We start from the raw sequence: 70,808 nt of genomic DNA, 5'->3' as shown, positions 1-70,808 counted from the left end.
TCAGCTACCAATGGGATGAAGAGGTTGAAAAGGTGGGAAGGAGCCCAGAAAGGTTATGGAGGGGCAGTATATGAGGTAAGAATAAAGTTAAGAGCATGTGGGGTCCCTGGAGCCACAAGACAGCAAATTTCCCGAGGAAAGGAGTACTCAGCGGAGTCAGATGTTCCCGGCAGACCAGCTCTGGGACAGGTTCCTCACCCAGACTCCGCTCCTGCCCCTGCCCCTGATCAGACGGACCCTCAGTTCTTCCTTAGGAGGGTAATGAGGATGACTCGGAATGAATAAAATAAGACCTTATCTAAAATACCATTGGTAAAAAGACTTCATAAAATCATGTCACCACTTTTAATTAAGAAGATGCTCTCTCCAGTGAATGCTGTGCTCTTTGAGCCAAAATGAAACCACACTGGGATGACTGAAGTGATGCCGTCTGGCCGTTGGAGATCCCCCACTCTTACTGAGAACTTGTAGAGGTACTCCACGGGATCCTCCAGTCGGCCTCTAAGAAGCGTCACGAGGAGATGGTGACTCTTTCTTTCTTTCTTTTGCTTATCTTTTTCTGAAATCAACTTGGAAAACACATCAGCCTTTCGTTCTTGCAGGCAGGCACTAAAACCCATGGTTTTGTGGGTGAGGTCTCTGCTGGGTCCTATGCTTGCTGTCCCAGGTGTTCTGAAGAAGGTAGAAATGTACGCAGAGGTAGAGCCTCCTTTTCCATCAAAGGAGCAGGGAAACAAAGCCTTGGGATGCACACAGTGTCGGTGCCCTGCTGCGTCTCCCCACCATTGCTCTGAGTTCCTGTGCCGACCACCTCTGCCCTGACCTGCACTCCCAGTTGTGACTGTGGCCATGCTAGGAATTTTATTCATTTTCTCGATTCCATTTTGCCTACTTAATCAAACTGAGATTACTAGACTCTCGAGATAATAATCTGTGAATAGTGTTGGAGTTCACAATTTGAATTATATGTTTAGTTTAATGGTCAACTTGGGAGGCAGGAAGAGAGAATACAAACAGAGTGGGTTGAATCCTGGCCCTGTTTCTCACTTCCGAGTGACATTGGAGGTCTAAGTAATCCAGTGGGTTGGGAGTGGTTATTGAGAAACCTAACTTCTAAGATGGGCTGTGTTTCTAGGACCTGTCATAAGCCATGGAGGAGGAACAGGGCTTACCCTGATTGTGGGGAGGAAGACTGAGTCAGGAACCAAGGAGAGAATCATTTTGATGTGTTGTGCCCAAGGGAGCAGGGTGGAGAGGTGGAGATGGAGACAGAGAACAATAGTTGGCATTTGGGACCAACTAGAAAGAAATAACAGATCTGAAGGGGTGCACAGGAAGGGGATCCTGCTAAATCCTGAAGTGTTGATACACAGACACCCTGTCCCCCTTGAGAAGGAGAATGCTGCTGGATGAGTCAGGCAGTCCCAGGGATGTGGGGAACCTACTCAGGGTGCTGGGGCACTTGGACACAGGAAAGTTTCCTGACTTCTCTATACTGCAACTTCCTCATCCAAACACTTCCAGTAGTAGTGTCATCCTCATAGAATTGGTATAAGGTTTAAAGTGAGAAAATATATATATAAATATATATATACATATTTATTATATATATAACTTAAGCACTGGCTTGTAGAAAAGATTAAGAGACTTACTACTTAGCAACAACTGACTGAACATCTTCACCTGAAGCTCTGTCCATAACTTCAAACTCAGCACATTAAAAATCAATTTTGTGGTGTCTAGGACAAAGATAGTACTTTAAGCCCACTTATTAAACATGTATTCTTTCCCAACATCCCACAGAAATGATCCAACCACTACCAGATGACAAATTAGGTATCCTACTGGAGATTGGAATAAGATCTTACCCTTACTTGTGATAGGTCAACTTCTAAGATGCCCCCCCGCCCCCCAGGATCCCCATCTCTTGGTGTTCATGTTCTTGCATAATCCTTTCCCCTGGAGCGTGAGATGGACCCAGTAATGGGATGTCATTTCTGGGATTAGGTTGTCAAAGGTGGTGACGTCTGTTCCGTCAGCAGATGCTCTCTATTGGCTTGGTTGGCGCACTTCGATGAAGCCAGCTGTCATGTTGGAGAGACCCATGTGACAAAGGGCTGACAGTAGCCTCCAAATCCTCTGTCCAACAAGCCGTGAGGAGTTGAGTCCTGCCAAAACCATGTAGTCTTGGGAGCAGATCCTTCCCCTCGTTGAGCCTTCACACGAGAGCCGCGCACCCTTTGTTTATACCTGGATTGCAGTCTTGCAGATGCCTTGGAAGAGAGGACCCAGCAAAGCTATGCCCAGATTCCTTTCAGACAGAAACTGTGAGATAATCAAGAGGTGTTGTTTTAAGCTGCTAAGTTTTGGAGTAATTTTTTATATTGTAATAAATAACTAATACACCAACTTGTCATTTTATGAGGTTTTGGCGTGGAATGATGTAGGTTAGTAGACTAAGGGAAAGGCTGGGAGCTACCGCACCATGAGGGGAAGTTCACCTGGGGTCACTGAAGGCGTCTCCATGTCCCCCTCACCATTTTCCCCCCTCAGAGAGACCGAGACAGAGCAGGTTACAGGAAAAGGGGTGAGCAGAGACAAAGTTCAACTCTTTTTGAGTCTTCCACGTAAAGTGCCCAGAGCAGGTGCCAGGCACTGAGCAGAGTGGAGTCCAGGAACCTGGCTGATAGTCTGTGTCCTTGAGACTGCAGAGGCAGGGCTAGTGTCCTGGGCAGAAGTCTGTGAGGTTGGCAGTGGCTGAGCTGTCACCTAGAGAGAGGCTCTGTGTCGGCTGATATCCAAATTCCAAGACAGGAAAGAGACTTCGCTCTTGAGCTAAGGTGAAATTCCACCTAAGTAGTTCTCAGCACTGCTTAGAGCACCATCTCTGTCCTGAACAAACTTAGTCTCTAAACTGCTAAAGAGAAAGTATGTCTCTAATTTGGTCTTCTATTTTTGTTAAGGCTGGAAAGGAATCACATCGGTTTACATAGTCTCCTTTGGGACCCATCTCAGCTACCAGCCCTGAGTATCTTTCTGAACAATGGTCTATATGCATCACCAGAGCAAAAAATTAGCAGATACATAAAAATACTCAGCAGTTTAAAATGGAATATTCAGAGCAAATAACCCTGAGTGAAAAAGCACTTAAGGAAAGAGCCTCATCCTCCCTTGTTTCCTGTGTGTATACTTTTTATAATTCTTATTCTTAGATGGCACCCATGAAGTAAGAGTAGGCGGGGATGGAAAGGAAGCAATATTGAACAGTTCTTAGACATAAAAAATATAATTGCACAACTGAAAAAAATACTAGAACCCCAAGAGCAATGAGCACAGCTGGCTTCCGTCTTGCCTCCTGATGTGGTTCTTCAGTAAAAGGAACCAGTCCCCTCTGGAGAAATGGCCGCCTCTAGGCCTACGGCAGGAAATTGGCAAGATCAGCCTGGATCATCTTGTGTCAGAAAGTAATACAGTGCCCAAATGACAAAAATGAAAACAAAAAAGGCCACACTCATGGGGCCAAAAGGGACAGGGAGGCAACTGAAACGGGTCCCAAGTGGCCCAAGCTGGAATAATGTGAGCAACAAAATAAATAATGCAGTGATGGATTAAAATACTGCAAATTAAATATCCCTGAGTTCGTACTGATATAAATCACTAACAATATCCTTAAGTCTATACTGACGTAAATAAATAAATAAATGGGGAGACAAATCTCCCCTGCAGAATAATCCCAATTTATGTAGCTACTTAGCCCTCAAGGAAGTGGAACATAACTGCCTACTCCTCACGTAGGGGCTGTGTGAGGTGCCTTCCTTGCAAAGAGCACTGTACGGAAAGGTGGGAAAAGAGTAACCTACCGTGGAGAAACGGGATGAACACGACCTCAGTCAGATGATGATCAAGGTCAACACCAACAGGGTAAGTCATGTTGATGCATGTACCTTTAATGTGATGTGACAAAAATAACACTTTACTTCTGTTGTCTTCCTCCCCAAACATGTAACTTCAGCCTCAGCATGAGAAGAACTTGAAGCAAATTCCAATGAGGGAACATTCTACAAAATCTGGGACCAGTACTCCTCAAAATGATCAAGGTCTGTCAAAAACAAGGGAAGGCTAAAGAATTGTCACAGCCAAGAAGAGCCTGTGGAGACATAATAACTGAATGTAATATTGTGTCCTGAATGGTATCCTGGAACAAACAAGGACTGGAAGTAAAAATGAAGGCAATCTGAATAAGGTATGGACTTGAGTTAGTCATATTGCATCAGTATTGTTCATTAACATAAGAAATGTACCATGTACACTTGTAACAAATGTAAGATGTTGGTAATAGGGGAAACCAGGTGTGGGGTGTGTGAGAGTTTTCTGTGCTATATTCATGACTGTTTTATAAACCTTAAAATGTTCTAAAATAAAAACTTTATTAAAGATCAAAAAAGGTGGAAAGATGCTGAGTGAGGGAGGGGAGGCCCGAACCAAAAACCAGTTCCGGGGTCTTACGGAAGATGTCAGGTGTGGAAAGAGAAGTTGGATGACTGTATCCAGGGTAAAAGAACTTCAGTGGAAATGAAAGTTTTAGTGGAATTTTTAATAATTTCATTTTAGTGGAAAATTTAAAGGCCATCTTATGTGGCTTTATTATCTATGTATCCCCTTTCTTCCCCAATTTTTAGAAAAAGATATCAGGTGGGCTTCCTGAGCTTATTATATACTTTTTGGAATGCATATTGAAGTTTTAAAATATTAACATTAATTATTCATTGGTGGGAAAAATACCCTCCTCAGGGGTGGTTAAACAACAGATTAAATTCTGTAGAAAATTGAGTTGGGAATGAAAAGACCCAATCCAGATATTCCCCCAGAAATCAGAAGTAAAGACAATGATAAGAAATTTAAGGGAAAAACAGGTTTAGGAGAATTCAGTATATGAGCTATAGGAATTACAGATGGAGAAAGAAAAAAGATTGGCAATCAAAGAACTAACAGAAATAATTTTTACTGGAAAAACACTTAGATCAGGAATAAAAAGGAATGCTGCAAGCAGACAAATTCTCGTGAAATTTCTGAGTTTCAAGGATGAAGACCATGCAGATAAGAAGAAACAAAAATGTTGCCTACAGAGGAAGAAACAATGAACCTCATCAAAGAAGAAACTAGAACTGAAATTACAGACTATTAAGAAATTAATGAAAATGCACAAACCGCATGCCATAATCTATGCCCTGCTGCCCAGGCTGTGTTCAAAGGAGACGGCTCCTAATCTATAGCTGTGTGACCCTGGGCAGGTTACTTTTTAAAGCTTCAATTCTTCGTCTTTAAATGATACTATCAACTACTTCCAAAGTGCTAAGTATGTGCCTGACCCTGTTCTAGGGGCTTTGTGTGTACTAATTTATTTATCCCCCACAACAGCCCCATACTGTGGATTATATGATTAGCTCATTTTACAGAGGAGGAAACCAAAGCGCAGAGAAGTTACCTGCACAAGGTCACAGAATTGCAAGTGGCAGCGACTGTCTGGTTCGAGTCTGCACTCATCACCATATGGTACAAAGACTTCTTCTGAGGCCTTAGGCGGTGTTCTGAGGATTCCGTGGATAACGTAAATAAAATGCACACCACTGTGCCTGCCATATAGGGTACTGAACAATCGAAGCTACTATTTGTTTAAAAAATGAAGGAAACGTACAATGCAAGGAGCTAGAAGGGGAACGATAAAATAAATCTAAATGAAGAAGGAATTAATAAAGGAAAATGCATAAAATGCTGAATTAGAAAGATAAGAAAAATCATCTGCAGAATTGATAAATAAAAGCATAACTTGAATCTCTGAAAACAATCAAATACACAAATTCCTCTCAAGTTTTATCAAAGAGAAAATGTTGGCAAAATCCACAATCTCATTACTTTGTTAGCACAAATATGGGATTGTTTTTCTAGGAAAATGCACATAAAAAGTTATGAAATAGAAAAACCTAATACAGCACTAAAAAGAGAAAAGCAGAAAATATCAAAGAATTAACTTCCAAGTTATCAAATTCAGATTGAATGGAGAAGTTCTACCAAAATTTAATTCACTCAGCAGATTTTTTAAAAAGAAACTGTTTATTTTCCAACAACCTTATTTCTATTTCTGATTAATTAACCATGGGTGGAAAAACGTCTTAAGACCACTCAGTGGTCAGTCCTACCATTAGCTGCGGTGAGCGGAGAGCTCCAGTCTATAGCAGGGAACTGCCGAGTAGGAGCAGAGGGCATCCTGCAGCCGTCAGGCCAGTGTGCAACCTCAGGATGAGCAGCAGTAACTCGGGGAGCTAGAGCAGTCCTTTCGCCTGGAAATTCCTCCCGAGTCAGTGGCTCTTGCTTTTCTCTCTTCAGGATCTCCGTAGAGGTAGAGATCAGGGGTGACCACCCACTGGGTGCTCCTGGGAGATGGTACTGGGCCCGTGCAGAACTCCGGGGCCAGCACCCACGTCCGACCTGCAGAGGGAGCTGCCCTGCTGCTCGGTGGGTGGCGGTGCCCACCTAATGCCAAGCAGAGCCTGTGTTGCATGGTAGGCGGGTTAACGTAAGCTGCCTCTGCAAGGGGCTGGTGGCCGGCCTTGGGATGGGTAACCACGGAACTCATGGATCCTGGACAGTGATCAGACCTGCTTAGTGACGTTCCAGGAGTGAAGAAGCCAGCAATAGAGTGGCTTCAGTGACAGCAGCAGACTTCAGCCCAGCTTGCTGGCCAGTATTTCTGGAAGATACGATACTGATACCCAGTGAGTTTGCAATGGCAACAATGGCACAAGCCACAGGAAGAAGCTTCTCCCAGATGTGTTCAGATTCATGTTGTAGAAGCCATCACTTTTCCTTTTGTAAATGTACTCTTCCCTTTGGAAGTCAAGGTCGGTGCCACCTAGGTGGGTTCCTGCTGCAAACAGTTTGAGGACATTCTTTCCTTCATCGGCAGGACCTCAAGCATTCCGGACATTGTGAAAGCATCCCTTTAAATTACAATGGGAACCCAGAAAATGCTGCGTGGACCACTCTCTGGGTGGCGTGGGAAGGCCAGCAAATATTCTGATTGCTGTGTCTGGGCACCGTTTTGTCACTGTGTTTGTGGAAATGAACAAGAAAAATTCCTTGCTGTACATGGAAGAGTGAAGGAACATTGAACATTTTCATACTATTTAAAATCATCCACATTTTTTCCATAGCGAAAGATGGAAAGCTTTCTAATTCACACCCAGACCCAAACCTGAAAAAGCCCAAAAAAAGGGAAAATTAAGAATGAACTCACTTACTGATGCAGATGATGTAGGTAATGTGTTAACACAACCATTTCCCCTTCTCAGAAAATTTGGCCTTTCCATTCCTTTTTTTAAGCTCTGTTCTCCTGAAAACCAGACGAAGGTAAAATATCAAGTAGGCCTAACTGATAAGGCACATCTGGACTGGAGGAGGACTGTACATAAACTAGAAATACCTCATGTGGATGCCATAGCTTTGGGTTCTCCTGAGTGCAGGGGCCTTGGGAGCTACAGTCTGAACCTCTTCCGGGAGATCCTGGCAACTACGGGGCACAAGGCCTTGAAGCCAGGACCATGCCTGTCCCCTCCCAGTGGGAGTCTTGCTTCTTCGCCCCTGAGCCATTTCCTCTAGAGGGCTAAAGGAAGAGCTCCTAGCTGGCTGTGAGCACTGCTTCCACGGGGAGGAGCATCTGACGCCGTCCTCCTGGCAAGCGGGGCTCCATTCTCTACTCTTGGGAGGAGACAGCACTAAGTGTGACTTAAGATAGTCCTGTGAGTCTGAATGTTCAGCTGAGCCTATGTTTAGTTGAATGCCTGACTGAGCCTGAGAAGACTTCTTGGGGGAGCATTCAAGATGAAAAAACCCAAAACAAAGGAATAGTAAATTGAATACAGCAGTGTATTCAAATGGTGATACGGTATGGCCACAATAGAACTTACCTAATGAATGTAAGAATGGTTCAACATTTGGTAATCTGTTGAAATAATTCATCGCCTGAATTAGTGAAAAGATAAAATTCATGACCCTGATAGGGACTTAAAAGGCATTTGGTAAAAACCTCTATTCGAATCTGTCCTATAGTAATAGCTATATTAATAGGCTATTGGTGTTTAAAGATCTGAAGTGTGAGTAGAATGTATTCAGCTGTTAAAACATGTAGTTTAGATATTCAGAAGTGTGCATGTAGAATGTAAGAGTATGTGTGAAATTAGATATTAATTTTAATCTTTGGTTTGGAAAAGCATGTTATGATGTTTTCACTAAAAAAAATACATTTGATAAAATTCAGCTATCATTTCTCTAACTTAGAAATTCAAATCAATAGCAAACATGATATGTAAACATTAAAAGCATTCCCAGTAAACAGAAGAAAATGGCAATAATGCTTGCTATGACCATAACTACACTTCCTTATGCTAGCTACTAAATAACAACAACAAAAAAAGGAAACAAGACACAGTATTCTAAAGGAATCTATTAGAGCAGCAGGGGTCAGCAAATTTAGGCTGGTTGACAGTTTTTATTTACATAAAGTTTTATTGGGACAAAGCCACGCCCATTAATTTATGTGATGTCTATGGCTACTTTCCTGCGATTACAACAGAGTTGAATAGTTGTGATAGAACTGTAAGGCCTACAAAGTCTGAAATATTTACTGTCTGGACATTTAAGAAAACATTTGCTTATTCCTGGACTAAAAGATGAGTATTTTCAGATGAAAACATCTATTTAAGGAAAAATGTAAAAAAACAAGAAAAAAATCCTGAAAGTTATTAAAACTAATAAGAGTGTTCAGTAGTTGGGAACAAGATAAAGATATAAACATAAATATATTTCTATTGTGTTAGATTGCATCATTTGGTCCCCATTTCTCACTCCTCTCCATATCCGTGTTCTTTGCCATGCGTAGTGCCCTTTCATCACTAGGGACCTACTTTGCTTATTGATCAGCCATAAGAATTGCTTTGGCACTGGGATGTTGGCAGAAGGGAGGCAAGCAGGGGCTTGAGATGAAACCGAGTATTGGGCTTACTCTTAACAGTTCTTCCGTTACTATGAGAAGAATGTTTCTGGATTATCTTACTGGTCGTCGGTATGTGGGAGTTGAGATGCTCAACCAGGCCCAACCTAGATTAGCCAAGCTATTGCAAACCTACAGATGTATAGGTAACCTCAGCCAAGATCAGCAGAGCTGTCCAATTAAGCCCATCTGAAGTCCACAGACGCAGGTGAAATGAATGATTATTGTTGCATGCCAATAGTTATGGTTGGTTGTTACACAGCAAAGGCTGACTATCTTATCTATACATCAGCAATAACCAGGTAGAAAATAGGACCTTGTACACAATAGCTACTAAAACAGAAAACTCCTCACTTCTTTTCTTACTCTACACTCTTAAATCCAACTGTGTACTCCACATGTCTCCTGGATTCTTAATAGGAATCTCAAACCAAGCATGTCCAAACCCAGTTCACCCCATGATAACTCCTTAGCCCCAAAACATTTCCCTGCAGTCTTCCTTATCTCAGTTAATGACCACGCTATTTAGTTGTCTGGACCCAAAACCTTTGAATCCTCTTTGACTCTTCTCTTTTTCTCACAACATTTGGCCAATCCATCAGCATATTTACCCACTCTACCTAAAGGACGTATCTAGATTCTGATTACTTCTTATTACCACTATTGACACCACCTTGGTCCAAGCCACCATCAACTCTTACATAGACTATCTCAATAGCATCCTAATGGATCTCCTAACTGTAGAGGGGGATCAAATCTTCCATTCTTGTGCCCCAGCTATTCTCCATGCAGCAGCCAGAATACTCCTTCTGAAAATAAACAGAGGATCACGTTATTCCTCTGCTCAAAGGCTTCCAATGGCTCCTACCTTACCTAGAGTTCAATCCTAAGTCTTCCTTGCTGACTTATAAGGCTATGTATGGTTTGCCTTCTTGTGGTCCCTCTTACAAAGTAAACACACTCTAGCCTCAGGGCCTTTGCACTTTCAATTCTCTGTGCCTGAATGTTTTATCCAAGCTCTCTGCCTGGCTCACTCACTTTCTTAGGGCCTCTACTCAAATCAGCACACCTGAGAGGCCTTCACTGGCCACGTACGGCTTGAATAGAGCTCCCACACTCCACCACTCACTGTTTCTTCACCTGCTTTTGATGTTCATGGAACTTATGTCTACCTGACCTATCACCAATATACTTGTTTGTTTACTGTCATTCTCTGTCTACTAGTATGTAGGCTTCCCAAGGTCAGGGACTTCATTTTGTTCACTGCTTTACCCCAAAAGCCTAGAATAATATTCAGGATATAAGCTCTCAATATTGTTGAATAAATAGGTAAACCTAGGAATAAACCTCACAAAACTATGCAAAACCTTTATGAAAAAAACTATAAAATTGAATTGAGGGAAATAAAAAGAAAGGCTTGAATATAGAGACACATCATCCTGGATGGAGAGATTCAATATTTTCAAGATATCAGTTTTCCCAAATTCGCTTTACATTGAACACAATCCCAATTAAAATCCCAATAGGGTATTTTTGAGGGAACTTACTAAAAAGATTCTAAAGCCAGGCTAGAGCCACGTATGTTTGAAATCATCTTAAGACATTTTTAAAAATGACATGTAATAAGCAGGCAGACATTCCCAACCACATATTTGATATAAAAAAGAGCTACAGAAACTATAGATATGGTATGATAACACCCACATAAAAAGACAGCTCACTGGGAAAAATCAGAGAGTTCAGAGGCACACATAAGCAAGATGAGAAATTTATTACTCAGTAAAGGTGGTATTTCATATCAGTTTGGAAGAGATATTTTAGTCAATAATGGTATTGACCAAACTTTAGAAGAAAAATAAATTGGATTTCTTTTATACCATCATATAAACTCCAAAGATTAAATATTTAATCAAATGTTAAAAATAAAATCACTAACAGACTGGAAAAATAGAGATGAATATGTTATACATTTGACTTTATGAAAATGTCTGTCTACACAGTCCCAAAACACAAAGCAGAAAAACAGGTAGAGGAAGAGAAATGTAATATATCTGAAAAACAAAGATATACAAGGGACTCTTAGAAACCAGTAAGTAAAAGATCCATGCCAACAGGTACAGAAACGAAGAAATGTAAATGAGCAATAACTCACTAATTCAATTATATATTAACATCTATTATGTGTCAGGTTCACTAGCCAACATTAATAAAAAATCCAGTGTTGGCAGGGATGTCAGAAATGGGCATTCTTGAACCTGATTAATGAGCTTATTATAAATTATATCATTAGATGCTTGAACAATTTTCTAGAGGGCAATCTGGCAATATGTGTTGAAAACGAAAGCATTAAAAATGTTTGACCACCAATTCCAAATCTAAAATTTATGTCATCCTGTCTGGATGTGACACCTAGGCCTAATCTTGCAGCTACCGGGGGAGACAGCTTGTGGGCAAAGCCAACCCACAGAGAGACAGGTGTCTGAGGGCTGTCCCCATGCTGGGGCCCATCTATATGCAGATTCAGTATTTTGTGAGACAGTGAATTTCCTCAAGCCAGTATTAACTAGGGTTTCTGTGTTTTGTGGCCAAAGCACCCTTAATGAGACAGCGCTTTACCCTAACCTTCTAACCCCCAGCCTATTCTCTGCCCCTTCCCATCAGCCACCTCTGCAGTGGCCAAGCTGCTTCCAGCCCTGCCAACACCTTGATTTCAGATTTCTCGCCTCCAGAACTGTGAGAGAAGAAATCTCTGTTGCTTTAGGCCACCCGGTTTGTGGTAGTTCATTATGGCAGCCTTAGGACCTCAATGCAGCTCCTCCTCCAGCCCCAAAGCCATACTTTGATTTTCTGATTGCATTAAGTGGATTTGGAATATAGGCTATATAGAGTTGAATCAGCAGAAATGCAGATTTATATAATGGAACAGCAGACAAGAGCACAGCCTCTGGGGTCAGATAAATCCAGCCCAAGTTGCCAGCTGTGTGATTTGCGACTTGCTTCACCTCTCTGAGCTTCAATTGACATATCTGTAAAATGGGGCCAATAAAGATTGTTGAGAGAGCCGAGTGAGATAATACATATAAAGTGCTTAATATGTTACCTTGTAAAGCAAGGTTAAGTAAGTAAATATGTAAAATAAGGGTCCAACAAATTCCAGTGCCTTCCCCAGAGTGATCTGGTACAGGAGTTCTCATCCTTTCTTAATCAGATGGACACCAATAAACTTCCACAGCAAAGGGGGGTCCCATAGTCTCTGACAAATATAGGGACAGGTTTCAGATAATGATGGGCTGTGTCAATTGATATGAAAATTCCATTTACAGGGATAGCCTATAGCCTGGATCATTATTCACTGATGGTGGGAAATAGGAAGCATAGAGATTGTTGCCTGGGGGAGAGAAATGGAACCTGGGTCTCGGAGCTGTGGAAACTGCATGGAAGCCAAACTGGGAGCAACAGGCCCCATGTCCCTGGGACCCAGAATTTTCTTAGGAGTGGTGCACGGTGAGAGGTACAGAGCACGGAGCTAAAAATCACCCTCCTTGGAGGAGAAGCCTCTATAGCGATGACCTGCATCCAGAGAGGCCTGCCCCATCACAGTTGGGAAACACCTAGAAATAACTATTTGATTAAGAAACTCGTGCTTGAGGATTCTCATAACTAGTTATCTCTTGGCTATTTAGAGAAAAAGGCAGAATGGGTTTTACTTAGAAATTTCATGCCTTTTTGTGTGTGTGTCATTTTGTGCTGTGGCTTCCTAGAACAAATAACCCTATTGTTTTATTCCCAGAGAACTAATCCATGACACATGGGGTTTTATCACAAAATAAAAATGTCAAACTTTATCTTTGGAACAAAAGTAATGGCTGAGTGTTGTCTTTTGTCATTTATTGTAAAGCACGTTATCTATACTAAATCTCGGCAAGCATGCCCCGCTCTCGCAGCTTCTTGATATTTAAATTAGGTGAGTAATTAATTTCAGAGCTTGGTGTTTTTCTTCTGCAGAAGATCATTTGCATATTTACATTCTGATATGGAAATAAATCCTAGAAGCTTAACCTCTTAGGGTGCAGACCTTGCCTAGATAAACATCTGCTGTTTTCATGGTGGTTTGAACTGCAGAGCTACCATTTAATACTTCTTTTCTCTTTTATAACTGATAAAGATGTAGGGAGATGTGAAAGAATTGTAAGGAACAGTCACCTCACTGTCTCTCTGTTTCATCCTTTACAGAATTGGATGCCTTCCTCATACAATTACTATCCGACTTGAGGGGAAGAAGGATGAAAAAGTGCTTCTACATTCTCAAGGGGTTATTTTGTTCATTGCTTAATCATTCTCAAACGTTTTCCTTACTCAGGTTTTTAAAATGTTATATGTGCTCTTTGTTACTGATCCACTGGGACTTGGCCATTTCATCAATAACACGAATTAAGTATTTTTTACAAACTTAGACTTATTTGTCATTCATCCATTGGATCAGCAATTCATATCCTGGGAATATAATGATGAACAAGAGGCTGTCATCCTATCGGCTCTCATGGGACTTACATCCCTCCGGGAGGAACACACTAAGGCGGAATCATGCCCATTGCGTACTGTGGTTAAGGAGGGCCTCAGGGAGGAAGTGCCGTTTGAGCTGAGGCCTGAAGGATGAGTGGGCTGTACATGAAAGGGATGAAGAATATTCCAGGCAGAGCTTAGCAAGAACAAAGGCCTAGAGGATGGAAATAGAAAGAAATCAACATGACTATGGGGTAGTAGGGAAGGGGGAGAGCAGAACAGGAGTGGAGTCTGCACCAGACCAGACCAGACCACATTTCGAAATGCGAAGTGTGGTTCCTTCTTGAAGAAGCATCCCAAGTGGAAAACTCCTCTCCTTCCATGAGGTAGGGCTGGGTGACTACCCAGCTTCCTGGGGGTGAATGTTGATGGCACACCGATGCTTGGAAAGGCAGGTAGCCTTCCCTGGGAGTACCAGTACCCACTGATTACCTTTCCCTGCCCCAGCTGCTGGGGGTGGTTAGAAGGGTATGTGACCCAGGGTTTGGCCTAGGGAGAAAGGAATGATAGTCAGCCCACTTTTCTCCTGACTTCAGTGTGTGGGGCTCTTCCTGGTAAACCAGGGCCTACCTGAGATCCCCTTGATAGCGGGCACCTGGCTACACCGAACAGCTCCATACAGCTCACTCCGCAGACAGCTACAGGAAAAGACAGGAGTGTTACAGGGTACGTACTGTCTCTGTCACAGTTTTCTTTGTTAATTATTTTTTTAACAATTAATAACAATTTTTTAATAAAGGTTACAAATTATTTTTGGCTTTTAGGCCTTATGCTGAATCTGGCCAAGTAGGTTATAGTTTGTGGACATCTGCATTATAGACTACATTGTTCTGACACACTTTAAACTTAGGCACCGAGGAAACATTTAACCTTTACAAGAGTCTTCTGACGTAGGCTTTCTGGGACAATCCAGCTGCATCCCCATTTCCCAGATCCTCACCCTTGTTTCAGTCAGGACGTGGAAGCTTGGAGAAGTCAAGCAACCTGGCCAACGCCATGTGGCTAACAAGAGACAGAGCAAGATTTGCACCCAGGCAGTCCCGTCCAGGGTCAATGGTCTGAACCTCCAGGCTAGACTGTCTCCCACTAATAGCCAGAGATAAAGCTTTGGGAAAGCCCACTTTTCCTTCTGTGTATAGCCCCAACCTGTAGAGTAAGGGGTGGTGTGCCATTTTCCTCAGAGTGAGAGGGGTACCTGCTGGTATGTGAAATGACTCCCACAGTTCACACACACAGCATTACACAGTCCTTACGCACATAGTGTGGAGGCAATTGCTAGCATATCTTTGAACTTCCTCCAGCACATGTCAATTTCCATTTTTACTGAGCTTCAAGGTTCAGGCTCTTAGCAGGCAGTGATACCGAGCCAGAATGTAGTGCCACTACTGTGTTCTTCTTGTTCCCGCCTACTGATGCTTTCATAGTTTAATTTTGTTTTTTATGATTGCTTCTATTTGGGAAAAATGTCAGTATTGCTATTTCTTGTCCAATTCTTGTGTCCATTCCTTCATAGTTATAAGATTGCTGCTGAAGCTTCGCCATCACATCCATGCTCAAATTGAAATAAGGGGGTAAGGGCAGATGTCAGCTACTTGTGTCTCCTGTTGCCAGGAAAGCAAAAGAATTCCATCGATGTTGCATCGATCAGAACACGTCCACCTGTAGCAGCAAGAGGAGCTGAAAAAGTGGGCGTTTGGCTGGGTACGCTGCCACCCTGAATTAATCAGGGTTTTATCAGAAAAAAAAGCACATAGATACCAGGCTCTGTAATGCAAGTATTTGCAATAGGCTGGAAAGCCCTTGAATCTTCTTTGGGCCTGCAGAGGACAGACATGGAAATCAGAACAGAAGGAGGATTGGAGAAATTTAGAAAACAGTCAATTTCTTTTTCCCTTGTCTGCCACCAACACACCCCACTTCCCTATAGCGCAAATACCAGTGATCCGTGGTTATGCCGAAGCAACGACCTGCAATGAGGGAAACAATATAGTCGCAGGCTCTTAGAGTAATGGTGAGAAAACCTTAAGAGTTTGTCCCCACTGGCTACTCTGGTTCAAAGTGCTAAGTAAAAGCCCCAACCTCTTCAGTCGCTAGGGTATAGAGGATATATGTTCTTGGAGAGCAAACGTCTCCAAATACATCCCCTGGAAACCAGATTTGAAACCTTATAAAAATCTCAGCTTATGTGCCCCTTTCTCACTATTTGAAAAACCATTTTTCCCATTATGTTGTGATTCCACAAGCATTTACTGAAAGCCCACTGTTCCCAGGGGACCTTCCCAAGTGCTGAAGATAGAGGGTGAACTAGACCTGCAAGGAGTGCACATCCTGGTGGGAGAGGCAGGCAGGAAACACACAGGGGAGCAGGAGGATTAAGAGCTGAATCCAAGAGCCAGACTCCTGGGCTTGCCTGCAAGTTGTGCTGCTTTCTGGCTGTGTGGCTTTTGGGCAAATGACTTGCCTCTCTGTGCCTCGGTTTCCCCATCTAGAAAAGAATGGGAATATTCACAGTCCTTACCTTGTAGGGCTACAGAGTGTGCCTGGGCTCACAGTGTTAAGAACAGCTTCACTAAGGGGCCAGGAAGCTAAGATAAAGACTACTTTAGAAAGCAAAAAACAGGGATGACAAATTAGTAACTACCTTATTTGGTGGCTGTACATAGTACTACATGGTTTAATTCCCACAAAGTGCTTAGAATTGTGACTGGTGTTCAATTGTAAGTGCTTAATAAACATGAACACATCTAGCAATAAATGTTACCTATTGCAAGCACTGAATTCTTACTTGATATTACACCATGCTATTTAAGTTACCTAAAAACACTGAGGAACCCTCAAGGCCAGTTTTAATAGGTACTATTACCACATTTTTTGTGCTTAACAAAATGTTGAAGAGTTCCTCCTTCAGACACACTTGTTCAAAGGAATACTTGCACAAAGATGCATTTGTTTGAGGGAGATAATCTGGCCCCAGACCTGAAAGACAGTGCTAAGGTTTGGAAATAAGGTATTCTAAGAGTAAGGTTGCAATGACTACACTGAACTTGCAAAACCCCTGACAGAACAGCTGTCCTGCACTAATTCTCATCCTCCCCATCCCCCTCCTTCATTAGAACACCAGTGACGGGCTAGTATATCAGCATTTCCAATAAAGTAAAAAAGGGAAAATACACACTTGGGCCTTCATGGAAAGTCTTCTAACTCACAATCAGAATCTCTGCTTAAAAAAAAAAAAGTTATGGTTTGAAGATCTTTAACTTTTCCTACAGCATCTCAGGACCCAACTTTTTGAAAAAGCATCTTTTCTGAGGAATAATATTTCCCAGCACAATGTAACATAGTCTTTGTCAAGTGACTCAGTGTGATATACATATATCTTTTTTTCAATGTCAAGCAGCCCAAACTTACAGAGAAAAAGTGGGCACTGGTATCAGTTTGATGTCAGGGTTTTTCCATGTTTGTGAAGGACCTTTAAATAAGACTTGATTTGAAGGCATCTGCAAGCCAAGCTCCAGCCCCACTTCAAGATGCTCCTGGCTGCAGTCCTTGCCTCTGCCCTGCTTGTCCACTCCACGGCCAGCCAGGGCTGTATGACCTTGACAGGGATCAAGAATGTCAAGTTCCTCATCAACAAAGCGCAGGTGAACTGGGGCGGGGAGAGGACACAAGAAGGAAAGACAGCTGTTGAAAATCTAAGTGAAATATGGGTGGTGTGAAAAACACACCACCCATTATAGATTCTTGTCTCTCTACTTACTTTAGGAAGATGCACCTTCAAAATGCAGCTGCAGTGCCAATGTGAGTAAATGCTCTTTTAAGAACTTTCTGATTTTAATTCGCACATCTGGAATCTTCACTCTGAAATTGCTCTTTTGCAGGTGACTGATTGCTTGTGCCTCCCCATTCCTTCTGTAAGTATAGTAGAATATAATAATCTTGATTCTTTTTAAGTTCTTAAATAAAATTAAATTGCTCTGTTTGGTATTTTAAATAAGAAAGTGTTATTTAGTTGCCATTATTGCACATTAGTATTTCCTTTTAAAACCAGTTTCTTGAAATTCTATACTATGTAAACTTTGTATTTAGTCGGGTGTATGTCCCTTGAGAAGTTTATTCAATATTTTAAAAAAGAACCTTGAGTGTCTTTTTCCATAGTGGCCATGTGCACAATTACATCAAACGACATAGCCCATACCACGTTGCTTATTAACTCTTTTGCATTAACTCTAGGGTTGCAAAACACTGCAGATAAAATGCAACTCTCTTTCCTCTGACATGCACTGTGTGTGCTATGCCTTCTCCCTCCCTCCTTCCTTTCTATGTGCCTATCTGGCTGACTTAGAGTGACCATTGCATGTTTGTTTGCTGGGAGGACAGGGTGAATGAGGCTGTGGAGGGAGGGGAAGCGGCAAGGGCTTCCTGAGGGTCATTCCATACTGGCAGAGAGGAGGCAGGCAGGAACTTTCTGGTTAAGGGGAGGAGAAAACACCCAAGATGCTGTATTACACTGCTCTCTCTCACAAGCAAGGCCTGGGAGAGTCTGCACCTCTCACCCTGAGGTCAGACATTGCACCCCATCCACGCCCATCCATTAGATGAGGTTAGGATAGGGCGCCTGCTGAGGAGGAACCTCACCTTTATAGCCCAGCCCAGCCCCTCGGGTTATGGTGTACGATGTTAGTTACACTGAAAACCAGCTGTACTCGGTCAGCACATCCCATCAGGCTGGTGTGCAAAGGCTTTTCCTTTCTCTGTACTTTAGAGTTCACTATTACGAGACTTCGAACAGGGGAGCGTTTGTTGAAAAGGAGACTCAGGACTGTGTGTGTTCCAGGGCCCAGAGGCCTCAGGTTCCCTGGATGAAACATTCTGGAAATCTCCTTGGAGTGTGACTGTGGATAAATGGCCTCACCTCCAAATACTGAAGATCATTTTTTAGTTTGGCAAAGGAACTACCTAAAAGAATGCCAGTTTAGGTTAGATTGGTTCAGTTAAAATAGTCTCTAAAAGCATTCTCCTTGTGATTCTTTCTCGAAGCTGTTCTGAGAGTTCCTTTTCATAAATTCTTAACTACTTACCAGGACAACTGCACTGCACCCTGCTTCCAGGAGGGCCTGTGGCGGATGACCAACACCACTGTAGCAAGTCCCAGAATCCTGATCTTGAATCAGGTGAAGAAAACAGTGGAAGCCCTAAAGAACAACAAGTGTCAGGTAGTTTGTTTTTATCTGTGATGGGCTCTAGTTAGTTATTTTTATGTCATGTTGATGCCAACTCTATCTGAATGAGAACCTCTGAAATCGGCAGTTCAAGGTCAATAAGAGCCTTCTAAGAAACTTGATCATAATACTAAAATTAAAGTGAGACCTGCTCCACTGGCCCATGGTTCCCTTAGTTTTAAAAAGCACGCACACCTATTTGCCATTTACTTCTTTCCACCTCCTGAGTAATGAGGGCGTCCATCCTGATTGTCATTAGAGGGTAAAATCTGCAGAATCAGGGCCATAGCCCACAGAATATTAAATAATCCTAGTGATTCCATTTGCTAACGGAGAGGCTGTCGTGCCAGGTACGGTAAAGGTTTTTCTTGATTGGCTGAGAAGTTGTTTAAAGAAAAATGCTTCCAGATCCAGGTGGATACCTGCCATTTGCCCTAAATGACCTTTGGCACATTGTTTTAGCATAGAGCCTATCCCAGAGTGGGGGAAGGGGCCCTCTGGGCTTTGGCGTCTCCATGTGAGACCACAGAAGGTGAGACCCCTTCACTCAGCTACCCAACTCACATGTTTCTACCATCAACAGCATGTAGTTCTAAGTGCTTAATATTCACTGTTCCACTGAATACCTGCCTATCTGAGGGACGCTTGTTAGGATCTATCACCCTCACTTAATAGAGCAGGAAACTGAGGCTCAGTGAGGTTAACTGATCGGCCTAAGGCTACATATTTACTAAGTGGCCGAGCTGTGATTTGAATTCTGCTCTATGTGACCCCGAAGTTCCACTCTTGGCCATTGTGCTATAAAATGACCTTGGGAGTCATCCAGAAAGTATAATAACAAAATTTTAGGCCTCAAAGAAAACCAAGAAAGGTCTCCTCTAGTGAGATTTCGAACTGCTTGTTAGGTGTGCGTGTCTGTGTGTGGCAGGGGGAAGCCCTGAAATCCTATCACAAAGTCACCCACCGCCACTCCACCGACTGCTAGCCCTGGACCTCTCTGTCCCCTTGCTCAGGTCTCAAGCACGAGCTGCCTGCACACCTTCCCGCTGCACCACGCTGCCCTCCTCACCCCTGCAGCGAGGTCCTTGGGCTGCTCTTTCGGACTGTTCCCATCACTCTGTATTTGCTAACTTTTGTCCCCGCAGTATTTTTCCTGTGAAGAGCCATGCAGCCAAGCCACAGCAGGCAACACACTGACATTTCTGAAGAGTCTCCTGGAAAATCTCCAGAAAGAAAGGATGAGAGGCAGAGTATGAAGATGAAATCTTATTTATTCTATTTATTGAATTTTAAAAGCCTCTTCTCCAAGTTGTTGCAATTAGAAGTATCAAGTAAGCCCCACTACGTCAAAATCAGTTGTAATAATATTTTTAAATTTTTATCTTTATTTTGGAATAAATATATATGAAAACAAAGAACATAGTGTGGTATTCATTCCTTGCTGCTCCAAACAAATTAAGCTGCAAACTTTGTCAATGGGCTGAATGGCTGGAAGATGCCTGTAATCGTAGGACTCATCCTGAACACAGACCTGAAGCCCCATGAGCTGAGTCCGGGGCTCCAGGGGGCGCTATAGAGCGCACAGCAATGGAGGGGGCGTGAGGACCGTCTGAGGCTTCCAGCGGCAAGGCCAGGGGCTGTCTGAAGCCCCTGTCTGTGCATGCTGAGGAAGGAGGCTCAGGGCACCGCCCAAAAGTTTGGGGTCCTGAGAAGCCAACCAGGTACCTGTAATGGGAGAAGGCAGCAGTTTGTGAGTCCAGGAGGTGGGACACTACTGAAGAATGTCGGCATATTCACATGTAAGAGCAGAAAGTGCTTGAAGCTGAGCCAGGAGTTCACACAGTGGATCTTCTGGGTCAGAGCGCAAAACAGAGAACCCCTGAGATCAATACTGACCCCTATGCCCTCAAGAGACCTTCAGCTAGCACGCACCACAGGCCAGGCACAGGACCTCGCTGGGGTGCAGGGCCTAATGGGGGCAGCCCAAGGGATCTTGGACTAGCTTCTCTGGCTGGCACAGTGTGGCTGTACCTGTGATGGTTATTATGTGTCAACTTGACCAGGCCACAGGGCGCCCAGATATTTGACTGAACATTGTTTCTGGGCATGTCTGCGAAGATGTCTCTGGAAGAGATAAACATTTGAATCAATAGACCGATAAGGCAGGTGCTCTCCCCAGTGTGGGTGGGCATCGCCCAATCCACTGACAGCCTGAATAGACCAAGAGAGCAGAGGAAGAGAAACTGGCCCTGTCAGCTTAGGCTGGGACACCAGCCTGCTGTGCTGGGACGGGGTCTCAGGCCACAGGCTCCCTTCTTTTCAGTCCTTTGGACTCATGTGAGGACTATACCACCTGCTCTCCTGAGCCTCCAGCTTGCAGACGGCAGATCATGGGACTTCTCAGCTTCCGTAATCAAACGAGCCAATTCCTTGTTATAAATCCATCCATCAATCATCCATCACCTATCACCTTTCAGTTCTATTTCTCTGGAGAACCCTGACTGATAGACTAACCATTTTGCCTTAATACTCAGTCCGCTCTCCCTCCCCGTACTCCTGACCCTGGCTTCTGTTCCACAGTACTCACCACCTTCTAAGATGCCTCCCATTTATTAATTGATCATCTTTGTGGCCTACAGCCTGTATCTCCCTGCTCAAATGCCAGCTCCGTGGGCAAAGAACTTTGTTTTGCTCACTGTTGTATCCCAAATGCCTAATCTGAGCCTAAACTATTCCCATACCAGAGTAGATGCTCTGTAAATATTGACTGACTGGATGAAAGGCCTTTGAAATGCAAAAGCAAAGCCTGACCTGGTCTGTAGGTCAGGAATGTGCTCACCTGGAGAAGAGGTGGCTCCCAGAACATACTGCATGTGCTCAAAAAGGTGAGAGCCCTTTAATGCCCCAGGCAGGCCCCAAGCCTGGGGTTCTCATGACCTGGCCACTTGGGAGGGCACAGTCTGGCCTGACCTCCCTAGCTGTGTGTGATGAGTGGGGTGGGGGCATGGTTAAAGTGAGGGTCTTGGGATCGTGGTGGTCTGACAATCAGAATGGCCCTCTTTTCCGCTACATGAAGGGTTAGAGATTTGGGAAGAGCTGAGAGGAATCTACTGCGGGAAGTGTTTTTCTAGGTACTGTCAAAATCAGAACTGCTTCCCCTCCCTACTGGGCTAGACCATCCTTGGCACAGTGTGTTCACACACTGTGATCACAATGAAAGGCAAGTTCAGATCACCAAGAGACAGAGTTCCTCCACTGACTCTGCTTGGCTTTTATTTTTGACCAGTTACAACATTAAGCAAGAGTTCATGCGACCTGTACCTTACACAGCCCTTGGCCAAGTGTGAGTTTCTCTGATAATCTAAGCAGCTACACCCCTGGAGTTTTGCAGGTCCGTTAGCTCTGGAGTGGGGGTTTACAAGTTCTGCCCTGCACCTGCAGCCAAGCCCTTCCTGCATAGTGGAGGCAGAGAGGGAGTTTTAGCAAAGGGGACACTGGCCAGAAGACTGTTGTATTTATCTTCTTGGGTATAGAAATTGTGGCTTCCTGGGGACAGCCGAACACAATTTTTTTGGTCTTTGTTTAGACAGAAAGAAACAAGTTTCTCAGTGATTTATTTATGGTGATATGTGTATCAAAGGGCAACAGGTTTGATTTCTGAGTCTAGAGTCTTTCCAAAAAGGACCACTGGTTTAACCTTTGTCCTTGCTCAGCGCTGAAGGCCATCAAGTGTTATGTAGTGGACACAGACCTTAAGACAAATAGACAGTGGTCACAGCCTGTTGACCCATCTGCTTCTCAGAAGTGAATACCTCACGTGACAGCTGTGGGTGGGCAGGAGTGGGGTGTAGGTTTTGTCAAGGAGGTTTACTGAGGATCTCCCAGAACAGTGGGTATGAGAATTCATGTTCCAATGATTCTTATTTTTATTAGTATGTATAGCATCTCCTGTATGATTTCTCTCTGAGACTGGAAGTTCTGACACTAAGTGTTTTCAGCACCCCTGCTTCATGCACAGCGCTCCCAGCACTGGAGTCCTGCCCCATGCAGGGCACTGAATGCAGTCTCCATGGGCAAAGATACAAGATAAAGGTTAATCAAATAATACATTTATTATTATTTATTAATATTAAGCACTTAATTACTAAGCACTTACTCTGTATATACTAAGCATGCATTATCTCATTTAATCCCCTAATAACTGTAGAAGGTAGGTATTATTATTTCTGCTTTACAGGTAAGGAAATCAAGGCTTAGAAAGGTTAAATGACTTTCCCAAGGCGCTGCAGCTGGTGAGAGAGTGGGGCTCCAACCCCAGTTCTCTGATTCCAAACCCTTGGCTATTTCCTTTCTGCTTTAGTATTTTCTTTTTCTATGTAAATCAGGTGTGTTTCCTCTGACTCCAGCCTGAGGGTAATATAGATTCGTAGCAATATGGGTCCACATTCCCTTATCCAAAAACCTGGGGCCAGAGAGTTTCCAAAGTTCAAACTGTTTAGACTCTTAGAAAGGAAATACATAGTTCATGCACCATGTGTTACATAATATCCATAGCAGGGCCTGGGGCAGGATTCTTTAATTAAACACATTCATATTCTGCAGGCAAACACATAAGCAGTCATACAAAGTAGTCAGGTTTTGTAGTCAAATAAGTCTCAACAAACCTTGGGCTTCCAGAACTGTTTGATCTCAGAATTGTGATGAGGGATCGGTGAGCATTTCTCTAGCTCTGGCCCCACTTACAAGGGGTGCACTCTCTCCCAAGGACTTGTCTGGGGCTGGGCTGAGCATCTGCAGGAGGGATAGAGGCTTCTGTCGCTCCCTGGGCGGCCTGCCGCATGGTGTCCTGGGTCTTGGTTGCAGGGCCTCCTCTTCTCTCCTTGCTCTGCGTTTTCTGGACCTGCACTGCATTTCAAAATATGTGTACAGCCTGCGCTGTAAACGGTATGGGGACTGCTCACCCCACATGGGGCCACAGCAAGGCCAGGTGCTTGTGTTTGGTTATGGTTCAGAGCACCACCTGGGAACACAATCAGTTGCCAGAGAAGATGGTCAGACAGATGAGCTGCCACCCACAGTCACAAATTAATCACCAGCATAGCTTGGTGGTTTCCCTTGGCTTTTCTGCAAAAGTCTCATAACCCACAGGATACACCCCAGCAGGCAAGCTCAAAGCAGAATTCTCAGGGCCAGTGGGGAGATGTGCTGTAATTACTCTCCTCTCCAGGCCAGGAGAGTCAAACTTATTTAGAAGGCACCTTGGGAAAAAGAGAAGGAAAACCAACATTTTTTATTGAGTGTTAACAGTGTACCAGGTGCTATGCTAAGCATGTTTTGTGGGATATCTAGTTGGATCTCCACAACAACCCATGACGTAAGTATATAATTATTGTATATAATTATTCCTAGTGCACAGATGAGGAAACTGAGGCCCAGAGAGGTTATATAACTTGCCAGGGCACACTGTTCACAAGGGAAAAAGCCAAGATTCCCACTCAGGGAACTGACTCTAGAGCCTCATTCTCACACATGACCAACAAGAGCATGGAAGTTCTCAACACAGCCAGCTGCCCTGTGCAGCTTGGTGGGCCCCGGCAGGGCTGTTCCCTGGAGATTCCGGTCCAGGGCACACTGCCCCTGGTCAAAGCAAACCCAGATGCTGCTGGACTTGAAGTGGGCCAGTCCACAGCTGTCTGTCTCTCTTTCTGCCCATCTGCCCAATTTGAAGCAGGGAGATATTGTGCAGTCTCAACCCTGCAATCCCTTCATTACTTTACCTGTGTCATTCACCCCAGACCAAAACCTCTCTTCCTTTGGAAAGGGGGCCTTAAGCAGAAATGCAAAGACCCTTCACCCACTGAGAGTGTACAATTCAGTGGGAATTAGCATATTCATATGGTTGTGGATCCATAACCACAATCTCGTTTCAGAATATTTTCATCACTCCCAAAAGAAGCCCTGTACTCATTAGCAGCCATTCTCCAATCTCCCTTCCCCAGCCTAATCAACAAACAATTTACTTTTTGTCTTCACAAATTTGCCTCTTAGGGATTTTTCCTATAAATGGAACCATAATGTGTGTTTTCCTATAACTGGCTTCTTTTACTTAGCATGATGTGTTCAAGATTCATTCATGTTGTAGCATATATCATTATGTCAATTCTTTTTATTGTCAAATAATATTCCATTATATGGATATACCGCATTTTATTTATCCATTCATCAGCTGGAAGACATTTGAGTTGATTCCACTTTTTGGCCACTATGAATAATGCTGCTGTGAACATTCACGTAAAGGTTTTTGTGAGGACATATGTTCTCTGTCTCTTGGATATACCTAGGAGTGAAATGGCTGGGTCATATGGTCATTCTATGTTTAGCTTTTTGAGAAAATGCCAAACTGTTTTCCAAAGTGGCAGAGCATTTTATATTTCTACCAACAATGTATGAGGTTTCCAATTTCTCCACATTCTTGTCGACACTTGTTATTATCTGTCTTAAATTACAGCCATGCCAGTGGATGTGAGGTGGTATCTCATTGTGGCCTTGATTTGCATTTCCCCAATGACTAGTGATGAATCTTTTCATGTGCTCATTGACTATTTGTATATTTTCTTTGGAGAAATGTCTATGCAAATACTTTGCCCATTTTTAAATTGGGTTATTTGTCTTTTTATAGTTAAGTTGTGAGAGTTCTCTATATATATTCAGAATTTAAGTCCCTTATTTGATACGGGATTGCAAATATTTTCTCCCATTTTGTAGGCTGTCTTTTTATTTTCTTGAAAGTATCATTTGCAGTACCAAAGTTTTTAGTTGTCTAAATTAGTCTAATTTGTCTATATTTTATTTTGTCATTTTTGCTTTTGGTATTCTAAGAAACCTTTGCCAAATGCAAGGTCACAAGGATTTATTCCTCTATTTCCTCCTGTGAGTTTTGTAGTTTGACCTCTTACATGTAGGTCTATGATCCGTTTTGAGATAATTTTCACATATGGTGTGAGTTAAGGTTCCAACTGCATTCTTTTGGCATATGGCTATCCAGTTGTCCCAGCACCATTTCATGAAAAGACTATTCCTTCTCCATTAAATTGTCTTGGCACCCTTGTTGAAAACCAGTTGACCATTAAAATAAAGGTTTATTGATGAACAGTTATTTTGACACCATTGATCTACACGGCTTCCTTAAGCGAGCACCGCACTGCCTTGAGCACTGTAGCCTTGGGGGAGGGAAGTGTGAGTCCTCCAACTTCATTCTTCTTTATCAAGACCATTTTGGCTATTCTGGGTTCTTTGCAGTTCCATATGGACTTTAGGATGAGTCTATCCATACCTGCAGAAAAAGACAGCTGGGATTTTGAGAGGCATTGGACTAAAACTGTAGATCCATTTAGGGAATACGGCTATCTAATAATATTTATAGTCTTCTGGCCCATGACATAGAGTATTTTTCTATTTATTTAGAACATTAAAAATTTCTTTCAACAAGGTTTTCCAGTTTTCAGTGTAAAACTCACGCACTTCTTTCATTAAAATATGCCTATTTACTTCATTTTCAAATGCTATTGTAAATGGAAGTGTTTTCTTAATTTCACGTTTGAAAATTTAATTGCTAGGTTGATTTTTATGTGTTGATCTTGTGTCCTGAAATCTTGCCGAACTTGGTTATTGGTTCTAATATTTCTAATGGATTCTTCAGGATCTTCTACATACAAGATCGCATCGCCTGTGCATAAAGGTAGTTTAGTTTTCCTTTTCCAAATTGGAGGACTTTTATTTTATTTTATAGCCTATTTGCACTGGCCTTTCACACCTCCAGTGCAATGCTGAATAGAAGACGCAGGAGCAGACATCCTTGTCTTGTTCCTGATTTTGGTGGGAAAGCATCTAGTCTTTTCCTCTCAATGTGCTGTTAGCTGTGACTTTTCATAGATGTCCTTTATCAGGTTTAGGATGATCCCTTCTATTCTCAATTTGTTGAGTGTTTTTATCATGAATATTAGATATTGTCAATGCTTTTTCTGCATAGATTGTGTTTGTCTTTCATTTATTAATATGCAGGATAATTTTTGACTTTTGAATTTCCAAGGGTAGAGATCCTAACTCTAGGTAGGAAGTAATAATTCTTAGGACCATGGAAAAGAAGGTGTAAAGGAGAGGAGATACCAGACACTGGTGTGTGCTCTGCTCCAAGACAGAGTGGGGTGGTGGTAGCAGAACTCCCAGGAAGGGCTGAGGACTGGGAATGGAGGGCTTCCAAGCTCTGTATACTCGGAGATGACAATCTGAAAGGAGAATCCCCCTGACACCTGACACGGGGCATGACACAGGGAGCCCCAGGAAGCCGGGCCTGATGCGGGTCCCTGAGTAGCTCTGTAAAGAAGCCTAGGCTTTTCCCATAGGACAGAGAAGGCATGGCTATGTCACAGAGGACAGTAAGGCCAGAGGAGCCTCGGGTGTGGCAGATGCATGGACCACGTGGCCAGGACCAGAGGGGGTGAAGATGCTTCCACAGAAGCCGCCATGGAAGGAAGGCCATGCCCCAAGACTAGACAGGAAGAATGCCAGTGAAGGGCGGAGCATCTCCCAAGAGCCAGAAGCCTCTTCCTGTACCCCAAGTCGCCCAGATCTAAAGTCACCCCTGGGAGAGGGAGGGGAAGGAAAAAATCCTCAGCTGACTATGTTTAAGTAGGAATTTCTGAGTTTTACCCTGAAATGCCAAAACAACTTTTTCTGCTAGGTAAAATGGAGGCTCAAACAAAAATAAATGTTAAAGAAAAATAAAGAAAGCTTCATTTATTTTTTTCATATCTGAGGGTGTGGTGGAATCATCTGGCAAACACCAATAAGGCATGCAGCACATGGCAGGTGCTGGCTCAGCACAGCAGTGAGTAGAAGGCAGCAGATCTTCAGAATCCACGGGTGCGGAGGGAGAGACGGGCCTGTGCTGCTGGGAGGCGGGCGGCCCAGGTGCTGGCGTGGTCCTGTAACTGGTGGGGGTGCCTGAGCCCAGGGCGGGCTGGCCCTCCCCGCGCTCAGCCAGATGGGGGAAGCAGCGATTCTCTGGAAGGTTTTCCAGCTTCAGTTGCTCAGGGGCTGGACTCCTTTGCTGGACCAAATGTTTCCTAGAAACCTCTGTGGTGCCAGCCTGGCAGAGAGGGGTGCTGGGGTCAGAGCCCTGGAGGGCTGCCAGGTGACTTGTCAGACATCCTGGGCACCCAAAGGGCCACATGAGCAACTGTGTCCGCTCCGCTCCAAGCGTGTATATTGGATGCCCACCTTGGAGTCCGGAATCCGAGGAGCCAGCTCTCAGGGTTCCCCTATAGAGACAAGGCCCAGGAACACCACCCCAGCCACCCTGTGTTGCCCCCTGAATAAATGAGAACAGGGCAGACTTGCAGAGAGGACGGTGGGCCGAAACCAGAAACAAGAAAAAAGACACAAGTGATCCCCTTCCCCACCTTTCTCTAACCCCTGTATTTCTCGCTTCGTGGTTCATAAAACCACTTTTGCACTTGATTCTTACTGAAGCCCTGGAAGGTAAGAAAAGGAGACTTAGTGTGGCCGTTTTACAGATGAGGAAACGGGCAAAAGCTTGCAACGTCATGTCCATAGGCAGTGACAGTCTTGGAACTGGAACCCAAGGCGACATTCTCCCCAGTCAGAGGCTTGCTCAACCACTGACAGCAACAGGGAGACGGAGACAGCGAGACCAAGCGAACCAGCAGAGACGTGTCCTGGGGCCCTGGTGCTCTCGCCATTGAGGACCAAGGTCACACGCGGCCAGAAACTGCCACCCGTGGGGGGTTTAATTGTCCTCTGCTGCCACCAAGTGGTGATTCTGTAGTTTCTCAGGCCAGGGAGCCTTTCTTTGGGTGACTTTTTGTAGAGCAGCGGGAACGGAGAAATCAAGGACACGTTCAAGGGTAAAAGAGCGGGAATCGAAGGATATTTCCCTACCAGATTTAAGCCAGGAATGGCAAGTACGTTCATCTGTGTGCAGCTGTGACTGGCTGGTGGCGTCTGGCCTGGGACCTGTGCTGAGATTCCAAAACTGCCCTCATCAGGAAGACTGTGTGACACATGAGGAGCGCCTGCTGTGGCCACAAATTGAGACTGTCCCACTGACACGTGCCACTTAACAGCCAAAGAGCAGTGGCCTCCCCACATGGTTCCAGTGAGAAATAAAATTTAGCGTGATGAGATCATCCAGGAAACCAGACTGCGGTTAAAGTATTTTATTTCGTTTTGTTCCCCAGATGAAAATAAGGCCCTGCGAACCCCGGCCCGCGGGCCCTGGTGCCCAGCGCATCGCCACCGGAGCGCCGCAGCCGCGGGCGCCGCAACACGAGCCGGGGTCCACCACGCACACCGTCGGCCGCGGGCGAAGAACGGCCGTGCTCGGGGCCTCCTGTCCCTGCGCGGAGTGGCCTCTCTAGGCCAGCAACAGCTGCAGGGGCCTGCACAGAGGGAAGAGTGAGGGTGGCCAGTGTTTCCTGGAGTCCAGGCGGAAGCATCTGATACCGAACGGAGCTGAAGCGGTTTTGGATGTTTTTATTTGGAAACTTTGGAGGCAACCCCAGCCCCTCCGGGACCTCCCAGCGAGTTTGCAATGCGCAGGGGCAGGGGCTGTTTCACCAGGTGCCGGTGCAGATCTGAAACGGATGGTGATCCGCTGCGTCCTTCCAGCGCGGCGGCCGAGCGGCCAGCTCAGGAGCAGAGCCCGGGCAGCTGGGGGAGAAGGGATTCCGGGCCCAGCCAAAGGGCTGAGGGCCCCCCCCACGAGGCGCACAGCAGGGGTGGCGGGAGGCCTTCTCTCTCCAGGACTCTCACTACAGCGGCATCTGGAGAAGCTGCCTTCAGCAGCAACCTGTGGCCAGTAGACGGAGGCCTTGCTCTGCTGACTCTGGCCCTGGGGAGAAAGGAGGGAAGATGAGACTTTCATGTAATGGGGTGATTGGTCAGCAAGATCTTGGGGTCAAACATCCCATTTGAAAATTGTTTCTGTGAAGCATTTCATGGACCGACAAAGAGTTACCAGGCTGTCTGGGACTCATTGTAAATGTTCGAGAAAGACATTATAAGAAGAATGTATCTCTTTCCTTGAAAATGAATTTTCCTGAAATTTAAAGTGGACCGGGGAGGTTTGGAATATGAGAGTCGTGGCAGGAAGACTGACGGGCACTATTTCAGGAAGGTAGTGGGGAGGAGGCCCTGGAGGGCTGGCAGGGATGGTGTAGCTGGATTCCTGGGCCTCTGACGGGTCTGGGGGCTGACTGCTGACCACCGGTTGGGGCCTCACTTCCCCCACACAAGGTCATCTTCCTTGTATTATCTGATTCCAGTTTCTCCATGTGGATAATAAAATCAACCAAACACAGAAAGCAACCTCAGGGGGCGTTCGCTGGGTTTCAGAGGGTCCTTGGGTCACTCATACGTGTGACCTAGGAGGAAAATAACCCAGCGGATGAATGCAGAGGAAGTGTTCTCACCGGAGGAGCCGGAGCAGAGCTGCGTCTGGCTGTGGGAGGAGGCAGGAGCTGCTGGGAGTCGGACTCTATTCCCAGTAGGCATCTGGAAACAGTTCCTGGCCATTCTTACCCTGCACTCAGGGACCTGAGATGGTCCCCCCCTACCTCTAGGGAGCTGCAGCTCCCGAGCTCCCTAACACACACCACTGTCCTCAGTCTAGGCTCTGAGGGAGACCTTCGTTTCCCTGTCTTCAAAGACTGGATATGGCTCCTCCCTAGAACATGACCTGCTCAGGATCTCACAGCCACTTGGTAAATTCAAATTCAGGACTTGCTGGAGATGCCTTCGTCCTCTCGGGTTAAAGGTGAATTCCTCGGATGAGGCTTGTTCAAGGTAAGGCTCTAGGCAAGTCGCTGGGAAGCCCCTCTGCCACCTGAGGGGCACCAGCCACTCCTCCCACCCTGGCAGAGGAAAGCAGACGGGCATCTGTGCGCCTTGTACCTTGAGAGTCCTTTCAGAAAGAAGAGACTCTAACTGGGGTGGTCCCTGCTCTGGAAAGGCTAAGTCCAGGATGATCAGGCTTTGGCTTGCTAGAAACTTCTTCCTTCTTCCCTAAGTAGCCAACGTCCCTGGGTGGTCACAGGTGGCAGGGTGCAGGAGCTCAATCAAGCATCCAGCCCCTCTGGGATCTGCCAGGTCTTGGCATTAAAACCACCTCGCAGCTGAATGTTTAATGACATGGGAAAATGGTCCCAAATTATCAAGTGGGAAGAGTGAGTTATAAAATATTTTGTAAAATGGGATCCTATTTGGGGGATATACATAAAAAACACTGAGAAGAATAACAAGGTCTTGGGATGATAGGTGTTTTTGTGTGTTCTGTTTATTTGTATTTTCTATTTTTTCTGCAATAAAAATACATGGGCTTTATTATAGGCCTTTTTGGAAAAATCACTTTCATCTGTTCAAAGTGGGGAGTGGCTGATATCTGAGCACAGCTTTAAGAATCAGACAACTTCCCTTCCTGGCCCTGGACCAGTTACAGGTCCAAATACAGTAACTCTTCCCCCAAGCTGTTTAATTATGCAAAATGCATTGCTACCCTTTTCCTTTTATAGGAGAGGGCAAAAAGCCAGGAAAGCTGGGAATGTCGGTGTTTTAGTAAAAAGTGAAAGCATTTGATTTAAAGCCAGCATCTAGGGCTTGTTCTGATCTAGTCAGCCTGATCCATCATGTCCTTTCCCTGGCTCCAGGGTCTGGCCCCATCCATGCATCCTAGCAGACCTCTACTGCCCCAGGGGAAGCAGCATGGAGGTTTCCCAAGCCTTCGTGATGAAGACCATCTTTCTTGAGAGAATTTGAAGTCACTAAGGCAAAATCGTTTCTTGTTGATTAGAAAACTCAGGGACTTATCCCAGTTTGTCTTGTGAGCTCTGCAGGTAACCAGTTTGGGGCCAGACAAAGAAAAACAAGGGAGAGAAGAAGGGGAGGAATAGAGAGAATATTGGAGACATCCATCCATTCAGTGATGTCTCTGAGTGGCCATTTGTGTGCCAGGCTCCATGCCAGGCACTAGCCATATGGAGGTGAAAGAACAGTCCCAGCTCTCCTGGGACCTTCAGGCTGCCTGGGGAGTAAGGAAAGTCATCCTGCAGTCATGCAGGAATGTGAGAGGGGCTGAGCAGGGCTGTGGGAGGGAGCCTACAGCAGGCACAGCTCATCCTGGCCGAGGCATCATCATAGGCTTCCTGGAGGAGGAGACTTAGAGACCAAGGCCTGGATGACAAAGAGGAGTTAGTGAAGCCAAGGACAGGGCAGAAGGCATGAGAAGCAGATGTTAGGCAGAGAAAGCAAGTGCAAAGACCCAGAGGTGAGAGCAAGGATGGTATGTTTACTATGTGGGCGAGGATAAGGTTGTCAAGGGCTGATGCTTTACCCAGAGGGCAATGGGGAGCCATTGAGAGCATCTGAGCAGGGAGTCACTTGCTCAGATTTGCTTTTAGATTCCTGGGCTGCAGTGATCTTTCTGCAACAGGAAAGAGAAAAGGTGGAGGCATAGGAGGCAGGGAACAAGGCAGAGGCTGTCCTCTAAGGGCCTTGGGAGCCAACTGGTGACTCTCAGACTCAAGCTCTGAGTTCAGTAGGCAGGTGGGGAGGTGGTGCCCCTCTGATGGGGTTGGCACCCTGGTTTGAGTCCTCACTTGTGAGCCTGGGTCGCTGAATTTGTACAGTGAAGCTAAATAGGCTTTTTCTCCAAGAGCTGTTGAAGCTGCTGAATGGAAAAATAGATTGGTGAGCTCACTATGAAAAGGTAAATTCTGTGCTAACCTCACTTACTAAGCACCCAGCTCACCACCAGTCACAGGTGGGCATTTCAGAAGGGCTTTTGATGACAAGTAGGTGACAGTTCTAGGCCCAGGATTAACACTGATTAGACAGGAAACAAATGACAGAGGGACGTTCCAGAAAGCCAATACATTTCCATGGCAGAGAAGAGCTTCAAGCTCTAAGAAGGCACAACTGGCTGGGAAGGAGGCACACTGACCTGGTGCTCAGGGGCTGGTCACTGTGTGGTCCCCGCGGATCACCTGCAGCGAGAGCTCATACCCAAGGAACATGGTGGCACTCATGGGGAAGCCCCGCACAGCGTTCACGGTGATGCCCCTGAAAAACACCTTTGGCAGGAGGCAGCGTTATCACAGGGGGCTGGCCCGCACCCTCTGCAGGGCCACCACTGATGGACAAGGGGCTGGCAATGCTGCCCACTCTCCCCAGGCTGGACCCCACAGGGCCAAAGGACCCCTGCAGGCCAAGACCAGCAGGATGACCGAATGATGGCCCTGGCCTGACCCATCTCCCCTCAAAGGGGCTTTTCCTCCAGGCCTGTGCATATGGACTAAATGCTATAGGCAAACTGTTAAGTCCCATGAATGCCCAGATACACTTGCTTAATTGCTGCTCTTTCTTGTGCACACACACACGTGCACATAGGCACATGCACACACACAGTTCTTGGGGATCTCGAAGTCCGAGCTCTCCACTCCACTCACTTTGCAGGGCATTAGACCCAGCATTCAGCCATGGCCAACCACTTGACAGGTGCTTCACAGGATGGTCCCCAAGTGGTGAGCAGGGGAGAACTCAGATCATGCTTAAAACTGCAGACATGGAGTTGAGACACAACTTTGTGATTTAATAGCTGTGTTACTTGCGCAAGGGGCAAAATCTCTGAAATTCAATTCAACTGTAAAATGGGGATAATAATCTTAATGACCTGAAATGGTGTTGAGGGAGTGAGATGATGCTTTTAAAGCACTCACACAGTGCCCGCCGTGCAGCGAGCCCTCATTCACAGCGGATGTCATCCTCACCATCCTCAATGGGAGGTGTCACCTGTTTATGCAGAGCAGCGCTGCACCTTGGTCACTCATATGAGTCTGTACTGATGAGCTGTTTAACTCAGCCTTTAATACAAAAAGCCTGTATTTGTCTCCCATCCCAGGGCACATGATAAGATGCCTTCCTTCCTTCCTCCCTCCCTCCGGCTTCCTGCCTGGAGCTGGGTGCACTGATCAATGTGACATGGCTGCAGCCCTTGCACAGTTTAAAACCTACCAGGGGAGACACACCCCATTAAGGAATAATTACAATGTAACCTGGAACACCATGAGAACAGATAAGGGCTTTGGGGAGGGGTGGGGTGGGGAAAGCTGCCCTTAAATGTCTTTTCTGGGAAGAGACAACACGTGTAAAGGCGAATCCCTACCCAAGCATAAATGGCCCAAGAACTGCCAGGCATAAGATGTAAACCAGTTAGCTGACTGCTGTATATTTACCAAGTTAACAAACAAAATTGGTCCTGTAACTTTTAGAAAATGGAAATCCAGCCCTCTTCCATGTCACAGGCATTGTGGTGTCAGCGTAGGTACAGGCCACCCTCAGGGACCAGGATGTCAGGTGGCCTCCCTTTAGGAGCAGTGCCTGAACCTCTGTACTCCATGGCAGCCTGGGAGGTGCAGCTTGGTTGGGGAAGGGGAGAATGGCTTTGGGAACTTGGGGGGAAGGCTTAACTGAGAGGAAAAGTGGGAGGGAGATGAGGACAAGGATCCTTTGGTGAGCAAGTGGCTCAGCCAAACTATAGGCCAATTCAGGCCAGGGGCCAGTGGGGTCCACTCTTTGCTAATGTCTAACTTTTCTGGAATTCCACAGGCTCAGGCAGAGTGACCAATAGCAAGGAACTGGGGCTGGATCCAAGAGGAAAATTCCACACTGGGTGCCCACAGAGGCTCGCCTGTGGACCTGGGCTTGACTCTGTTCTCTGAGGTTGAGCCAAGCAGGACCCAGCTTGGAGTGTGAGCCTCCCCTTCCACAGCACAGGCCCCGCAGGGGCCCTGGGACACTTCAGACAGACAGACGTGAACTCCCTCTAGCAGCTGCGGCCTGCTTTGCTGTGAGGCTAAAGAGAGCAAAATGCAGACCCACCGGCGTTTGCTCTGAGCTTTCAGAACACACAGCCACCATAGGTCTTTCCTCATGGAGCCTGAACAGCTCCCCACTGTCCATGGTCAAGCCCATACCCTCCCCTGGCCTGCCAAGCCCCAGACGCTCTCCCCTGCACTTCGTCTGGGCTGCCTCTTACATCTGACACCCTACCATGCCTCTACGGGGCCATCTCTCTTTCACCACTGGGCCTTTTCTGGTGGAAGGTTCCCCGGTGCGGCTGCACCTCTGGCAGTCCTCCCAGAGCACCCCAAGTTGGGCTATGGCCTGCTGCCTTCTGTGCACCCAGAACCTCTGCCCACACAGGCCTGCCCACACCGTGGGAACTGCCCAAGACTTGTCTGTGCCCCTGTTGAGAATCCCAGTCAGGGTAGTGAAGACAGGGCTGTGTTATGGGCATGCCTGACTCCCTAGCATCTGCACTGTGCTTGGCCCAGAGGACCCTCTATAGATCTGACTCAGTGAATCAGTGGATGGATGGATGGGTGAATGAATGAGTGAACTTGAAATGAGAAAGGAAGTCTCTGAGTGATATAGTCTGGGTGGTGGGGGTGGGGGCGGGGGGCCCTGCGGTGGAGGGAGGGCTCTCGCTCCCTCTGGCAGAAACAGAAGACAGCGGGCTCTGGTGCCCCACGAAGGTTGTCTGCCTACAGCTATTCCTCTCTGTCTCTCCCTAGAGTCACCCAAATTCATCCCACTCTCAGAAATGCCTTTAGCCCAGTCACCTCTGCGGAGCTCAAGGACACTAAGCCACTCCTCCAGCCTTCCTATTTTAGATGATGGCTCTCCGTGTACAAGCCATGGCCCACGAGGCCCCGGATGGTCGTCACAGCAGGTAGAGAATGGATCACAAACCGCATCTTTCCTCCCTTGTGACTTGGGAATGCCCCCAGAGACCATGGACTCTTAAGTCCCCCTATCATAAAGGTTTCTTTACTGGTTTTCAGTATTACTTTACTGGTAATCATGTAAGGCAGTTACAAAAAGCTATTAAAACTGGGCACCATCATCATTATTTTAATTCTTTCTAATTCTTTATTATCACTGAGTTCTTCTTCCACATAAGTGGGAATAAGTTGGCTCACCCCGTCTCAGTGAGCTGCAACAAAAGCCGTTTGGGAATGGGTGCTCCACAGAGCCAAAGCCCAGGCCAACTGGGACTGGGGCTACCACCCCGGCCCCACGGAAAGTCATTTCTTCTGCAGCTCCTAGGAATCTGACTGGGGCAACCCAACTCTTCAGGGCTGGGTGGGATTTTTTTTCACATTACTATTTACATTTATATACAGAAACATATATACATATATACAAGCATACCTAAATACACACACACACACACATGCTTGTACAGGCTGTGAAAATTTTTGGAATATATTACAAGAAACTCGTAACAGTGATTGCCTTTGAGAGAAGACAGGACCACAGGAGGGACATGTAGACAGTATATTCTCTTATACCTTTTGATGTTTCCTATACTCAGATACTATTTTTTAAACCAACTGATAAAATTTTTTAAAAATTAATTTTAGTCAGTGAGGTGGTTAGTCAGACTGAATACTGCCATCTCCACTTAAAATCTGTTTCTGAACATTAACTATGGACCAAATGCTATTGAGATTAAGAAATCAACCATCTGATCTCTTGCCTTCTAGAACATTGTTTTTTACAAAATAGAGTAATTTGGGGGAGGGGGAATAATATGAACAGTACACTTAGTCTCTACAGACTTCAATGAACTACAACACATTAATATTTTGAGAAACAGGCAAAAATATCTCAGAGCATCCTGTTTGAATTTCTCTTAGATGTCTCTCTGCTCTTATTAGTTGAATCACAAACTACTTCTGCTAAAAAGAATGCCAAAGACAAGGGAGGTGAGGTTTCTAGGAAGATGGCGAAGTAGGGAATACCAGCAATCTATCTCCTTACCTAGGCAACAATTGCACTGGCAGAATATCTGAGGTAATTATTTTGGAACTCTGGAGTTTATTGAAGGCTTGCAACTTCTAGGAGAAGGTTTGGACAGTATATTGTGGATAATGTCAATCAATTTCAACTCTTAGCCCAATAGCAGGGATCCATCCTCCAGTCCAAACCCTGCAGCAAGCAGCTATGCTAGTGTTCCTGGGACTGTGCAGGTTGCTTGCAAGAGCCACATGGGCAATAAAGACCATGCTGATGAGAAGGCAGGCTTTGGTGACACACAGATGTAGACCCAGGTCCCGGCTCTGTCATACACCCCCTGTGTGACCTCAGGTAGGTTACTAGCCTTCTCTGAACCTGTCAGATGGGATCACACCCACTTCCACCACCAGCCTGGGGCAAAGCCTAGATGAGACCAAGTTCCTGCACAGAGTTTAATAAATGGTCACCCCCAACACGTTGGTTTCTCGATTCCCTCCTCTATAATCTCACATCCCCCAAAATGTCTAATCCCTTTCCAGGGACTGACACTGACCCTGCATGACTGCTGTGGGGCTTACTTTAAGTCCTTCATTCTGGTAACTCTGATAGATACAGTCGAGGACACCTTTGTATTTGTTTAAATGAACCCCATCAGCTTGGAGCCGACTTTTCACGACATCCATAGGTGTAGCTGTTCCCCAAGAAATTGCTCCTGTAAAAAGAAAGACAGACAAGTGTCAGGACTGGCTGGTTGGGGTCAGAGGGGCCCTAGATCCCTACACATTTCCACCATCCAGAGGCTTAATAAGCTGCAGGGGGAAGTAGAAAGAGCTCAGGGCTCTTCTGTGAGGGCTGCCCTGACCTTCCCCTGCCACTTGCTGTGGGACTTACAAAAGCCTCCTCCTCCTCCAGGCCTCGGGTCTGTCATCTGTAAAATGGGGTGGCAGCACCAATTTCATGGGGTTTCGCTGAGGACAAATAGACTGATACACATGAAGCATTTAGTACAAGGCCAGGTTGACAGCCAATGTTTTGTAAGTGGAAGATTTTATTAGCAGCTTTTATTGGAGAAACATGGACAGGCCCCACCATTATTTTGTAGCACCTTTCCAGGGCACCAGGGGGGAGAGCCCAGGGTGAGGCCTGAAGCTGAAGGCTTACAGTCCCCTGGAGACAGGATTTACTGTGAACATGGACTTAAACAAACACTTGCAGATAGCTGCTCGCCAAGGAAGTGCCAGCCTAGGGATTACAAAGAACAAGGGCAAGCCTTTAAACATCTCTTATATTTTCCAGATATGTGAAACAGAAGCCTTGGGACCATGTGTCACTGGGGCATCCCTGTTGGATAAGTTCAGGTGCCCTGGTTTGAGCACTTTTGTGACTTTAAAAGACCCTGGGTAAACAATGCCAGCTTATTGTGTAAACAGAAATTGTCACATTCTTGGGTAGGGAGAGAAAAACAAATTAATACCAAAGTCCAAGGCAGCTAGCTTGCAAGGTTTTGTAATTGCTGTCCAGCAGCTCCCAAAAAAGGCCTTTGCCTGCCCTGGGCCCTCTGCCCACCCTGGCCTCCTGCCCATGGCCTCTGGGAGTCCTCTGCCCCTCTCTGCCCTCCTGCCTCTAGCTGGGATAACAGGGCCGCTTCCCCTAGAGTCCAGCCAGGTGCTGCCCTGCTCATTCCCGTCTCAGCCTACAGGCAAGGCCTATAAAACAAAGTTTGCCTGCCGGGCCACGCACACCTGCTTTCCCCAGAAATGAGAGCTGATGGGGCCTTGTTTTCCTCTCAGTCAGCAAGTACTTACTGAACACTGTTAGGAGCCGGAAGAGGCCAGGCCTCAGACATGTGCCGCCGCTGCTGCTTGGGGCTAAGACATGCGCTTTGCTATGTATTTGTTGAGTTTCAAGCATAGCTAATTGTGATAAGGTGGCAGGAGGAGGAAAAGAACAACAATTTTCTCTTCTCCAGTAGATCTTCCCCTTCAATACCAAACATGCCAAGTTACCAGCCTTCTTAAAAAGTAATCCTCTCTTGACTCCCCCACACCTCTCTGGGTATAGCTGTATTTCTTCCCCCCCTGCAACACAGCCAAATCTCCAGATGTACTGAGTGTATTTGAGTTCTCAGATTTCTTGCATCCCATTCTCTCTTGATCCTGCCTCAATCAGGGTTTCACACTCTTCTCTTCACCAAAATGGGCCTTGTCAAAGCCCCCGAGGACCTACACATTGCTAAGTGCAAGCGGCAGGAAGAGCAAGTACAAAGGCCCTGTGGTGGGGAGAGAGCCGGGCCTGGTCGAGTTGCAGCAAAGAGGCCAGGGTGGCTGGAGCAGAGTAAGGGGACAGGAGCATAAAATGAGTGCAGAAGGGAAACTGGATGCTGGATGGTAGAAGGCCTTGAAAATCATTGTGAGGACGTTGGCTTTCACCCTAAATGAAAGGGGGAGGCAGTATGGGTTCTGAGTAGGGAGGTTAATTACTACCAGTCCGTCGTTTCAAAACACATAAGTGGATCTGAACCTGGGTCTTTCTGACTGCACAGTCCCTGCCTACTGTCTGCACTAGCTCTGTGGCCTTGGGTTGGTCACTTAATCTCCCTGAGCCATGTTTTCTCATCTGAAAGATGGGGAGGATGATTTCCACGTTACACGGCTAATGATACCCTCACATTAGGTTTGCAGTATGCCAATATTCAAAAAGGACGACCATGATAACAGCTTTCCCTTTCGAAGTTCAGTAATACTGACACAGAGTAGGTGCTCAAAATACATCGTCTGACTGAAAGTCGAATGAGTCCAGATGGGGCCTTGCCATCCTCACAGGTCCAGATGGAGGTGGGTGGGGGACCATTCCCCATGTAGACATTCCCCTGCTTGGCTAGGTCAGGCCTACAGCAGGGACTTGATAAAGAACCCGGGATGAGTGGCCGAATGAGCACCCCTCCCAGGGCTGAGAGGGCATGGAAGCTCCCCGGCTGTCCCGCCACAGCAGTGGGCCAAGGGGCAGGCATCAGGGCTGCCGTCCTTACCTGCCATGCCGCCCGCCAGCCACGCGGCGCAGGGGCTGGGGCTGGCACAGGCCTCTGGGGTGATCCACTCACTCAGGAACACATAGGGGATGAAGTAGAGGCAGTAGCCTGGGACATCCCTCAGCAGCATGGCGCTGGTGCCCCGGTACAGTCCCACCAGGCCGTCAGTGCGCACGATGGTCGCAATGCAATGCACAGGCCCCTGATAGGCTGGCTGCTCCCCGTGAGCCGCCACCCTGGGCTTTAAACTGAGGTTGGCTGCAAAGACAGTAAGGAAAGATGGCAAATGGCCTGGGGGCAAGAGACTGACCATTCTCTGGCACTGCCCAACCCATTGGCAGTTTCCACTCACGTGGCCCATTTATTTTTACTGACCCTTCTGACCTTGGTAGCTCAAACCAGGATTCTGAAGTCCCACAGGGCACCTCTGCCAATGTGTGCAGCCAGGTTGGGGGTTTATCCTGGCCAGGTGATAAGGCACTGGTTCCCTTAGGATGCTGAGAGGTTCCTAGTCAGCAGTCACTCTGTCTTCCTAAGCAGATGTGACTGCAGAATGCCTAGGATGAAACATGACACTCCATACCAACTCCTTCCTGAAACAGAGGCTAGAAAATCCAACACACTGTGTGTGTGTGTGTGTGTGTGTGTGTGTGTGTGTGTGTGTGTGTGTGTGTACTTGTGCGTAGCATGGTAAAAAAAAGTATACAAGATTTGGACCCAGACTTTCTTGGTTCTAAATCCTGGCCCCACCACTTTTGACCTTGTTAGGCCACCTTTTTTAGCTTGTTCCCTTATCTTTTAAAAAAGAGGACAGGCCAGCACTGTATTGTATCCTCGAAAGTTGCTAAGAGAGTAAAAGAACAAATCTTAAAAGTTTTTGGCATACACACACAAAAAGGTAACTACGTGAGATGATGGGTGTGTTATCTTGGTAACCTTATCTTGCCAATCACTTTGCAGCATACATGTATATTAAATCATCACACTGCATGCCTTGTACACATGTACATGTACACATTGAAAAAAAACATAATATTATATGTCAATTATATTTCAATAAAGCTGGAAGAATACTTTTCTTAAAATTAAGAAAAGGAGAACGGGTTGTGACTATAAATTAGGTAATACATATGAAGTGTTCAGCATGGTGCCAGGAACATAGTAGGGGACAATAAGTTATGGATAGATTATAACTAAGACCAAGGTGACTGGCATGAATCAGGGGCAGGATGCACTGGCTGGCAGGCTGGGAGTGGTCTCACTGACTCACTCCAGCCCTAGCCAGGCTGTGCCCTGAAACAGCTGTAGGGTAGCCCTGCTGCCACTGGCCCCTCACAGTCCAGGGGCACAGGGCCTCTGTCTGCTTGTCTGACCTCCGGGATCTCTGCTGGCAGATCACAGCTTGCTAATGTCTATTGCTCCTTCTAGGTGTGTATGTAGCCAGCAAGCTGTGACTGTCTCTCCCGTCTAATCCTTCCTTGTGTCTCCCTCTCTGAAGCTCATCTCCTCTGCTACAGACACTTTAGCACAGCTTTAACCCAAGTCTCAGTGTAGATAAAGTGGACTCTTATCCTCAAATTTCCCTCCTAGAAGAACTAACATGACATGACCAGGAAAGAAAGAGAATGAGGCTTGCCTGTGACCACACACCTATTTCACCGTCTGAGTTTAATCCTCTATATGCAGCATCACATTTTGGTTTTACACATGCTGGCAAGGAAGCAGCTTGCTTTCATTATACAGTTGAACTTCCAAGTCCCCCAAATAGTTCACCTTTATCAGACAAAAGGATAGGAGAAAATATTCAGCTTCATGACTCCACAGTCCAAACTGGAGATTTGGGAGTAAAGTGCAACCTGTTCTTTCACTCATCCTAGAAGTAGATGAGGTTGAGGGGGAGATTTCTAGTTGTCTGGGAAGTGTGCTTGAACAAACGAATCCTATATTTTCTTCTTGCATGGGGGAGAGAGCAATCACTGCCATGCCTGTTAGCCAACTCCAACTTGAGGAGACTGAGTCCCATGCGTTTCCACAGCAGATCCCACAGGAAGTGAGCAGGGGCGGTGGCCACTCTGGGAGACACGGCCTTCGGAGCTCAGAACAAGATCAGATACTGTGATCTTGGAAAGCCCACTGAGAGGCACTGGGCAGCCCTTCCTCTTCCAAATCCACTATGATACTGCCAGGAGCATCCTGGGAAATTCTGGCAATAGACAAAATAGATGTAATTGTTCCAACATACAAACTTTGCCTGGGCCACGCTCATGTCCAAGTAACAGTGATCTGACCCAGGAGTCAAGGTTTTTGTGAATCACCTATACATATAATGCAGCTTTCAGAAGTTATTGATTAAAGCAGACGGCCCTGATAACAGTCTGCTTGTTTGGAGATACAGATGTTGAAAAGAATACTTGCTCAACTGGCCTCATCCACAAAAACCCTGTACTTCTTTCCTTTTCTTTCCAGAGTAGGCAATAAGGAAATTCTCTCACATTCTCCCAGGTTTGCAACATAAGCAATCTAGCTCTTGTTGCTTGGGAATGGTCCATCTATGAGTATTGAAGCAACATAAATATCATGGTGACTCCCATCACCTGGAATACTGACCTGACTCTGAAGGGGCAGCCAGTGCCTTCTGGACACAAGGCAATATTGTGAGAAGTCCTGGGAAAGCCTTCTAGCTCCCTCATTCCCAATATTAAAAACAACAACTATCTTTTTATTTGGAAACAATTTCAAATTTGCAAAACAGCGCAAAAAAGAAAAAATTTAGAAAGAACCCCCTTTTATACCCTTTACTGGATTCACCTATTGTTGGCCTTTTACCTCATTGGTTTTACGGTTCGTATGCACTGACTCCCACCCTGTTCCCTGCTCACGCCAACATCTGCATGCAATTAAACCGAGCAGGCACCACTGTCCCAGGGCAGAAACTTTGCCTGGCTCATGTTCATCTCCAGGTAACAGTGACTTGACCTGGAATCAAGGTTTTCCTGAGTCAGCTGTAGGTATGACGTGGCTCTCAGGGGTTCCTGACAGAGGAGAGTGTCTGATAAAATCCCCCTTCCCTGCCTGTGCCGATGGTGGAAAAACACTTGCCAAACCTTGAGCCGGCCTTGTCAATCAGACCCAAATCAGAACCAAAAGTGTACTGTTTCCTTTTTCTCCCAAGATTTCCAATAAGGAAATTCTTTTGCACACACATATTCTTTTTCACACATACATACATAATTGCATGTTTGGAAGCATTTAGGATGAGTCACATACAAAATGGGCCTTTACCCCTAAAGCCTTCAGGATGTGTTCCCTAAGAACAGGGATACTGTCTTACCTTAGTACAATGATCAGTTTCTTAGTCTACACTGACAGGACTTTATCTAATGCTCTGTCCTCACCCACCTCGCCCCCTGGCCTCACAAGGACCCTTAGAGCAGTCCTCTCCCTCCCCAGGGCAGGAGCCAGTCCTACCAGGGCTCGTACTTAGTGGTCATGCTGCCTTGCCTCCTTCAATCTGGAGCATTTGCATGGCCTTTCTTCTGTGTGTGTGCATGTGTGTGTGATGACACTGGCATTTTTTAAGAGTGCCCCGCCCCTCTTCTCATTAATAGAACTTGCCTCGTTTGGGGTTTGCTTGATGTTTCCCTGTTTTTACATTGAGGTGATGCATTCTTGGCTGGCCCTCCTCCCTGTTCTCTTTTTCCATGAAGACCAATCACTCTCAAGAGCCCCTGGTCTTCTCCTCTGGACTCCTATATTTGTCTTTATTAATTTACCTTTTAATTGAGGTATAATTTACATTCACTGAAAGGTGTAGCTCTTAAGCTCACAGTTGGCGAATTTTGACAGTTGCATGCACCTGTGTCACTGTCCCCACCACCCCCACTCCCCCACTGAGAAAATGACATCTCACACTTGCAACAAATTGCTTTGGTCACAGCCCACTTAGGCAGAGCAGAGATTCCAAGCCTACCTGCCCTTTCCTGCTTTTCAAGATAAAAAATAACTCTGTGACACCACTCAGTGAGGAGCGAATCTCTCATTTAGGTGATCGTTGTTTACGGGCCTCTCTGCATTAGCAGTAGTGGTATAGACAATTCATATGGGACCACATGGCAGAAAACTGCAGGAGGTCTCATCAGTTGCTCAAACCATCAGAAGCTGAGAGGCTTGGCCCGAGGAGGCGTGGCTTTGGGGGCGTGGCTTGGCTGCTAGACTAGAAAACCGCTGAGTCAGAGTTCTCGGTAATTGTCCCGGTGAACCAATTTCAGTTTAGGCAAAACAAACCTTGGTGACCTTTAAAAACTGACTTGGGAGGTTGCTGGTAAGCAACTCTTGGAAATGTCACAAGTGAAATCCATGAACTTGCATGTTGTTTGTACAAGGAACCCGAGGAAGGAGAGGAGGTGTCAGGTCAGTGTTCTGCTGACACTGAAGCACCGACTCTCAGCCTGTTCCTGAACCTCCAGGCCTCCGGCTTGGGGTGGACCCATGCATGTGAAGGGATTCACATTAAGAAAATTTTCTTCTAGAGTGAAATGTGTTTACTTTCCCTAACTAGAATTTTTGTTCTAAAATCATGAATCAGATTTGGAGCATCCCTTAGCATGAGAGCTTTGCTATGGAGACCATGTTTTACTGTGCTCTCTAAATCAAGGGCCTATTACCTTTTGCTACGACAGGTATGGATTATATACCTCAAACAACCCAGGATGTCTGTGGTTATGTTTTCCCAAATTTCATTAGGATCAACTCAACCCCTCACACCAAGACTGGCACAGGATGTTCAAAATCAATGAAATTGGCAGCACCTTGCTCTTAACCTTCACCTGGGGGCAGAGGAGGGCCTACAAGTTCTAAAAAGATCCCCTCTTCCAGGATCTCTTGCTTTATCCAGCTCGGTTCCTGCCATTGCGCCTTGACCACAGACAGCTGTCTGGCTCTACTGCCCTGCCCAGGGCTCGCTGGATCCCCTGCCTGGCCGACGAGGTCCCTCTGAAGGCAGGTGCCTCTGCAGGAGATGGGCGTTCCAGGTTTATCCAGTCCTAACAGGCAGCCATGTAGCCACCTCTTGGGGGGTCCTCCCAACTCAGAAGGGTGGAACTGGCCCAGACACTGCTGGGGAACCCACGGACTTGCCACCCTCGCTCCTCTTCTGGGAACCCAGGGACCTAGCCATGGCCTACCACTGTGTGCTGCTCAGACACCAACAGGAAGATGTTTCATTGCTTTCCCTTCTCAGACAATGCTGGTCAGTTTCTTCAATCAGCCATGACCATGGAAACAGGAAAGCCCGCTGAAAGACAGTGGCTGGGCATGACCCTCTGAGGCAAGCAGGGCCTGGCCCTCAGGAACACAAAGGCCTGGCCACTCTCTGGAAGGGAAAGCAGCCCTAGACTTTCTGTGTGTGTTTGTATGTTGGTGGTTGGGCTGGAAGCCCAGCACCATTTCTCAGCAGGTCACTTGCTACAGAAAATCCCTGACAAATCAGACATCCACAGACGAGGCCCTGCTGGTCCCCGACAGTGACGTGCAGGTTTACCGAGCATTCAGGGCTCAAATACATCTAGGCCAGTGGGCTCACGAATGGAAGCTGGGAGCATGGAATTACTCCAAGGGGCTCCTGAATCCATTAGCCTTATAGATTGATGGAGTTCCTGAAATATCTCACATATATGTATGTCAATCTTCTCTTATGTATAGGTGCTATTGGGGGAACACAATAAAAATTTACTCAAATATACTAATAATCCACAGTCACTTCTTCCTATATATGTTGCCTTAATCCATGGACAAATAAAGTACAGCTGTTGTTCTATGGGTTTGACCCCATTTTTTATATTTAAAAGGCACTCTAAGGTAAAGGAGCCCTCGCTTATGCCAGAGGCCATGCCCCCTTACGGTCTGTCTGCCTTGCTGCTCCTGTTTGCTGAACATGTTGTTTTGCCCTCACCAGTGCAGTGAGATCCTGATGGCAGGACTCACCCTGTGGCCTGTCCCACAGCTCTGGGACCCTGTGCCTGCCACTGCACTCCACATGTGCCTCAACATCCCTTCCATAGTCACTCGGGCCTCTGATCAGGCAGCTCTCAGCACCAGGGCCTCCCCAAGTTCTGTCTCCCATGCTTGGCATTCATCCCAGCCTGGCCCTGTTTGGTCCTTATGCCAGAGTTATAGATACTCAAAGAAACTCCCAAATCGTGGTCCTAGCTTCCGCCCTGGTCTAAAAGGCCTGGAAGGATGGAGCCACGTGGGTGTGAACCCCAGCGCACAGGCTGGGTATCGCCTCTGGGGTCTGGGTTTGAGCAGGATGCTGGACTCCTCACTTCACTTCCCCAGGATATTACCACCCGGGGAGATTTTGCCCAGTTTGTTTCTAAAACGTCCAACAGCTTCCTCATGACCCGAAGGGTCCAAGATAGGCTGACGATTTAGTAGAAAGAGCCCTGGATTAGGACCAGCTGGGGTTTGAGTTGCTGTCCCATGGCTATTTGCTGTACAGCCTAGCACCAAGGACTCAACCACACTGGGCCTCAGTTTTCTCATCATCTTCCAAAAGGGGAGAGTAAGTGGCCTGTGTGCTTCATCTGGCTTCTGTGAAAATTAAGTTAGAATGTCTGCAAATGTACTTTACTAAACTGTGTTTGTGCAAATGAGCTTTACTTAAGGCAAATAGTTATTATTCCTATTTTTATTACCCTGTCCTGATGTGACTCTGCATTTCAGAAGTACTGGAGCTGCCAACCTCAGACAGCTGTGGCCTGCTTCCAAGCCTACTAGGGAAGATGGTGGATGCCCACATGGGCTTAGAACTACCAATACCACTGTCAAGTCCAGAAATAAGGGCAATACTTGTTCTTATCAGTTGATTTAAAGAGCAAACAGATATGCCACCAATGTATATAACTTGCATAATTACATTACTCTCTGTGAACCTTCATTAATCTCCATAGCTATGTGGGACCACACTTTGAAAAAGATTCAGTCAAACTGTCCAGAATTCAAGGACTCATCTTAAAGTACATGGCTATATGCTTGGCCTCCTCACAAGCTTCCTCCCTTCACTTTGGGGCTGCCACTGCTCCAGCTCTCACTTCCTATTGGCAGCCCACAGCCTACATGAGAAGGCCCAGGCTTGCCTCCAGGTTTTTGTGCCCCTTATCATGCTCCAAGGCTTCCTGCCTTCCCACATAGGCTTCTTTCTTCAGGCGCTGAATGAAGCAACATGTGTCTCTTCAGGGAGATTAGCATCAATAATTCCTGTCCTGCACTGGGAAAGTCCTAGAATATCCACTGTATCAGAAGGCTGCTCCTCCCCAAGGCCAACCTGCTTGGAGAAGAGTGTTTTTCTCGGCAGCCACACATCTTATAGTAGCAATAAAATGATGTGTGGAAGACACCAACTGATGTAGTCAGGGCCTCTGAAGCCTGGTTGGTGACCTTCTCAACCAGACATTTCTGAAGGTTCAGGGATATCAGAGAAATGGTTTTGCCCTCATTTTATCATCATGCAGATCCTTGAGCTTAAATGGACTTTGTGGTCTGGCTGATGATCTCACTTGCCTAGACCCACCCCTCAGCCAGTCCTCTCTGCTGCTGCCCTCCAGCCTCCAGCCCAGCTCGTCTCCTCTTGGCATGACCAGAGCCGAGGACTCTTCTCCTCCTTGAATCCTGACCACACTCTGCCCACCTTATTCTGTTCAGATTAGCTTGAATTCCATAGCGCCAGGCCTTCCGACGCAGGTTCCCTCCGCACCTACCTCTTGCCCTCAGAATTCTCTCTGACTTGTCTGCTTCTTCTCTTCTCCCAACTTCGAAAAGAAAGCCTTTTCCCCCCTCCTCCCCTTGACTTCTGTTCCCATGTCACCCCAAGTTCAGCTATTCTCCCCTCTTCACTCTTCTCCCTACTTGAGGACAGGGGTGCCTCAGGACTGTTTCCAGGGGTGGTGGCCTTGAGGCCCAGGGCAGTGCCCCGCCTCACCGTGCACAGCTGAGCAAGCACGGGTGAGTCACACTTCCCCACCTGTAAAATAGAGAAGGACAGCTCTTATTTCTTAGAGTTGCTGTGATGATTGAATCATGGCATGTGTGTCAGCCTAGTGCACATGGTCTAGGCTCAGTAATTGTTAACTGCAATTATTAGTGTCATTACAACTCTTCTCAAACTCCTTTACAGACTTTTTCTACAGCTGTCCATTCTCTTCTTTGCTCGCAGCTCACCTTGACATTTGTATCTAGTGTCATGATTTCAGTTGTCGCTTCTGTCTGTCACACCCATGTCTGTATCTCCAGCCCTGACATTCCAGCTGATCCCTCACACACCATGAACCAAGCCCACCTCTTCATGTTCTCACCCAGGCCTACCCTTCCAGCCAGGTTCCAAGACAGCAGCAGGGACCATACACACGTATCCATCACCCACTCCATGCCCAGCACTGTCTCCTGTACTTCATGCGCCATTTAATTCCCTGGGTGGGAGGGTCCATCTCCCTCAGTCACCCAACTTTGAAATCCTGGGTCATTTTCAACACTTCCCTCTCTCCTGCTTGGCCTGTTAAGGCCACATCACCCATGGTGCCTCTTCAACCTGCCACTCCCCTCCATCCCCAGCCTCTCACCTGGTCTGTGGCAATAACCTCCAGATCAGTCTACCCACCTCTGTATTCCCATCCCCTCCATATCTTCCAAAAGCCAGATCCGTCATCCTGTCACACAGCCCTACTCAGGGCAGCCTCGTGTTGTAGGGGCCCCTCTGCCAACAGAATAGCACCTGAGCCCATCCCCTGCTATAAAATTCAAGCTCTCCCAGTCACCCTGCAGCTTGCCCTCCCTGCACTGTCCCTGCAGACCGCTCGTCCTGCCACATGCTTGACTTTCCTACCAAATCCTAGCCAGTATCTCAAGACCCAATGAATGGCCACTTCCTCTCTAGAGCCTTTGTGATCTGTAGACTCCAAGGTTCCAGAATCTCCCACAGGCTCTTCTCCTTCTGGTGCACATGAGTGCCCACCAGACTGCCTGCCCGCTGCGGGCAGGGGCTGTGAGTCTGGTACCTCTGATTTACCTACTCCCCTCAGCTCAGAGCACGTGCTCGAGAAGTGCTCGTGAATGAACAGATCAAAGAGTGAATTCCAACAGGGTTAAAGCTCAGCCCTTCGCCTCTAGCTGGGCCTGTGAAATTACTAGGTGGTCAGTGCGGAGTTAATGCCAGTCCTCCTTCTGACCCCCCAGACTCTGCCCTCCTGTGGTGTGGAGGCCTTTGTGATCTGCACACTAATCAGGCTATGAATGAAAACGCAGACCTGAAAGGTGGGGGAGGAGGGAGTGTCTTTGGCTGCTGACCTCGGGGACCACAGCCCCACTCCCAGCTCAGGCCCGGTGGGGCTTATGCCCACACAGAGGGGAGTGATGTGGTACAAAGGGAGTGTTTCTTCCCTGGGCCCTACTGTCAAGGCCCCAACCAACCGGACTCCGGACAGCCTTTCCTTGCCTGCCAAGTGGCAGAGGCCCCAGGAGAAAACCTCTAAGTTTAGAGGTTTTTGTGAGGGATAGCTGCTGTTTAGTATGCGATGGGAGTCAGTGCCACATGGAAATTCTCTTTAAACCTCAGCAACTACTGATGTAATTTGGCAAAACCCTTCTGTGTAACAATTTCACAATATGTACCAAGAATCTTAAAAATGACCATACCCTTTGACCCCTTCATGAATCCAAGTGCCCACACGTTTAGGGAAATAGCCCTAAATGAAGGCAACTCTTTATGGACAGATTTGCTGACCACATCACTATTTCTAAAAGAGAAAAACTGTAAACAACCTAAATTTCGTCAGTAGGAAGATTGTTAAATAATAACTTGAATATTACAGCTAACGTTTATTTCGTGGCTTCAGCGTGCCAGACGTTGTGCTGACACATCATCCTGCCCCGTCCCAGCTGTGAAGTAGCCCCTATTGTGCCTCCTTTGCAGGTGAGGCAATGGCTTGGTGATGGTAGGTGAGTTGCCGAGAGTTTCTGGACTCTGGTGGGGTACGATTAGAAGCAGGCAGTGTAACCCCAGAAAGTGAATTCTTACCACACTGTATCATCCCTCTCAATATATGTGTCTGTGTGTGTTGATGGAATATGGTATATCCATTTTAAACATTACTCCTCTATTTTAAATAATTTTAAATGCTATTTTATTAACACAAACAATGTTTTGTTATAATGTGGAGTTAAAAAGAGGATATGAAACTGCCTATGTAACATGAGTACTACCTCTAAAAATTTCATGTGTGTATATAGAAAAGGAAAAGGAAACACATTAATGAGTTAGCAGTGATTGTATTTGGGTGGACAGGCATTTTCTCACCCTATATTCAATGTTCTGTATTTTGTATATTTTCAACCATGAGTGACCACTCATAGACAATACGGAAGAACAGTCTTTGTATTTGCAAGTCTCCCAACCGGATGAGCTGAGCTCTCAACATGACCTCTAGTCTACCTGTCACATGTCCCAAAGCAGAGCAGTCAGAGGCCCCTGGCACCTGGCTTCATTATGTGGGTACAGTCATGACCCATTGTCCCCACCCAGGAAGTGGATTGGCAATACTGGGGTAAAACCACAAGCCATGGGCAACCCCACAAGCCCTGCCCAAGGCTGCCTAGAAATGCCCCTTTCAGCACAGTGACCACAGCAGAGATCACAAGCTTGCAGACAGCCCTAGCCCCACACTGTCCAGTCCACCCTGTGCTTAGTGCTACATGGTGTTATGTTTGTGTTTGGTTTCATTAACTGAACTATCTGACAATTTCTAAGTGAAAGACCCCACAGAAAGATCTAGTTTTCTGTCCTCTCTTAAAAATCAGAAGATCCAGGCCACATGGCAACAGACAGTTGCAACAGACTCAGAGCCACTCCCTTAGACAGGATGTGGGCCCAGCTGTAACAGTCTCCACCACTCCCTATTGCCTCCCAGGCACCAGTGCTGATAGATGTGCTTGCACTGCTGCTTTTCTAATAGCAGAATGATATGGAAAGTGAGGTGTGTTCTGTGTCTGTGTTCCAATTAAAGGAGGAGTCATGAAATATAGGTTAGGAAGACTGTGGGTGTCAAAAAAAATGGAAGCAGCTATGTTTTTTAGGCACTTCTGTTCACTTATGTTACCTCCCTGACCCCAGTGAGTCTTTTAGTTTTCTACCTCTGGCCTAGAGGGCTCTGGAGGAATAAGGAAAGGAAAACTGCATTCCTCCTCATTTCCTGGAGATTCTTGGCAGAAAGCACTGCCTACCTCCCGTGCTCCATCCCCGGCAGTTGGTCCTGCCCGGCACCTGTAGTCACCAGACTTTCCCCCAAGCAGCTGGAAGAGTGGGCCACACAGAGCGAAGCTGCCCGACGGCGCAGAGTCACACCCGTCCCTTGTGGCCCGTGAGCTGTGCCCGTTACCTGAACAATGTCATTCTGGACACAGGCTCCCAATCCACGCCCCCCCACTAGAGTTGAAGCTGGTTTTGTGTATGATGATTTTGTGCAAAGGTCCAGGTGCTACCAAAGTTGCTGTAGCTTCAGCTTCTACAAAATCCTGGGGCAGAAGCAGAAATGATATCAGTGGGCTCAGAGTCAGACCTGGGTGGTCACCACAGGGCTAAGTTCTATGACCCTCCTGAGGAACCGCCCCCTTTGTTGTCCTGCACCTCCTCACAGGGAGACTGGCTGCCCTAAGGAGGTGAGTCATGCCCGGGACACTCCATGCCCCATGGCCCTCCGCATGCCTCAGTGGGCACATCAGCATTAAGCTCAGAGGATGTGCAGCCCTGTCCTGGACACCTGGGCTGTGCAGAAAAAAAAATACAGGCTGACTCCTGGTGCCGGAGCTGGGGGTGGGAGAGGCCCTGGGCTGGGATGCTCCTGAGTGAGTTTGGGACTTTGGCTGAGGGGCACAGCTGAGCCCCCACCTCTGTGGGCAGAGGCGTCCCACACAGGCCTTACAGAAGGCTGCCAGGGAGAGGGGTCCTGTCCATCCAGCCCCTCTATTACAGAGAAAAGGAGGCTGAGGGCCAGGAAGGGGCAGGATCTTTCCTGACGAGACAGGCTGAAATTAGTGAAATCAGAACTGAGAGCCAAACCGCAAATCACTGAATTTTGTCTTCCAAGACAGCCAGCTCATCCTTCTGTGCGCACAGCACATGCCTTCCTGTTCTTTCCATCGCCTTTATCAAAGCCACTCCCAGGAAAAGCAAGGAGGAAATGACAGGTGCAGCCTGTGGTGCAGGAGTTACAAAGTACCCCAAGCAATAGAGCCATAATGGAATGTGCAGGATGAAGAGAGGAGCCCCACGGTGCCCCAGTGGCCAGGTGGAGGCCTCCTGGCTGCACCCCCAGGCATGTGGGGCAGGTGTGCAGGCCCACAGGCCTCATGCTGGGTTTAATGGTCTGCTGTTCCTCTTCTAACATTCTTTATATTTTTTGAACGAGGGATCCCACATTTTCATTCTGCACTGGGCCTGCACTGCAAATCATGAGCTGGGCCTCACTCACCAGTCATTAATTGTGTGTCCTTGAGTAAGTATCTTAGCCTCTGCGAGCCTCAATTTTCTCCTCTGTACAATAGAAACAGTAATATCACCTATTTCACAGTATTGTTCTGAGGATGAATTAGAACATGCAGAAGTCTCTGCAGGTGTCCGGCATATAGGAAATACTTAACCAGTGATAGTTACCACTATAGATAAAACAATAATTACAGACGAGTATGTGACACAGAAATGCCCTGCTCAATAAAAAGGATATTAACAACCAAATTCCAGATCTGGTGACCCAGGAAGGTCACACGTGCCCAGACACCGGGCCTGTTCCCCTGGCCTCTTACCTGCCCGGAATGGCTGTGTTTGCATCTGTAAGCGGATCTTGATAAGGTCCATGGGTGCACCCAGCCCCACAGACACCACGCCGGCCACCATGCTGGCCAGGAGCAGGTCAGGCAGGGTGCGAGGGGGGCTGGCCTCGGGCTCCCTGCCGTGGTGCTGGCTCAGGAACCTCTGCGTGTTACTGAAGACCCCGAACACCACTGAGTTGTAGACAGCAATGCTGGCGAGGGGAAAGGACATGCCTTTGAAGAAGCCGAATACCTGTGGGGAAGCCCCGTGGGAGGAAACTTGAGGGCTCAGGGCTGCCTGCAGGCCAGGCCCCCTCTGCTGCCCCCAGCACAGACCCTGTCTTCCTGGAGCCTGCAGGCTGGTGGGGTGACAGCCTGGGACAAATAACTAATATGTCAGCGCAGAGAAGGAGGGGATGCTGATGTGACAGGGGAGACAGGCGGGTGAGCGGCTGCACTCTGCGCCAGGTGGGGTGGTCTTGCCCTGAGGAGGGACTGCGCTGCAAGAAATTTTGTTTCCTGAGAGGACTTCCCAGTCCTGGGCCTGGAACCTGTATTTGCCGCCAGAGTGGCAGTGCTCTTGGGCTTGAAAGAAGTCAGGCTGTGGCCGAGGGCGAGCCTGTGGAGCCCTGGAGGGTGATAAGCTTGCCAAGGACTGCACACACCTTCCTGACGTGCTGCTCAGCCTAAAGCAGTCTCCAGGCACTTGCCCTGCGCCCCAGGCCCTGGGGACCAATGAGGAGGAAGCATCCTATGCCCTGATTGTGCTCGAAGTCTGGAGACTAGAAAGGGGGGAGGGACAGGGACAGACGGACAGGCAATTAAAATTCAGTGTGCCAAGGGTGCAGAGAGGGGCTAGAAGAGCATCCCACAGCCCCCGACGGGCTCCTGGGCCAGCCTGCAGAGGGCGCTCCTGGGTGTGGGGCAGAATGGCTGGAGAGGGGCAGCCCCGAGAGGCCTCTGTGCACACGAGGATGCAGGAGGCTGAGGAGAGCGTGCTGGAGGCTGACGTCGGGGTCCCTTCCTCACCGCATTCTCAACAACACCACACATGCCCCACTGGAAACTGGAAAATTCCACAGGCCCTTGGAGGAGTCCAGGTAGCCCCCAGGTATTAGCCTCGTGACAAGGATGAAAACAGGCCAGGAAGCCGCTGTGCAAACCCCAGGCTGTGCGCAAACCTGCTAACCCTGACCTGCATGTGCTCGCCCTATTTGCCAGAGGTGGGACAGCTCACACACACACTCATGCACACACACACACACACACACACCCTGCTCTGGGCTCTTCCTCTATAACAAGCTCCCTCAGATAACTTAGGGCATCACGAAGACCCATCGTGTCCACGGAAACCCGAGAGCTGGTTCGCTGGCTGGCAGACACTGCAGGGACCTGGGCCAGAACGGAGGCTCAGTGGTTGCCTTTCAGGGGCCTGAGAATCGCCCTGGGACAGCTTGTACTAGGTTGCAGGGCACACTCCAATTTAAGGCAGCTCCTAAAGAGAGTAAGAACAACACCCCGACACAAAGCACCCTGAGGACAAACTCCAGGTGTGGGCAGGAGGCCCCCAGGCCCAGGGCACTTCCTGCGGTGGAGCCTAGTGGCGACAGACATCCACAACGGGGCGACATTCCCAGTAATGCACGGAAAAGCCCAGGCGGCTGTGGGGCTTACACCCGACTCTTTCTTTAAGTCAACAGGTTATTTCATCCTAAATTTTAAAATCTATTTTCAATTCCCCAAAGAGCGGCCTTAGAAAGTCTTCTCCGAAAGCACACATTCATTCTCAAGAAAAGCACCTGACGCATCTACAGAATATTGTTTACGTTTTTTTCCCTTTGAAAGGAAAAAGCTTGGGCCTCCTGGTCTCGACCCACCTGTGGTACAAGGAAGCTCGGGGCACCTGGGGTCAGAAGCTCCTGGCTCCTGCCACGTCCAGATAAAGGGGAGCCTGTGAGCACACGGTTTACTGGCCAATCATTCAGTTTTGAAAAATGGACCTGTTTTTGCAGGAATTTTCCACACCGTGGTTCTCATTCCTCAGGATTTCTCCAGAAAGGCTACACAAAACTGCTTTTTCCTCCCGATACCACCGCACCAGGCGGCAGGGTTAGGTTTAGGTAACACATAACATTTGAGGTGTGGTGTGAGATGAGAGGGGGAAATGGAGCCCAACGTGACGAGCAGGAATGAGCAGGCCGCCTGCCCACCATGCTGGTGGGAAGGCTGTGGCCATGGACCCCAGGCCAGGCAGGCTTGGCCCTGTCCCAGAGGAGGCCCTGGTCGCTTTGGCTGCAGCCCCGTCCGAGGGGCACTTACACTCTCCCTCCTGTACAGGGCGCGGACACAGCTCAGGGTGCTCCCGTTGTTGGCACCGGCCTGCAGGCGAGTCTGCAGAGAGAGGCAAGGGCGTGAGGGCCCGGGCAGCGACGGTTCATGTCCCCAGTGCCCCAGAGAGGCTGAGCTTGTAGCACTGAGGCCCAGAGAGGGGGAGGCCCTGCCTGCAGTAGCCCAGCCAATGAGGAGGTCTGGGTTTCTGTCCTGGGCAGCTGGGGCTCCATCTGCTATGTGCATTACATCTCTCAGTGTTCCGTGGAGACCCTGCTAAATACAGCAGGAGCTCTGGGTCGGAGAGAGGAACAAAGGCCAGTTTGTTGTACAGAAACAATGCTGATTTGGGGACATACAACCCTAGCCTCTTGAGTACAAAAAGCTAACCTCTGCCAACCCCCCTCTGTCCTCTTAAATGTCCCCAGGGGTGACCTGCTCTTTTCTCTTCCAGAATCCCTTCATCTCTCACCTGGATGATGGGCTGGTCTCCTCACTGGCCTCCCACTTCCCTCCCACTCCTTCGTCCATGTCTACACCACAGTCAGACTGATCTTTTCCAAACCACAATGAATAGTGTCACTGCTAAAACTCTCCAGTGACGTCCTATCAAACTTAAAACAAATTCCACACTTTTTACCAGCACCCAGGAAGCTCTCAGGAAGCACCCAAGCCTGCCTCTCAACCCTGAATGTCACTTCACCCATGGCCCTGCCCTCTGTGCCCACCATGTGGTACATTGCCGAGTCCCTGGAGTGTCAATTTTTTCATGTGCTCCCAGAACTATCCATCTGCTGTTCCTCCCAGAAAGCTCTCCCTCCAGCGTCTGCTCATCTTTTGCATCTGAGCTTAAATGACGCAGTGGTGTCCTCTGCCTATTTTCTTAGGGTTTATGTGGGCTCCCTTATACTTCCTCCTCACCCCTGGAGCTGCATGTGGCCCTGGAATGCGGTCCCTTTGCACTGGCTGAATGAGGAACTAGATGCTGAAGGCATGGCTTCCTCTAATGGAGCTGGCTGTGGTGACCACGGGCATCCACTGACAGACACCAAGGGTCTGATTAAGCCCACAGAAGTGCCCCAGGCACCCCCCTGGCCTGGTAGGTCAGGAGCTGTGAGAGGCAGAGAGGAGATCTGGAAGCTGCCCCCACACTGCCCAGAACCCAGGGTACAGACTAGCGCTTCATAGCAACAGCCTGAACTCAGGCTGCAGGCCAGTGGAGGAGGCCCTGGAAGAGCATATATCAAGAAACCGACGGCCTCTGAGATGAAAACCACGGGTGATGTTTTCCTTCATCGAACTCCTCTTTATTTTCCAACTTTTCTACAATAAGCAGGGGTTACTTTCATTATTTTTAGCTTATTAAATTTTTAAAAATAATTTTAAGGAAAACACCTAATACGGGAATCAATTCTCTTAATAAAAATGTCACCATTACATATAAAGCCAAAGTCTCCACTGACCAGCCCCTCACCCCTTCTAATAACCACAGCTAACAGCATGCCCACGAGTCTGACAGGCATTCATCTAAGTAGCTCGACAGTCACAGACAGCGTAGGAAATATGCTTATAGGTATGATTCATAAATGGTACACAGTGCTCAAAAGCATGACTCCCATAATCTGGGAAATGTATTTATTGACTTACTCAACCAATATGCATTGAGTGCCTATTTCATAGCAGTCACTTTCCAACCTTAGGGAATTTAGTAGCAGAGAAAACAAACCACCTAACCTCATGGAACCTAAAACCAAGTGGGGTTGGGGAAAAAAGTAAAAAAAAAAAAAGATTTGAAAGTAAATATATATTCCAGATGATGGCAAGTGCCACAGAGAAAAATAAGCCAAGAATCAGAAGGACTGGGTGGTGGGAAAGACACCCTGGAAGATGCAGCAAGATGAGGTCTGGGCCTTCTTAGAAGCAGAACCACAGAGGTCTTCCTTGGGTGGGGTATCTGGGGCATCCCAACCAGGCCAGGGATGAGGGCCAGGGGAGGTGTGGGTGCGGGCATCTCTCAGCCCCACTTAGGGCCGGCAGGAGGCTGAGCACTCTCCCGTGCCAGCCCCAGCTCTGGCAGGGCTGTGCCTGGTAGTGAATCCACAAAAGGACTTAGCCCTCAGGTGGGGTCAAGTTCCCACTAATAGCTTGACTGGTTGAGTCACTCAAGCAAACGGTACGTAACAAAACTCAACTCAAGAGTCAAACCCAGATCATAGAAAGTTTCAAAACCAAAGAGCAAAGCTCTGCCAGCCACTCTGAGCGCCCAGGGAGGCACAGCTCAGGTTGCCAGGGCCTCCAGTTACAATAGGAGCTGCATACCTGGGGAAACACCAGGCATCTTATAGAATTTATCTCAGTGAATCCTACAAAGGCCATGTGGCATGGGTACTAGCCCTATTTTACAGATGGAGAAAACTGATTCCCTGTATTAGTTTCCTATTACTGCTATATCAAATTATGACAAATTCAGTGACCTAAAACCAGGTAATGTATTCTCTTATAGTTCGCTAGGTGGTCTAAAGGCAGCTGAACACTGATTAGAAAATCCTGGCTACACTGCATCAGGCATAAACCCTAAAGGCATCAGCTGTGCCAGGAGCCAGGTGAGAACTCTGACCCCAGCCCCACAGCCACAAAGCAGCCAGTGGGTGGCTCTCCCACCTGGGATGAGGCAGCCACAGGCAGGGGGAGAAGTATTTGACCCAGGTCAGCGGCCCAGGTCGTTTTAGCCTGGCTCTTCTGCAGGTGAGCCCCAGGACCTCAGACAAGCCACTGGTCTGCCTTCCCACCCCTGGGTGTGTTCATCAGGACAGGAATGACATGCTCATTGCTCTAACCTCAGTGCCACAGTGACAAGCTTCATGCCAGCCCCACCAGGGAGGTGCTCTTTGCCCATTTTATAAATCAGGGAACTGAAGCTCAAGGAGATTAAGAGCTGTGCCCTGGCCACAGAAGAGTGGATGGGGAGGCTGGGCTGGACTCCAGGTTATTCTGACTCCAGAGCTTTTGCCTAGACCTTTCTTAGTGGGCAGGGACTCTAGAGGAAATGTCAGCCAGAAGGAAGGAAGGAGGATGTTCCGGGGAGAAACAAGGGCCCCAGGCCACACCCCCACACTGGCTGCAGGGAGGCTGTGTAAGCTGGAATCACCAGGCTGGTACCCTTAGGGGAAGTTCTCAGGCTGAGCAGACACTCAATTTTATGTGTCAGGAAGGGTTCCCTTCTGAGGCTCGGAGGGTAGAGTGGAGAGAAGAGCTCCAGCCCTTTCAGGTGATGTGTGGCCAAGCCTGGGGTGGCCAGATTTGCCTGTGCAAGGGGATGGGGGACCCCATAAGCTCCACAGCCCCTGACCAGCCTGGGGGTGAGGGAAGGACACTGTACCAGGCAGACACCAGCTGGCCCATGCAGGGCATGACTGTATGTCTCATAAGGGCAGGGAATGAGCTTGCTTTACCCACCAGGGCCTTGCTATACCACAGCACCTGCATAGAGAAAGGGTCCAGTATGCACTTGATGTATGGGCAAAAGGCAGGGCCTGTATGAGGGACACAAGAAGCCAGGAAATATCTTCCTGTTTCAGGCAAGTAGGCTGAACACCCCCATCAAGAAGAGAGCCCACCTGGGCTCTGACCTAGGAGGGGCCCATTGTCATGCAGGGTGGAAGGTGGAGGCAAAGGAGACTGCAGCGGCCAATGAGAAGGGCTTAAAAAGTTCCTCTTTGTGCACAAGTCAGGGTTGTAGACTCTCTGGGGATCAGAAATAGCGGGCACATTCCTGGAAGTAGACTCACTCCAGGCCCCTTCCCAAGCAGTAATGGCTACTGTACCTTGACTGTGTCCAGAGGGTGGCCGACGATGACACTGGCTGTACCTGTGGATCAAAGAAGAAGACCTGCTCACTCAGCCCTCGTGCTCGCACTCCTTGCTTGCACCGGCTGATTCTTGGGACAAGGGCTCAGGCACTTACATTCACTTATTCAGTCAATATCCAGTTGCCAGAGAGCCCCCCCTACCTCCCCACCAATGTGCTAGGCACTGGCATAGGTACCAAGTAAGGCAGAGAATATAGAGTAAAACTGGGGTTCTTCCTCAAGGAACAAGCACCCCATAAAAGGACAGGGAATGTGCTGGGACACCTGGGTATTCACATGCAAAAGAATGAAGTTAGAAGCCCTACCTCACGCCATATACAATCGTTAACTCAAAACAGACCAAAGACTGAAATGGAAGCTCTAAAACTATAAAAATCATACACTAAAACATAGGGAAAAATCTTCATGACCTTAGATTTTCAATAGATTCTCAGATCAACAACAAAAGCACAAATAACAAAAGAAGATGTCATAAAAATTAAAAACTCTGTACATCAAAGGACTCTATCAAGAAAGTGATGACAACTTAATAGAATAGAGGAAAATATATGCAAATCATATATTTGATAAGGGTCTAGTATCCAGATATAAAAAGGACTCCTACAACTAAAAAATAATTATTTTTGAATGGCAAAAGACTTGAACAGACGTCTCTCCAAAGAAGATATACAAATAGCCAGCAAATACATGAAAAGATGGTCAACATCATTAGTCTTCAGGGAAATGAAAATCGGAATCTCAGTGAGATTCCCCTTCACATCTACTGAGATAGTTATAATTTAAAAAAAGGAGAATAACAAGTGTGATCAAGGATATGGAAAAACTGGAACTCTTGTACATTGCTGGTGGAAATGTAAAATGGTATAGCCACTGTGGAAACGAGCTTGGCATTTCCTCAAAAAGTTAAACTTAGAATTACCATATGACCCAGCCATTCTACTCCTAGATAAGGGTCTGAACTGAAAACACAGGTACATGTATACACGTGTTCATAGCAGCACTATCCACAATGGCCAAAAGGTGGAAATAGCCCAAATGTCCATCGCTGGATGAATGCGTAAATAAAATGCGGTATATCCATAATGGATGAATGCGTAAATAAAATGCGGTATATCCATACAATGGAATATTATTAGACATAAATAGCAGTAAAGACAGATACATGCCGCAGTGTGGATGAACATCGAAAACATTGTGCTAAGTGAAAGAGGCCAGACAAAAAGGTCACATATTATATATAAGATTTATGCAGAAGAGGCAAACCCATAGAGACAGAAGGAAGGTGAGTGACTGCCAGGGCCTGGGGGAGGGGAAATGGGGATGACTGCCTAATGAGTCCGGGGACTTTTGGCACTAAATAAAGGGGAAGGTTTGCATGACACTGTGAGTGTACTAAATGCCACTGAATTGTACACTGTAAAATGGTTAGTTTTACATTATGTGAATTTCACCTCAAAACATGGAGGAGGGTATGAGGAGAAAACCAGACGCTTTCCAGTTACCTGCAGGTTACTTAGCAGCTCTTAGCAAGTGCAAGTGGGATAAGAGAGCAACCAGCTCATGGTTCCGTGGCGAGAATGAGATGAGGTGATGCATGTAAAGTACCAGCAGAGAGCCTGGCCCTTACAAGATGTTCAAAATGAGATGCTGTTGCCATTTTTTTTTTAAAGAAGGCCTCTTGGAAAAGGTGACAGGGACTCTGTATCATCTCATGGAAAAGTGCCCATCACACACTTATTCACAAGGCCTGAACGGTCGTTTGGTGGGAAGTACGGCCATCCTGAGGCCATGGAGAGGAAGAGGCCCTTGAAGCAGCAGTCTGAGATTTCAAGGTTGAAACAGAAGCCATTCCTCTGAGGCAAATTTCCCGTCAAGCTGAAGAGGGAGGCGCTCTCTCTGCTGGCAGGGCTGATTTAACCAGGTAGGGCAGTAAGGGACCCTGGAATACTGGACACTCACTGAGAACAGATGCTCCTTTGGTCTAGCACCTCCAGGCCTCTGGGCCCCTTCTTCCCGCAGAACGGGGCCGAGGCAGAAGCTGATGACAGGCAGCAGAAAGCTGGGGCTTCACTCCAGAGGAGCCCCTCCCAGCTGTCGGGTCCCCAGGCTCTAGTAGCAGTCCCAGAGCCCACCTTGGGCCTGTATCTCCCTGCTAACAGATTACCCCATCCAAAAGCAGGGAATGTGACATTCCCTGAGATTACCAGGTCAGTGGTTTTTCAGGGACTTGGGATGTCACAGGCCAGTGACCCTTCAAACAAAGTGTGAGAAGGTAATGGTGAAATTTCATCACACAAGGTCATTAAGAAAGAAAGAGCTATAGGTGGGTGTAGGGTTAAGATAGCCTTGGTAGCCGAGTGTCTGGATTGGAATCCCACGACTCATGTGCAATGCATGGCCTTGGGCAAGTCATTGACTTTCTCTGTGTATTCATTTCCTCATCTGTAAAATGGGAATGCCATAATAGTAGCCATCTCGGGGTTATAACATGCATAAACAGAAACAAGAGACCACATACAGTATGATCCAATTTATATAAAATGGCCAGAAAAGGTGAATTTATAGAGCTGAAACTAGATTAGTGGTTGCCCAGAGAGAGAAGGAAAGGATGGGGCTTAAATGGGCATGAGAGATCTTCTGAGGGGTGGAAACATTCTAAAACATTTATGGGTAAAGTTACTAAAAATGACTGAATTGTACACTTGGAATGGGTGTATTTTCAGATATGCACAATAACCTCAATCAGGTTGTTTTAAAAACATACATGTAGCACCTGGTACCTACTAAGTACTGACTGTTACTACACTCATCCCCATTGCACAGAAGTAACAAAAAAGACATATTAACAGCACCCAAGTAAGGACAATCTCAGAGTAAAGGACAAACTGCTACTTGCTTTTTGAGTTGGTATCATCAGAGGCTGAGCAGCCTTACCGTCCAGGGCATTTCTCAAGCCAAGCCCTGGCAGCCGGTTGGTCTGGCTCTTAAGGGGACAGCTGAGGGAAGGACCTTCCTCTGCATGGCTGAAGGGTTGTCCAAAGAGAGCCTGATATGCCCGGTGTGCCTCCCGGTGCAGCCCCCCCAGCACACACACTGGGAAAGTTAGGAGAGGAAGGTCTCAGTCCAACACGGGGAAGCCTGCACAACAGAACTGCAGGGTTGGGGTGGCGGTGTGTGTGAAGGGAACCACCTCCGCTCAGGAGAGTCAGAAGCAGGGGCCCTGCTGCCACCTGTGGGGGGACGGACGGGGACTCCCGCTAGGTGGGAGGGGCCGCCAGAAGGGGATTCTGGGATGCTGCATGGTTTGTTGCTTTTTCTATTTGTGTTACCTTTTCCTACAGATCTGGTTTCCTCCGTGCCTAGAACGCTTGGTGGGGCACAAACGCGCTACATAGCCTCTGCCTCAGCAGCTCAGTATTTTGTTTTGTCTCTGGGGAGGGGCTGCATTCGCCAACATCCCCTTTCTAATAATGATCCTTTTAGATGGGCCCAAAAGAGAGACAATACTTTGCAATAAGCAAAGTCCCTCAGACCGTCCTCCAACCTCCACCAAGAGCTGAGGAAAGACAAACAGACCTATTGAAAAGAAGAAATGGAGAAAGCAAGGAAATGGATGCAACTCTTGGCCAACCAAACCCATCCCGGGCCCAGCAGGAGAGAAGCTCCAGGAGCACTACGAAGGGCCCAGCGGGTCCAAGGGCGCCGGGAGGAGAGGCCTGGTGACTGACGGAGGCTGCAGACGTGCAGGCCTCGCCCCTCTGGCAGTGGGCACCTGCAGCCCCCGCAGCACCCAGCGCCGCGTTCCGCTGCCCGAGCCTGGGCGCCCCCTAGGGCCGGCCTGACGGCGAAGGCCGGCGCCCCATCCCGCGCCTGGGCGCCAGCAGCCAAGCGCCACCTTCACACACCAAGTCCTGGGAGCTGAGTCCCCAACTTCAGGTGCATAACCGGTCGCCGAGGAGTGTGAACGCGCCGGCACGCCCCGTTGGCTGGCAGTTTGGACGGGCAGATGGATCGTTACCAGATTAAGCTCCGCGGGTCCTGACTTTGAGGCAGATGGGAGGCCAGGTGAAGAAACGGGAGGCTCGCGGAGTTTAGCCGGGGCAGCAGGCGGGGCAGGGCCAGCCCGTCGGCTGTGCGCGGCCCGCGCGCCGGGGGCATGATGGCGCAGGGCTCCCGTCGGGCGCAGGGCTCCCCGGCCGCAACGGCCCGGCTCCCGCGCCTTCTCTCCGGGGCGGAGTCTCCCGCGAGCGCTCGCCTCTGGGGGTCCCTCCCATCCAGGGGTGGGCTCACCTCCGATCCAGCCCGCCGCGAAGTCGTCCAGCTGGAAGCTGCCCATGGCCGGGCCGGGGCGCGGCGCCTCGCCCTCCCGGGCCAGGTGCGTGCCCAGTCCGAGGCTGCGGGGCATGCCCGTCCGCTCCCGCGCGCCCCAGCCAAGTCCGAGGCTCTGGGACGCTGCAGCGCCCACTCCGAACCCCGTCTCCCCGCCGCGCGCACCTCTCCGAGCGCCCCCAGCGGCCCTTAAAGGCGCAGCGCTCGCGCGGGGCGGGGGTGCGCCCAGAGGCGCCCAGCCGCGCACGAAGACGCCGGGGCAGCCGGTGACTTGCCGTCGGCCTCCCGCTTGCCAGCTGCAGAGCCTCAGCGTCTTGAGGCGCAAATGCCCCCCGTGTCTGCAATTGTTCACAGCTCATCCGAGACGCTGGAAATGATTTCGGGGACATTTTTGCAAAGTTCATTACAAGAGGTAGGGAGGGAGGCTTTATCCAAGGTCGGGGAGTATTTGCTCACAAACACCAAGACCTTTCTGTGATAGGACTATTTACCTGTCACACATGCTCTTTTCAGCTAAAACGGCGCTGGCATAATTTAAACTGAATGTCCAATCATTAACTAAACCAGAAGTTAATTCTTTGAGGAGATGATTGAAAGCCATGGACAGTTTTCTCTGTAAAACACACAGGACACACAATTTCACAATTTGCTTTTCTTAAAAAATTGAAGTACACTTAACAAAATATTGTATTAGTTTCAGATGTACAACAGAGTGGTTCAACTTTATGTACACTGTGAAGTGCTCGCCATGACGGTGTGGTTACCATCTGTCACCATACAAAGTTATTACAGTATTATTGACTATATTCCCTAGGCTGTACTTTTCGTCCTCCTGAGCTGTTCATTTTATAACTGGAAGTTTGTACTTGAGCCCCTTCACCTATTTCACCTCTTCTCCTATCCCCCTCTTTTCTGTCAACCATCAGTTTCTCTATTTATGAATGTGTTTCTGGGGTTTGTTTGCTGGTTTGATTATTTGTTGTTTTATTTGTTCATTTGCTTTGTTTTTTAGATTTTACATATAAGTGAAATCATGGCATTTGTCTTTCTTTGGCTTATTTCACTTAGCATAATGCCCTCAAGGTCCATCCATATTGTGGCAAGATTTCATTCCTACTATGGCTGAGTAATATTCTGTTTTGTATATGTACCGTATCTTCTTTATCCATTCATCTATTGATGGACACTTAGGATGCTTCCATATTTTGGCTATTGTATGGGTATGAGGTCCTGGCAGCCAGGTAGCATGGTGCCTCAGGTAATGCTTGACTAGCAGCTCCCAGAAATCACTGATGCCCCAAATCCCCCATCCCACCAGGGCTCTCTGGGCAACCCGCACCCTCTGCAGATGAGCAGACCCCAAACCCTGCACAGCCATCTTGGCTGAAACCCTTCCTGCAACCCCCTGACACACACCCCTCAGCCTCTCCACCCACCTGCTTCCAGGCAAGCGAATGGATCCGGAGCTGCCTTGCCCTGAGGACGTTTGCAAGACAGAGTCTGTGCTGAGAGACATACACGTCCCCTCTTCCTCCTCACAGCAGCTGTGAGCAGGCACTAGTATCACCCCCACTGACGGCCAGTTTTATGCATCAGCCTGGCTGGGTGACAGTGCTGAGTGATTCAATCAAATACTAACCTAGGTCTTACTGTGAAGGCATTCTGTAGATGTGGTTAACATCTGAGACCAGTGGAACTAAGTAAAGGAGCTTACCCTGTGGGCTTCATCCAATCAGCTTAAAGGTCTGAAAAGCAGAGTGGAGGTTTTCCTGAGGAAGAGCAAATGCCCTCTGTTGAATACAGTGTAGGCTCCTGCCTGAGCATTTCCAACCTGCCAGACTGTGATGAATAAGCCCATGTACAGTGAGTGGGGCATGGGGTCTTGCCCAGCCAGACCCCACAATTATACAATAAAAATGTTTCCTATTGGTTCTGTTTGTCTGTGTGGGGAAATGGAAGTTCCTATGGCCAGGATTCTCACCAGATCTTAAACCACTTGATGATATAATTGGCCCGCTGCTAGGCTACCACTTCCACACCTGTAGGCAATAAGCTATTATTGACTGAGTCACTATATAAAGAGCTCTGCCCAGTGCTCTGTGCAGAGGCAGAGATGGAGGTGGATTACGGACCTGCAGACTGCTGGATGCAGATGTGACTCTAGTGCTCGACCTACCACTAGGAAAATAAAGCCAGGTATAAACTCTTTTACTCCAAGAACGTTCCATTGTCATTTCTCGGTTTCACTGAATCCATCGTGAACTTGCCCAGGGCTGAAACCCTCAAGTAAGACAACTGGCATCATCAGCAGGATTCACTGTAGGCCAAAGAACAGAACAGGCCACCCTCACCGGAGCGGTACTTCAGCGGGCTGCCACTGTGGATGGGGAGACATTCAGTGTCCCCCATTGGGCATGCGGTCTGAGGTGGCCTGCCACCGACTGGGCCCCAACCAAAGACTGGGGCATGTGGAGGTGACACCTGAGGCAGTAGAGGTGGCTCTCAGCATAATAAGGAGGTCCTTTGAGAAGCAGAGTGCCTGCGAGGCAGCAGGAACCACAGGTTGGCTGTTTCTCACAGTACTTAAAAAGGCTACAGAAGAAAGAATGTGCTCCTGCAAGAGACACGAGAAATGGCAGCATGAGAAGGTGAGCTGTGAGGCGCTGTGGAGAAGGTAGAAGATTCTTTGCAAAATGAGACAGTGGTCCTCCAGGGTGCTGTGAAGGAGGCAAAGGCCGTGGAGGAGAAGGATGTATTCCTGTGAGAAGCGCAAGAAGAGACAGCGTGGGAATGTCAGCTGCGAGGCATCGAGGCCAAGGTAAGAGAGCTGTTGAGGACTGAGCTGGCATTGCTGCGAGGCCCTGTGGAAAAGGTAAAGGGCGTAGCAGAGGAGGCACCTGGGGGAGTGGAGAGGAAGGTGCCATCAGCCCTGGAAATGGAGGAGCCAGGGAAGGATGAAGGGGTGGTGCCAGAGGCACTGACCTCTTCTCTATTGAAAGCCTGCCTGGTTATAGTAAAGAAAATAAAGACACGGCACCTGCGGGTTCCTCTGGGAGAGGTGCAGCCCCCTCCCCAGGTCATGGAGCACTCTATGCTCTGCCCCCATCCTCAGGCTGAGCTGGTGGATTTGGGCTCCTGGTTTGGGCAGAAGCCCTAGGAGTCTATATTAGCTTGGCTCCTGCATCTTTGGGATGTAGGGGAAGATGGAATTGTTCTGTGTGGATCAGAGATGGGAAAGCTGGCTTCCCTGAGAGTTCATCTTGCCTTGAGGCAGTGATTACAAAATGCACATCAGACACCAGAAAATCACTCCCTCCCTTGTTGGCTTATAGCCCCACTTCATGCTGTGTGGCCCAATCAGGTCGATTTACCATTGTCCCCCTAGATGGCAGACATATGCTGAGCTCCGATAGGTGTTACAGGAGTTAGGCATAAAAAATGCCATTTATAGTCCAGAGAATTATGGTGGAGATGAGGAACCTTTTACTGTGGGAATGAGAAATGAGCTGCCTCAAACAGCTCCAATGTCCCTCTTTGGGCCCCTAGTGGCCAGTCTTGCCCCTCACTTAGGGCAGCCCATAAGTGAGGTTACCCATATGGTAGCAGAATTGGGAGAGGCTAAAGCAATGAGAAGCCCTGGAAGGGGGTATCAAGCCCCTTAGACATGCTAGCACATATGGCTGCCTCCCCTTTACAACAGCAAGTACAAATTAAGGAGGAGTCATTGAAGCTGGGGTTTAGCTACCAGAAAAATACCTTGCTGTCAGCACCAACTGCCCTAAACCCTGGAGACTCCATTCAGTGAACATGGCCTTGGACATTTCGATGCATGGACCAGTGATGGCTGGCCCTCTAGCACCTTGGGGACAAGGCCTGGAAGCTGGCCTCCTGTGTATTCCTGGAGTAACAGCAGAGTGGCCCCCAGAGATCATGGTAGTATATCCTACCTGGCCAGAAGGTAGGAGCATCTTACTGGGGAGTTTTGCTTTATCATTATGGCCAGTGCATGTGCCTCCAGTAGCACTAAACACAGACCCCCTCAGTAACCCCTACAGGGAGAGGGGTAAAGGTATAGTATACTAGATCCAGACAGGACCCCCTTCCTGCCATGGTCCTATCACAGGACCATTCTCTTGCATGCATCCTACCTGGTGGACAAGAAAGATTTCCCTCTGTTGGTGCCATTAAAACATGTATCTTATTGCCCTTAAAGTTAATCTTCTCTAACGTGTTTGTGGATTGGGCATATATCCTAACACACCCTAGCAAAAAACTGCTACTTGCTGTGGTGCATGGAGCTCCGTATCAGTTCTGCTACTGCCCTCCCATGCAAAGTGTGCATCGTGAACGGGACTGGTTTGAATACAGCTTGGATGACTGCTTGGTGGCAATTGATCTCCTTGGGCTTGAAGACAATTATTATTGTTGTTGTTTCAAGGTTTCAGCTTTCTTGCACAGGGACCATAACAGATTGATTTCTCCCATAGAAAGTGAAAGTCATGAACTCCTCTGAGTAGAACTGGTTTGAATACAGCTGGAATGATCTCCTCAGGCTTGAGGATTATTATAATTTTTGTTATTATTTGTATGTTGTTGTTATCTTCCGTTGCTATCGCAGAATCTGGTTACAGTGACCCAGCTTTCTTGCACAGGGACCATTGTGGAAGATTGAGAGCATGCAGATTGTGGGGTGAGAATCCCGGAGAAGTGGGGTGTGAGGAAAATGGAAGTTCCTATGGCCGGGATCCCTACCCGACCCTAAACTACCTGATGATGTAACTGGTGTACTGCTGGGCTACTGCTTCCACACCCGTAGGCAATGAGCTAGTATTGACTGAGTCACTATGTAAAGAGCTCTTCCCAGTACTCTGTGAGGAGGCAGAGACGGAGGTGGATTACGGACCTGCAGACTTCTGGATGCAGACGTGATTCTAGTGCTTGACCTACAGTCAGGAGAATAAAACCAAATATAAACCCTTTTACCCTAAGAACATTCCATTGCCATTCCTCTGTCTCAATGAATCCATGGTGAACTTGCCCAGGACTGAAACCCTCCACAAGACAATCTGGAAGAATACTGTGTTCACCTGTAGAACAGGTGAGGACACTGCAGTTCACAGAGGTTAAATGAGGTTCTGCCCACTCAGTACACACCATGCCCCAGCTGGGAGGCAGTGGAGGCATGTTGGGGACAGCATGAAGATTGCTCTGGCCCTGCCTGGCCTCCCCCGCCACACCTCTCATCCTGCCCCTGACTTTCCCACTCAGCACCCCAGGCCTGAAGTGGCACTTGGTAGGGTGCCCACCCCCTTGGGCCTGCACTGGTAGTGCTGGTCCCAATCAGCCGTGGGCTCTGCCTTTCTCATTTCAAGCCCAGGCAGTGGTGCTTACCGCCCAGTCCCACTCAGTTCCCTGGGACCAAACAAGTACCTGGGGGTCCAGAGCCATGTCTTACTCTCAGGGACAGCCCTCCAGGGTCCCAGCTCCCTCTGGGCACAGGCTCGGCCTACACCGCCCATCCTGGGCCAGCCAGGGAGATAGAGTGGTGTCCTCTCTCCCTCAGGCTCCCCCCACCGGCCAGGCCCTAGCCCAGGCCCACGCTCACTGGGGGTCGTGGCCTGGCCACGCAGAGGTGCCTTTGGCCCAACGGGGGCTTCCTGATCCCCCTTCAGGAAGGAAGATGCCTTGATATCCTCCTGTGCCCTGCTGGTTTCCGGCAGGGCTCTGGCCTTGGCACCCAGGATCCAGAGAATGGAGACGGGGATAGTCTAGAGGAAGGGGCCTCTGCTGGGCCTGCTTTTCCCCAATGGCACATCCACGTCACATCATCAGGCCATCTTGCAGCCGCAGCAGCCAGCCACGCCTCCTTCTTCCAAATCAAGATGGAATCTGGCCACTGAGCTTGATCCACAAGGGCCGAGAGGCCTGTGAGGGGTGGGGCTTAGTGTCAGCACTGCCCCCAGGCTGTGCCCTGCCATGCCTGGGTATGTGCTGGGACAGTTATGAGAAATGCAAGCTCCCTGAAGAGTGGCCCTTCTGTGGGTTCCTGTTGGAACAAGCCCGCAGGTGGAAAGCCCGCAGGTGCCCAGGCCCACTCTTTGGCGCATCACTCAGTGGGTGCCAGGTGGACTATCGCTCCCTCAGTCCCATGTCAGCATCGACTCGGGGGGCTCCTAAGCTGTCAGGTGGTAGCCTGGTAGTCCAGAGATCACCTCCTGGGCTCAGGAAACTGCTGCTTGAACTACTGATGAGCAGCAGAGTGGAAGAAATGGACTGCTTCCAGAATGAACCACTGCCCCATTCCCCAGGGGGTGCCACAGATCTGCCTGTGAGGCACTCACCTGAGGGAGGCAGGGCCAGGTGGCTGCCAGGGGCCAGACCTGGAAAACCCCTGACCAGCAGGCTGTGGGCCCAGCAGAATACTGACTCTAGGGATGGGGTCTGGGCCCTCACCGATTCCTGGCTTCCCTGCATCTGCACTGCTGCTGTGCATACCTGGGCTCGCCCCTCAGGAGAGAGCAGATGAAGAAACTGAGGCACAGGGAGATCAACATCCCAGGCGGCTAGGGCCAGAAAGAAACCCCGTTTCCTTTCTCCCTCAAAAGGCAGCCCCCCAGAGCACCTGCCCCTGAAGTGGGAGTGTGCAGAGGGGATGTGCTGACAGTATTAGACACTGAGTGGCCCACTTCCCATTCTTCATTTGCCTTCTCAGTAATGGGGTTCCTGAGCACCTACTATGCACCAGTCTCTACTCTTGGGAAGCCCTCTGTCAGAGAGGAGACGCTTTGCCTCAGATGCCACATGCAGCAGCTATGAGAGTGCTGGGGGAGGAGCCCTGTGCCAGGCAGGGGTCAGGGAAGGAGCCCCAGGCCTGGTCTCCTGGCCATCACACCATCTCTCTGGCCTCTTCCACCTCCTCAACACTTGGCCGAGCCCACGGGCTCCATATGCTGTGCCTGCAGAGCCAGCTGCTCCTGCCCGGGGCCTGGCCTGGCTCCCGCTCTCCTCTGGTCTTCTGGAAGCCCCGCCTTTGTCCAGCTTTCCCCCCTTCTCTGCTGCCCCCGTCTTGCTGTGTGGTGCTTCACCTCCTTGCATATGGAGTTCCTCAGGGCCCCCATCCACACCCATTGTCTCTCGGCCCACAACCCTCCCACCTCCAACCCAGACCTCACTTCTGAGCCCAGAATCTGCCCTCCACTCGACACCTCCACCTGGCTGTCCCCACATCATCTCTAACTTAACATGTACCTTGATGAACTCTCTAATTATTTCCTCCCTCAATGCATCCAGCCCTCTTTGACGCCTCCCAGTGGGGCTCAGCCCAGGCCTCTGCCACTGCCTGCCTGGATCATGGTGGACAAGGCCCCTGGGTCCCTCTGGCCCAGTTCCTGTCTGCCCTCTAGCCACTGCCACAGTGAGCTCCTGAAACCATGAATCTGCTCCAGCCCTTCTCTCCCAAGGGTCCTCCAATGAGTCCCCATGGCCTTGAGGACAGTTCCATTTCCCCAGCTTAGTGTGCAAGCGTCTGTGGGCCCCGGTCCGGCTGCCTTTCCAATTCTCACCTCCCCTCAGACAAGAGTCCCAGCTGGGCGGTGGATCCTCCACACCTGTTTTTTTCATGCGTGTGACTATGCATGCGTGTTTCCTTGCTGGGAGCACTGTCTCCCCTACTTCTCTGGCCAACCCCTACACCT

The 70,808-nt window shown here is 48.0% G+C and overlaps 2 protein-coding genes across 16 annotated transcripts; one reads left to right on the top strand and one right to left on the bottom strand.

The window, feature by feature from the left end:
- The first annotated feature begins 17,136 nt into the window (after positions 1–17,136).
- IL9 (interleukin 9) lies at positions 17,137–20,084 on the top strand. Its single transcript, XM_017650754.1, has 5 exons — positions 17,137–17,250; positions 17,372–17,407; positions 17,488–17,520; positions 18,691–18,822; positions 19,974–20,084. The coding sequence occupies exons 1-5, from the start codon at positions 17,137–17,139 to the stop codon at positions 20,082–20,084; spliced, it is 426 nt and encodes a 141-aa protein (XP_017506243.1).
- An 8,968-nt stretch (positions 20,085–29,052) lies between these two features.
- On the bottom strand, positions 29,053–65,033 carry SLC25A48 (solute carrier family 25 member 48). Of its 15 annotated transcripts, XM_017650757.3 has the most exons (8): positions 63,076–63,321; positions 58,741–58,784; positions 54,908–54,979; positions 52,583–52,841; positions 39,734–39,991; positions 37,284–37,417; positions 32,846–32,975; positions 29,605–29,740 (listed from the first exon to the last, which is right to left on the bottom strand). In XM_017650757.3, exons 1-7 carry the CDS (start codon positions 63,188–63,190, stop codon positions 32,853–32,855), a joined length of 1,005 nt encoding a protein of 334 aa, XP_017506246.2. In that variant the 5' UTR covers positions 63,191–63,321; the 3' UTR covers positions 29,605–29,740; positions 32,846–32,852. The 15 variants fall into 15 exon arrangements, 13 of the variants coding, with proteins under 13 accessions (XP_073077756.1, XP_073077760.1, XP_073077763.1 ...); XM_073221655.1 differs by lacking the exon at positions 32,846–32,975 and having other exon boundaries at positions 29,053–29,740; positions 63,076–63,323; XM_073221659.1 differs by lacking the exons at positions 32,846–32,975; positions 63,076–63,321 and adding an exon at positions 62,804–62,822 and having other exon boundaries at positions 29,053–29,740.
- Positions 65,034–70,808: the final 5,775 nt, after the last annotated feature.

Source organism: Manis javanica, chromosome 14 (assembly GCF_040802235.1).
Source record: "Manis javanica isolate MJ-LG chromosome 14, MJ_LKY, whole genome shotgun sequence".
Lineage (NCBI taxonomy): Eukaryota > Metazoa > Chordata > Mammalia > Pholidota > Manidae > Manis > Manis javanica.
This window is presented reverse-complemented; position numbering and strand designations above follow the sequence as displayed.

Bases quoted from the DNA above. Each gene is read 5' to 3' on its own strand.
- IL9 (XM_017650754.1), top strand. From the start codon at position 17,137: ATGCTCCTGGCTGCAGTCCTTGCCTCTGCCCTGCTTGTCCACTCCACG. The intron at 17,251-17,371 runs GTGAACTGGGGC...TACTTACTTTAG, and splicing joins TCCTCATCAACAAAGCGCAG to GAAGATGCACCTTCAAAATG. The intron at 17,408-17,487 runs GTGAGTAAATGC...GCTCTTTTGCAG, and splicing joins AATGCAGCTGCAGTGCCAAT to GTGACTGATTGCTTGTGCCT.
- SLC25A48 (XM_073221654.1), bottom strand. From the start codon at position 63,518: ATGAACTTTGCAAAAATGTCCCCGAAATCATTTCCAGCGTCTCGGATG. The intron at 54,980-58,740 runs GTACAGTAGCCA...CTCTCTCTGCAG, and splicing joins ACCCTCTGGACACAGTCAAG to ACTCGCCTGCAGGCCGGTGC. The intron at 29,741-37,283 runs GTAAGCCCCACA...CTTTCTCCCCAG, and splicing joins ACCAGAATGAAGGACTTAAA to GGCCAGAGTCAGCAGAGCAA.